The sequence below is a fragment of the Homarus americanus genome, unplaced genomic scaffold (assembly GCF_018991925.1).
Source record: "Homarus americanus isolate GMGI-L3 unplaced genomic scaffold, GMGI_Hamer_2.0 scaffold33468, whole genome shotgun sequence".
Classification (NCBI taxonomy): Eukaryota; Metazoa; Arthropoda; class Malacostraca; order Decapoda; family Nephropidae; genus Homarus; species Homarus americanus.
In genome coordinates this window covers 8,228,243-8,289,497 of record NW_024714177.1, presented here as the reverse complement: position 1 = coordinate 8,289,497, position 61,255 = coordinate 8,228,243, and the positions used below count along the sequence as shown (strand labels likewise).

At 38.1% G+C, this 61,255-nt stretch overlaps 2 protein-coding genes across 9 annotated transcripts; one reads left to right on the top strand and one right to left on the bottom strand.

The window, feature by feature from the left end:
- Positions 1-6,046: 6,046 nt before the first annotated feature.
- LOC121877761 (alpha-sarcoglycan-like) lies at positions 6,047-49,019 on the bottom strand. Of its 8 annotated transcripts, none has more exons than XM_042383637.1 (14): positions 48,499-48,594; positions 46,403-46,625; positions 44,061-44,191; positions 41,858-41,985; positions 41,294-41,372; positions 40,013-40,211; positions 37,841-38,015; positions 36,242-36,364; positions 32,463-32,578; positions 30,358-30,408; positions 19,935-20,129; positions 16,234-16,293; positions 14,185-14,229; positions 6,047-12,284 (listed from the first exon to the last, which is right to left on the bottom strand). In XM_042383637.1, the coding sequence occupies exons 2-13, from the start codon at positions 46,456-46,458 to the stop codon at positions 14,208-14,210; spliced, it is 1,335 nt and encodes a 444-aa protein (XP_042239571.1). In that variant the 5' UTR covers positions 46,459-46,625; positions 48,499-48,594; the 3' UTR covers positions 6,047-12,284; positions 14,185-14,207. The 8 variants fall into 8 exon arrangements, with proteins under 8 accessions (XP_042239571.1, XP_042239556.1, XP_042239564.1 ...); XM_042383622.1 differs by having other exon boundaries at positions 16,234-16,296; positions 48,499-48,592; XM_042383630.1 differs by having other exon boundaries at positions 16,234-16,296; positions 48,535-48,549.
- Positions 48,994-52,875, top strand: LOC121877809 (ER membrane protein complex subunit 7 homolog). The gene is made up of 3 exons (XM_042383689.1): positions 48,994-49,303; positions 50,546-50,708; positions 51,330-52,875. The coding sequence occupies exons 1-3, from the start codon at positions 49,095-49,097 to the stop codon at positions 51,648-51,650; spliced, it is 693 nt and encodes a 230-aa protein (XP_042239623.1). The 5' UTR covers positions 48,994-49,094; the 3' UTR covers positions 51,651-52,875.
- The last annotated feature ends 8,380 nt before the right edge of the window (positions 52,876-61,255 follow it).

The window sequence follows — 61,255 nt, the reverse complement described above, 5'->3', positions numbered from 1 at the left end:
TGGTGTTAGCCAAACAAATTATTAAGTGGTGTCACCATAGTTAAGGGGTCAATATTTACAGTATTTATATAAACAAAATATTAATATTGTTTCATGTAGCAATTGAAAACAATAATATTAGTTTTTTTTTAACCCTAAATAATTCCCATACACTAAAAACTATATCAATTGGGAACCAAATATTTTGCATTAATGTAGCCTAATGTTACAGAAAGACATAACGATCCTGAGAGTTATCAAGTATCATATGATTTATTTGTAATGTGACCCATCAATGGCATTTAATGGTTTTCACTTAGTCATGCCATGGTGCTCACTGTGGAAGAATGCACGTTTCTTGTTGAACATTACATCAAGAATGCATCCTTTAGGAAATGTCAAATTGCATTTAAAAGTCGCTTTAGTGGTTGTACGAAACCTTTGAAATCAGTGATATGGAAACTGGTACAGCAGTTCAGAGAAACAGGCTGTGAAATTTAAAAAACACATGTGCCAGCCAAGTGTTGTTACACTGGAGTAAGTGGATGAAGTGTGGGAAAGAATGGAAGAAAGTCTGAAAAAATGTAACTGAATAAAATAAATATGAAGAAATTTATGTTTATCTACCAGATATTACAAGTTGAAAAATAACCATATCGTAACTCCTATCTCAGCCTGGTACGAAGAGCGTTAGGGGGATGTGGCCGCCCCAGCTGACTCCTGGGGACGCACAATTTGAATATTTGCCGGGACCTAAATTTATATAAGCAGGGAAAACTTTTGTAAAATGAATTAGAGGTGATAATTTAAGAATTACCGGTACTTTTTAGCGAATTTTCGTATCTCAAACATTCACATGGTGAGGGATACCTGTACCTGACAACAGCTCTCCATGCTTCATAGTCTCTTATGATCTCTCTCTTAAAGTTCTTAGGTCTAATGTCATTTCTTACAACCTCTCTCCATGTCATTCTTGGCCTGCCCTTAGCTCTCCCCTGCACATTTAGGCTCATGCTCCTCTTTACCCAATTGGTCTCATCCATTATCTTCACATGCCCTAAACCTCACAGCCTGCCTCTACACAAAACTGCCAATACACTCACAATACCCAGCTGCCTTTTTAGATTTAAACAGGGTTTCCTATCTTTCAGTTCCACATTGAACATCTACTTTACCATTCTCATTTCAGCTCACTCAAGCCTGCATGTCAATCCTCTTTAACTTCCCCCGTTTCACTGCCATACAACATCACACTTATCATTCCAGTTGCATACATCTTTCCTTCACATGAAGGGAAGGTCCTCTTATCTTCAATAAAGGCAGCAACTCCCTAACCTTCCTTCAGTCGGTTCTAACTCTTGCTTCAGCACCCCCTCCAACACTGGTAGCAGAACTCATCAACACAATCCAAGGATACATCACTCATGTTGAGTTTCTTGTTGATTTTTTCTAGCCTTATTGAAACCACATGATTACCTGCACATACTTAGTCAGCAACAACCTTTTGTACAAAGTACAAATCTTATATACTGGTGATGAATCAGTTCACATGTGAGTGTGAGGTAGAGTGAAGACTTCAGCACCAGTATTAACTCAACCCTGACCAAGGCTGATATGCTACAAGTACTGTACTGTATTGAACCCCGACCTAGGCTAATATGATACAGGTTGTACCTCTCTAGTCCGGCAACCTCGGGACCTGACCGGTGCCGGACCATGGAAATTCACCCTTTTCCTGGATAGATAGTGACTTGTGCTTACACTTTGAAGCACTAACACCACTTTCACTGCTTCATGGTCTCTTTGAAGACATATTGAAGGGTTAAATGTTGTACAGTAGGTTCTCAAATTTTGCGAGTTTTCAATTCAATGTTTTTTATTTGGACACCCAAAAAAAACTACAGTACACGATTTAAAATTTTGACGGCGGAAACTCGAATTTCGACGGGTTTGAGCGGCCCGCCAACGTTCAGACGTGCACAAATTGTGTAAACAGCGTCATTTCTTTTATGTACAAAAGATACATTATTGTTTATTACTGAATGTCTTTTTGATTGAATTAATGTTTATGTGTGCAAAATGAACAATACAATTCATTAATAATACATAGAATATTAAAACCAGTGACTGACTGGTTCTACATATAAAACTGAAGAAAATAAGACCCTGGTTGTAGCTGTATTAAAATTAATGTAAAAAGTTAATATGGTTGTTTTAAGTAATGTTATTTAATGTTAATAAATGGAACAATAAAAGTAGCTAACCATTAATGGTAAAGAAAAAACGTGAGACTGCGCGTATGTAAGTGTGCACATGTGAAAACATATCGTCATTACTCAACATAAGAATATGAAAGCAACACTTCTTTACTGTTCATATATATTTTAATTAATGTTTCTGAATTTAAAACAAAATTTCTACTCACCAGTGGTGGTAAAGTCGAAAACATAAGGACAGCCAATGTTGTTGTTTGTGCTTTTACTCAGATGACGAGTCAACAGGTTCAACTCTAGCTAAAGCTGTAGAACGTAATAACTTTTTCTGTGTTGTTTTTAGTTTTTATTTAACTTTATCTGTGTTATTTTCGTTGGTTTATTAGGATGTTGCTTTATTACAGGTAGTAATTCGCCAAAAAAGTAGGGTAAATAAGGCAAAATTTAGCCAAACATTGAAAGTATCAGACTTAAATTAATTTTCTCCATGGGCAAACTAAAATCGTTCTGGACCACGGGAGTTTCCGGACTAAAGAATGCCGGACTGTACAAGTATTGAACTCTGACCTAGGCTAATATACTACCTGTACAAGTATTGAACCCTGACCTACAATAATATAATGTAAGTACAGTCAACCCTCACTTTGCGCGGTTAATGTAACCCACAGGATACCGCGGAAAGTGAGAAACGCGTAAAGTGAATAACATAACATATGGGATTAAATGAAATAGAGACCAGCTGACCCCCAAACTCCACTTTTTCCAACACAATACCTATGTTCTAGTAAAAATAACATCTTAATTTTATGATGGTACATGCACACAATTAATACTTAAGAGAAATAGAGAAATACAGTCGCCAAGTTAATGTCCATTCAAATAATGGACTCAACTCCCTCCCCCTCTTCTCACACTACACTCGCTGGCTCTTCCCTCTCTGAGAAATTTTTTGGGGAAAACCAGGTATAGTAATAAATAATACCTCAAACTAAAGTTAGGATAATATAATTGACATTGCTGGATTCCTTGTAAGACCAGGAATATTTTGAATATAAATGTCATATATTTTGCACAAAAGATAACATATTTACTCAGAGTAAACATTGTATCTAAAATTTGTATGTCTAATGCAAAATCTATGATGTTTATATTCAAAATGATCATCAAATTGTAAGAATTCCAGCAATGTAAATTATATTCTGGCCAGATAATTTGTATGAATTTTATGAGCTAAATAAAAAATTATACTTCACCAGCGTAAAGGGGTACACCCACCGCGGAATGTGAGCATCCTGGGTTCTGGCAGGGCACCGTGGAAACGCGGAATGTGGGACCGCGTAAAGTGAGGGTTGACTGTACAATATTGATATTTTATTAATTTTGGATATACTATCTGATTAATAAATCGCCAGTAAAAATATTGACAACTAAAGAGAAATCTTCCTGTAGTGTGTCAAACAACCCATACTGCAATGTTAGTTATGGTCAATAAAAATAAACTAAAGATATATACTAAATCAATAGAATTATCAACTGTATCTTCTGTATTAGTAGCAAGTGAGTTCAACATGTGTTAGATTAGAGTAGGCCTAAAGACATCAACAAAACTGAAGGGATATTTCTATAGCAAGACCTTCCTCTATATTCACACTAGATTCATGAATATACAAAATATTCTAATGGGAAGCAATTTGCTGTTCTATTTTTGTTTGAACTAGCCTCATCAAATACTCATTTATCTATAGGAAATACAACTGAGATTAACATACCTTGAGGCTTGAATGAGATTTCCTGTGGTGTCGTCTGTAGATGGGTTTCAAATTTGGTGGTCTGATTTGGGTAAACAAACGTGAAGCATCATATTTTTTGAGGTAGAGTATGAGTGTCTAAACACCATATCCATCTTTGTCAATCAGCAAAATTCATCATATATGTATGATGATTATTTTTTTGACTATGCTAGAAGCATTGCAACATACAGGGGAGGGGGTATTTGTAATTGCACTTATGTTAATAGTCAACATTGATTTATCCTTAAGGCTCACAATAATTCCAGTAATATCCGTGAGCACTGCTCATGCCTTGAGGATTCACTATGCTTCTTGAAAGGAAAACATGGGCAATCTCCATAGGGAGATCTCAAGCTAAATGATCTTGCATACGACTGAAAAACACACAAATAGTGTTTTAAGGGCTCACATGTATACATAAAACAGCATTAACATTGGCACCAGGCAAACATCTGACAAAGGTTTAAAGTAGGTTGAATGTTGCAGCTAAGCATCATGCCCTCTGTGAGCTATCTCATGATTTACAGTGTATGTAGCAAAGTAGTCCACACCAAAAGACTTTACATGATGCAAAGATTATCAATATAATAATGAAATGATGTTGTTTGGATAGATGTTAAATGAGGACTCATTTATTTGTTTACACCGGCTTTTCTAAGAATTCAATCCCTGGCATCTATAATTAGCAAAACTGTAATGTGTGGCACTGGGAAGTACTTGGCAATTTAGATGTTATGGTTGGTTTTAACCCTTATGCCCTGGGAGACCTTTTTCTTTTCTTTTTTAAATCCACAGTCAAGACATAAAATTAACGCAGTCACTCCAAGCATACTGTTGTTCTTGGTGTGCACGTCGTCCCATACATTGACGGCCATCACAGCACCCACAACCTTGCTGAGGGGTTAGCTGGCAGGGTTGGGAGGGAGAATGAGCGCCATTGTCTACGTCACAGTCCTTACCGCTGGCCACCTCAACAAAGTCGACATCATTTGGGTCTGTTTCCTGTCCATATCAATTCCACTCAAATCCAGTAACAATTGATGAATAGCACTACTATCGAAGGTGTGGAGGAGCAAGGTGGGTCACGAGACGTCAAAGGACGTGCATCCATCATGATAGGTGGGGGTAACTGGACCACTAGACTTGAGACAAAGATTACGTGCGAGTTGAATTGCCAAGTAAATAAATATTCTATACAAATTACTCTGTCCCACCTGGATATTCAAACTATGCAGCGAAAATTAAGGATGTAGAGGAATGTCACCCGGGGTCGCTCTGGTGGATGTAGAGGTTGTCTTCCTGACCATTGCATCAGTTTGTCCTCTGTTGTTTTTTGGGGGTTGTTTTCTTCTTAGGGCTCATCTCACAATGACTTAATCTGTTTCATTTTTTCTGAGCTGGGATCTCATTGTTAACTTGATGATGAGCTGTAGATTATAAATTTAAAATTTAAAATTGATTCCCTGAATATGAGTAACCAAATGTTCCACCCCTCTCATTTGATGGGGTTCTAAATAAGACTCCATCCTATACATATATAACTAAGTGGTTCGGGACAAGGCAGGAACCTATCTCAGGGTTTCAACCATTGAGCTAGGACTTCAACCTTGTTTTATCCCTGATTCACAAGAAAAGGTGCAATTATGTGTCAATTTACACAGAACAATCAGGATTGTGTAGCCTGTCATCAGAATATCTTTCACCCAAGCAATGATATATCCTGACAGTAGTGTTCTAGCGGAAGTATCTCATAGGTCCCTAGTCTTCTCCCTATGGTTATAAAATAGGAATTCATGTTTGTCTTTCATTTTTAAGTTAAATAAAAATTTATTACAATATTTCTTTTCATAATTCTGTGTGTTCAGGATCCTTTTCATCAGATTTAACAAATAAATCAGTACTGTATGCTTATATGACAATGTGTGCAATGTATAGAAGAGAGTAAGACAGTACAGTACAGGGTATTTACAAGAATTTGAAGTTGCATAATGTTCTTAGGTATTTAAAAAATTTTGTATTGTTATGAGTTGCATGAATTTCAGTAGAATGTAAATGAGAATACTCTTAAATTTTATACATTTATAAACAGGTATTCATAGTACAGTATATTCAGCTTAAAATGTTTTTGCCAATTATAGAAACAATGTCACTTTACTGAAAACTGTAATTTATCTTAGTAAAAGTCATTGTTGTTATCAGTGATGGTTTAATTTCCAGTGAAACTATGATATTTAATAAGAAATGGGAACAGAAAAAGTTAAAAAAATGGCATCATCAATGTTTTAAGGCCATTTTCCACACTTGCATAGGTTAGCTGCGATTACATGCTGGCAGCTCTCCATGCTGAATAGACCTTTGTAGTCTCTCTTGTCCGGCTCTTAACTCTAATGTCATTTCTTACAACCTCTCACCTTGTCATTCTTGGCCTGCCCCTGGCTCTCCCCTCTACAATTAGACTTGCATCTCTTGACCTTGATCTCATCCATTCTCTCCACATGCCCAAATTAACTCTTACTTCTTGAACACAATGTGTATGGTTATTCACAGGTCAGAACTACTTGATGTGGCAAATCATTTAGACCTCCAGATTTATTAGGTATGATAGGTATTTAAAATTTTATGAGCAGTCACTTAGCATTTTGTTTGGTATATTATATCTGTACTACAATACAGTTTTCTAGGATGGTTACCATATCCTATTGATTATAGAAACTCTAACTACAGTACCACAAAATAGTAGCCATCATGACAGTGCCAGGGCACTTTTCAGTTAATGTCACGAAAGCCTGAAAATAAAATTGATCAAGTAAATATCTTATCACTGATAAATGTCCCTATGATAAAAAACAATATACAGTACTGTAGTATGTTCATTAGAAATTAGGAAACCAGATTTGTCTCGTGAGTAGTGACCAGCTTGCCAAATGACAACACAATATTTTTTCATTTTATACTTATTATTTTTATTTATTGCTAATATTTACTGGTGCAGTATATATCCCCCCCCACTTTTTTTATATTTACAAAGAATAGCTTCTTTCACATGCAAACCATCCTCTGGGTGACATGACACAGTTCATCCTGAAACATGGATGACCTAGGACCCAGATCAGAAAATTCTAAAAGCTGGTTCAGTCGGTACCAAGGTGCATCTCAACAGTGACCCAAAATACTATTTACCAGGACTCCTTCTCTGGTGCTCGGCAGCACAAATTATTACACAGTAATAAGGTGCTGTTAGCACCTTTCACTAGCACCTCCACTGATGGGATGACTGGGATATTCCCAGAGGTCCCATTTGACCTTTAGGGAGGTTGCTCAATTCACATGTCTAGACTGGCTGCCTATATAAGACCAGTACAGGCTCTCACTCTCCCTCCACTGCTCAAAGGCACTCTCTCTGTCCCTCTCTTCTCTTCTCTTCTCCCCCGCACTCTCTTTAGCCAAGCCTCTGCTCCTCCCAAGACTCCAGGGCTACAACTTCAGAATTGAAGCAGCTGATGTCTCCATCACTGCATCCCTGACATCTCACAAATCCAGCATGGCCCCACCAATGTCCTATGACTTCCTCTCAGTCCTCAGTACACCAAGAACTCCAGCACTATCTCCCTGAGTGTCATATGACTCCAGTATTCCCAGCAACTTCCCACATTCCTTGCATTCGATACTGATGTTCCAAAACTCCAGTGCTTCTTTTCTGGTTCCTACTGCTGTTGTAAGATTACTACAACTAGAGCATTGCCTCACCAAAGCATCCAGTGACTCCAGCATTTCCATCAACATCCCACAGTTTGAACTCCTTGTCCTGCCTTGTTGAGGTGGTATATGCCATACACTTCCACCATGCATCATTAAATTTTCTTTAATGTGGAACCTTCTTCTGGTTGGGATTATAAGACACTGGTAACCAATTTTGCTAAAATCTGTTATTTTCTCAGATGTCACACTTGAAACTTTAAATCTACAACAATAAATTGTATCACCTTAGTTTAATTATCTAAAACAAAAAATTAAAAATCAATTTTGCTACCAAAATTTAAAACCTATTACATTACTTTACTGCTGAACTGCAAAGTCATCTTTATCTTCATTTAGGGATTATCATACACATTCTCATCACTATTACAAATCCCATTAAATAATTTTCCCTGTAACATATTATATAAATGAACTGTAGGTTTGTGGAGTGTGCAGTACAGTACAATAAATATGCTACGACCAAACAACATCAAAACAACAAATCACATACTTGTACTGTATGTTATACAATAATTTTGCTTAAAACACACAATGCCACAACACTGAATCTATACTGTACTTCCTACAACAAACAATTAATCTGCAGACTGTCCTACATAATTTCAGAATGGTTAATATAAGTATATATATTATACAGTATATATTTTGGGGGTATAAATTTTGCCAACAAAGCTCAACTTCGAAATGTTGATCACATTAATGTATATCAACTCCAATGTAAAATATGTATATACAGGTACTTATAATATAAATGTAAAAAAATAAAATAAAATAAATAATGAAGTGATAATCGTGGTAACATTCTGATATGCTCTTACTAACATAATGTTACGTGTACTATTCCAGATGATACTAAATGTTACATAATACTTCCTTGAGATAAATGTTCAGTATATATCAGGTGCCACTAAGAGAACTCAGGCTCTCAATTGGATCAGCCATGACAATATTGTTAAAATTATCAACTCAGTATCTATTTTTCTGTCTAAATAAACCGTTTCAATATTGAATATTCAATATTTAGTCACAACATATAATAATATTTCCAACAATATACACTACAGTACAACTTTAAAACTCTGATAAATATTTGTTAACAGTACAGTATCATGTAATATTTTCTCTTCAACATGCTCCTTCGTGACCCTAAATACAAAAACCAAAGGTTGTGAGAACATTTCAGTTGGTAAATGCTATCTATTACTGTACAGCTTTCATATACTGTACAGTAAAACCTCGTCAACTTGGACTAATTGGGAGGAATGGGCAGTTTGAATAAGGTAATATGTTTACTTCATTGTACACAATGTATTGTCATCCATCCATATCATCTGGAGAGTAACTGAGTAAGAACATGTGATGCGGCCACAGTATCCACATGATCAGCAGATGACGCGCCACTCGTGTTGACATTTATTGATAACAAGGGAATCCATGTTTTCATTAGTGTATCAACTGTCTTCATTTGATATTTATTTATTAATCCTTAAAAAACTGATTGAATGAACTACCGTATACAGTACAGTATTAAAAAACCACATCATCTCTACTAAACAGCCACATCGTCTCCACTTCACACCCACATCATATCCACTTCACCTCATTCTACACAACCTGGGAGGCCACCCATGTGGCATACGTTGGGACTTGGGAACCTTCAAGAATCTTAGGGAAGTTTCTAGAACTTATGGGGGGATTTGTGGTTGCCCATCCATTTTGGATATTGTTCAATATGTATGAAAAAGTGTCCGGGGACGACCTCCTGTCAGAAAATCGCGGGGTCCGAGATAAAAGGGTCTGAGTTGGCGAGGGTTTACTGTAATTCAATATGCAGTACAGTATTTATTAAGTGGTCACATTCCATTTACTATGCTCTCATTGACCATTCTGGTAAAGGTATTTTCTGAGATTTCACATGTAATTATACAGTATTTACAATCACAGATTGGGAGAGATTTACATTATTAATACTCCCATGATCTGCTTTCAAATTATGCTAAATGGTATACGGTTTACTAATAAAAGAGAGTTATCATCAACCATTCAAACCCTTAAAATTATTAATACAATTATCTTAAAAATCTAAATCTAGAGGCAACATTAAACATTAACACTCACTCACCATGACTAGATATCTGCATCAATTTTAAGTCTCGTCCAATTGTCTTTTTCACATCACTCAAAAGAAAAAAATCATCAAAAAACCAGTACCTATACAGTAATTACGATTGACACTTGAGAGTTTGGCTCTCATGGTAATTCAAGACTAATTAGATACATGGAAACTCCTCCAAGTGCAAAGCCTGAGCACTTCAGTAGTATCTCAGCAGTCACGCCATACTTGTGCTGCATACTTTCCCTTTAAATTTCCTCTTATTGTCCCTCTCACACACCCCTGCCCCACACTGTGCAGTAATAATCGCCTATAAAATTGCTTGCAAAGTAATTATTAGTTTCTACTTGCTCTTTTTTTTCTAAACATTTTACTTATCCAAACTTGTAACCATTGTTTGTGTGTGAACTACTGGGGATGGGTTATTTATTCTAAATTTTTTTTACAGCCAAGCCATATGTATACACATACTAGCAAAATTCTGAACCCACCATAACATATGTAGATAATTATACTACCAATGGAATAACAGAAAAGAAAAATATATATAAAAGTAATTACTAAAACTAAAAAAGTGAATCATTTTGGAACAAATTCCAAATATTCCTTTTCTTTCTTTTTCAATTTTATCAACCTTATTATTATCCATATACATTTTCTGATTTCACCAATGTAAAGCTTAAAATTTTCCTTTTTTTGTGTAAAACACTACCGGTAATTCTCTTTACTAGGTACTTTGTTGGATAAAATACAAGTTGATTGTGTTGAAAACTAATAGAGTAATGCATAACTTCACATCAAAAATATTTTTTCTTTCTTAATTTGTTTTATCGTTTTATGTGAAAGAGCAAACAATTTTATGTAAAATGTGTTGGTTTCATATGGAAAAAAAAAGTGCCAAATAATTGATCCAAAGATATAAAAAGATACAATGCAGCTCTTCCACACCAGAAAGTCACAACTGATGTTACGAATAAGGTGCTGCACGAGAGTTAATTTCCACACTGTAATATTTTGTGCTTCCTTCATTATTACAGTATGACAATGTACCTTTTTTTTCAAGGTAGGTACCATACAGTTTAGTAAATTCATACATTACCATGATCAGATCACCTGAAAAATCTCCACCCCAACTTATTTCACCTCGAGAGGATGGGGTGGGGGTGGGGTTGGGTTGGTTTAGATTACCGTTAGTGTGGTTGATCTGTCGGTGAAATAAGCTGGGGTGGAGATACTTCAGGTTATTCCTGAAATCTTATAATGCCTTCACATGAAAATTTGTGTTACATGCAGCCTTCATTTTATACAACATATTTGCCTCATTACTTCATTCATATTACCCAGTAAATACAAAAAAATCTACATGTATCACCTATACCGGTAGTTCATAAATGACATTATTAAACAAAATATTTAAATATTTACTTTCTCATGCACTTTTAAATACAGTAACACCCTTTAATTTTATATCATCTTGCCTAAAAAAAGCAACACACAGGTATGGGATCATTTATCCAGTAAGCTTGGGGCTGCCAGATAAGGTTTCTTGTTGAATTTGGAGTACCAAGTCTAAAATGCACAAAATGTACAGTAAAGCCTTTGTAACTGACTGTGAAGCCTCTGTTCTGATAACTAAATTCACCCCTAAAAGCAGCTTTAACTGTACACAGTACAGTAACATTAAAACTTAAAATTGTAGGCAAATATACATCAAAAACAAAAAATATATAAATAACAAGAATTAAAGCATAAAAAGAGCAAACCTTATACAAGTTAATGTACAAACTGTGACGCAGTCGCCTCTAGCAACGGTGCTCCACTACAGACCCTCCAACCTCCACATACAGCTTCACGGTGGAAACCCATAGATACTTAAAACTATATACCTTATAAGTATTTCCTTTATTTTTGCACTTTATGTATTGTAGGATTGTTTGTGCGCATGAAAATTAGTAAAATTAACGAAGAAAATCATATACATCAACCCCAAATTAAGAGTTAAAAAAATAATACCATAACATACAGCTCACAGATGGGGAACAGTTAGAAATTTACCCACTTGTCCTGGGAATTACTTTGCACTCCTTTTAAATAAATAGTTCCAGAAAATAGCAGGGTTTTTTTAGTGTTTCGGATATTGAGACACTGGATAAAGAGTCCCATACCTGTAATGCAGTGCAATACCAGTTCTATATACAGTACTGTACTGTAATATATCTACATATCAAACGTATATATAACTTTTCAATCAACACAATTTGAATTTAGATACTGTACTATGGAATAAGACTTTTTAAATTCCATGTGTTTAAAAAAAAATCTTTAAATTGCTTCATACAATTACTGAAAGATGAAAAACCATAAAAAAATCTTCAACATTATTATTCCTTCTGATGTACAAACCTTTGAGAAGAAATAGTCACATCAAAACTGGAAATATATAGAAATATCCATTAATTACAAAATTATTGTATATTACAATCCTGCACTTTTATTTGAAAATTCAAATTAATTTTTTTGGAAATGAGTAAAATATATTTCCCTTCAATTGAAAAATCATGATGTTAAACCCAATTTGAATATTTGACACTTAAATAGACCAGAATCAGTAACCTTAAATACAGTCCAGTATTAACTTAAAATCAATGGGTTGAAATACTGTAATGAGAAACTTTCATTTGGCAATGTAGTACACCAGTAACCTCTCTTTTTTCCTGAAATTTTACACATTAATCTGGATTATTCACACCAACAGAGTGTTCTGAGGAACATTAAATGAAAGTAAAACTAACCAAATTTCCAGCAACACAATTCTGAATGCAATACAGGGGTGGGCAAATGCTGCTATACTTGCTCACCTCTGCAGATATCCATTTACCTTATTCAAAATGAAATGCATTGGTTTTACAGTGGTCCCTCGGTTAACGAATTACTTTCCATAAGATTCTTCAATTCGGTTAACGAACAAAAATTCGATTAACAAAATTCTTACAAAAACATATCAACATGTTTTGGCTTGCTCATCAGCTGGTAGGTTAGTCCGCCAATACAGTAATCGGTTCTAGGGCTTACATTCTTTCCCATTGGAGTAAATATCAAGAAGGTTGTGCTATTCAATATTTTTCCAAGTTTTAAATTAAAATTATTAGTCATTTTAACACTTATTTAACATAATTGCAGTACAGAGAACTAGTTTTTGGTGCGCCCATCAGCCACTTCACTCACCCACCAAGGCGTCTGTTTGTGTCTCTGTTCAGTGGAGGAAACATCTTGCTTGTGGCTCTCTTGAACACAGAGTATTTTTACGTTTTTAAAGTACAATTATTGGTCATTCTGAAATTTATTTAACATATTGATAATATACCTGTATAGCACAGTGCAGTGTTGATTTAAAGAAAGTAATCTTGAATTACACCTAGTCACTACAATATGCGTGAGAGGATAGTTACAAGTATACTGAGGTGGCAGCCATAGGAGGCGGACTAACAAGATGATGCTGCAGCTCATATTAAACCTGGAACAATTTTGTGCCAAGAAAAAAAAAATCACTTGGTTTCTTGTAGTAATGGGAACTTCATATTGTGCAAACTCAGTAAACCGTCGATAACTGGGCATTTGATAACTCGGAATTTCATATACCGGTAACTCGGCATGGATATGGTCTCGGAATGTATTAGTATAGCTCGGGAAATGTCGAGATACCTGTATATAAAATTATCTGGGAAAATCTCGGCATATCTGGCCACCTGCATCACCTACCATGCATCTGTATCACCTACTATGACTCTTCATTCGTCACCTGCAGTGCTGGTAAGTGTTACTTTTTTACATTTAGTAATTACATGTACTGTATAGGTATATGGATCGATAAATTTTTATTGTTGTATTTTTGTGGGAGGGGGAAGTGCCTCGATAAGTCAGAATTTGGGATAACTCAGCAAGGCCAGAACCCCATATGTGCTGAGTTATAAAGTGGGAATAACCTGTAGTTTTTTAAGTACAGTGTAACATACAGCCTGTATTTATTTTTAACCTTGAGCTGTACATTATAGAAATTTAGGTATGGCTTTCAGGGGTCACTTCCTCAAACCCCTATTATTTCCTATTACACCAAGACCCTGCCATCCACGGTCTTGCCAATCATACAAAAAATATAGAATGCAAGCCCCACAGTTGGTAAGGAATTACTACACTTAACAAATTTTTTTTTAGAAAAGTCTAAGCTAATCAGAATCACTTTTTATTTAAAAATTTAGACTAACAGAATTCTCATGGATTTTTTATAAAAATTTTGAACTACTGTATACTGTAAAAATACTTGAAACTGTACCTTTGGAAGGTTGCCATACATCTTCAACGTGTTGGTGTTGTTCCACTAGAAGTAAGAAAAACATTTTATACTATATTATGACTAACATACAAATATAGTACAGTACAGTACATCAATCATCCAGCATTTTTGAGAAACAAAAGACCAGCTGTTATTATTATTACTCAAAGTGGTGACTCACAGAGGTGTGCAAATTTAAATTTTTCAAAACAATGCTAATTTGAAATGACATAATTTAAAATATTAATTTATCGTTTTACTAATACAGTATATATGTTTAGAGAAAATAACTAAGGTAGGCTGAACTTTTATAGAACAGGGGCCCCCATATTTGCGGGGGTTAGGTTCTCAAAATGACCGCGAATTGCTAGATCCGCAAATAACATTTGCTGACCGGAGAAGGGTGTACATTTTTACTTGCGTACAAAGAAATGTATATTCCCTTTGTATGTTTGACCTTAGGACAATTATTTCTTTTACCCGTATTGTATATATGTATGCATGTGTAGACGCACACACAAATAAATAATAATGGGAAAATACTCTCACAAATAATTAGAAAAAATGTATTAAAAAATGTGAGTCTACCCTCAAGTTCGTGCTTTATTAATAAAGTAATAAAGCACGGACTTGAGGGTAGAATGTATTTACAATACAGGTAAAGGAAATTACTATCTCTAGAACGAATGGCTGCCTGTCCCAGCAGCAAAACTGACGGCAGCTTTAAAACTATTCACAGACATTCTTGGGTACATCCAGTGTCATCCGCGAATAATAGAGGACCGCGAAATAAAAATCCGCGAATTTAGGGGGCCCCCTGTACTGCACAATATTCATTACCATAAAATATGTGCCTTTTTGATGGTCAGGAGTGAAAAGAAAAGGAAACCCACCCATTAACAGAGATCTCCCAATAACAGAAAAAGCTTGAACAAATTAGTCCATTATTGGGAGGGTTTATTGTATACTGTACATAAATTAAGAAATAAAGTACAGGTAGTTCTGCTATAACGCGATAATTGTGTTCTTGTAAAATATCGTGTTATAGAAAATCGCGTAATAGAAATAACAGGGCTTATGGAGAAAATAGGGTTAGGTGCAGATTACTCGAAATCGAAAAAATTTAGTATTTAGCCTAACACAAAGGATAGCACAGTCTAAATAAATGTTACATTCATATCTAATAATGAAATCATACAGTAAATTTAACACTTTACCTTGAAAAAATATGAATGTAACTTGATGGGGGAGAAGGGTGATTTTGAGGTTGATAACATTGAGCTTCTCTTCAAGTGTTATATCCTTTCTTTTACGATAATCACCGGGAATTCTATCATCAGAGCGCCTTTTGGAGATATTCTTCTTTACCATATTCACAGTTAATACCACAAAATTGGAGAAATAGTAAGCAAAAATCGCGTTATAGCAAACAAGCGTTCGCGTTATACAAATATTGTTCCGAATTCATAAATCGCGTTAGAGCAAATTCACGTTATCAAAACACGCGTTATAGCAGAACTCCCTGTATGAACAAATATCCTGAAGGTTAGAGGATTTGTTCCCCCAGTTAACACAGAACAAAATCTAGTACAGTACAGTAATTTCCTCATTAACCGGAATCTTTGTTCTACAGAACTTTCCATCACGTACCTGTAAAAAAAAATTTTTGCGTTCTGAGAAAAATTTCTCCGTTCCGGGTATTTGAATGAATTTCTAAACAATTGCCTCACGCTCAGACTCATGCCGAGCACTAATTATTATAATTTTACACATATGGATGGGTTTTATTCATATTTTAATTAGAAATTAACATGATTTTGATTCACGAACTAACCGACTCATGACCAGAGTACAGGAATGTAATTCAGCGATAACTCAGGGATGATTCATAGCAGTCATGATGAAAAATATATACAGTATATGCTGTATATAAATCCATCCATTATGTAAAAAGTACTGTCCTATTCTACTTCTGCTGACTGAGTTATATAATGCTGGTATATTTAAATAATTTTCTACCAATGAAGGAAACCCTAGAGCTAAACTTACTTCCTCTGATATGGCGGTGGATCTGGCCGAGACAATGTGGCATAGTCTTCAAAACGTCGGCTGCTGTAAAAGACATCATTATTAGCTTTGAGATACAGAATATTATTATTATTTTTTTTTACGGGAATTAGCCCACCCGGGCACGGGTCGAACGACCCACAACGGGACCTAGGGAGCAAAAAAATAAGAACAGAAAGAAATTAAAATTACAGAAGAAAAAGTTATACACTACTGTGCTAATCTACACCAGGAAAATGCCGGAAAACCAGCCTTTTAAAGTGAGACAGATTGTATAAGTATGGAAACACAGAAGAAGGCAGAGCGGGCAAGATGTGTGTTACAAGCCCAAGGCCTTGCCGGCGGTACACAGGATGCCAAATCCACCGAACATTGCCCGTTAAAGTACCTGTAAAAGAGAGAGAGAGAGTAAAGCAACATTGCAGCAAAGAGAAAGGGAAGAAAGGTTGTCAACTAAAGGAGGAGAGTTAATAAGACAAAATGCCTTTGATTCCAGAATGAAGGAATATAAAAGTACAGTACTGTAATCCTAAAAATAATTAAAAGTATAATGGAAGTAATACAATTAAGACTTTAGCCTTGAAACTCACAAAACATCTTCTAGTGTTGTACAGTACTACCTTTGATAAGAATGAATCATGTGAAACTACCTTTGTTAGGAATATATAATTAAAATCAAGGACTGACACTGTAAATCCCATTTTATGGTTAGTAGAGACAAATGTATTTAGCAATGAAGTCTAGGGTGGCAGTTCTCAATCTTTCTCTCATCAATCCCTTTCTTTGTAGCTACTATGCAATAACGCAGTCACACACGCACACACGCGCACACACACACACACACACATCCTTGACCACCGGAGGGTCAAGACCTACCAGGCGCTGCTGAGCAGCGGCCTCCCTTGGCCATGTTCGGCCCATTCCTTAAGTCCCTCTCCCCGACCATCCTCACCACCGGGATATCAACATAATCAAAAGTGACAATTTCTTTTCGGAAAGAAGTGGGATCAGTGTTGAACAATGATGAACAGTGTTTAAGCCAGTGAATTCAGTACCAGTGAGAGCTGTGACCCACCAGTGGGATAAGCACCCCTGGGAACTGACCACCATCTTCTGACCAGGTGCTAATCAGTCCACCCTGGGAACAACAGTGGATCCGCTTCACACCTGACTCCTAGATAAAACAGCACCACCCAGCAGAGTGAGGTACTGTGACACCACCCCACACCACCCAGTGTACCCATGACCACATGAGGTCCTTTATATTAACACCTATGGACGAGTTACTGAACCACGTCAACACCACTCCACTCGGTGTCTCCATGACCCCGTGAGGTCCTTCATAGCAACACCTACGGACGAGTTACTGCACCTCAAGGCCATGTGACCTCACAATATGGCAAGAGACCAGCCCGGGCCATCAGCTGCAAGCTATAAAAATTTGTATGTTCAATTCATGTTCCTTCTCTTTTCAGTAATGAAAGCTTTTGTTAAACAACCCACCCACCCCATGTCTTTGTATGTAATAAGTCATTTTTGTCTAATGTATAATTCAGCCTTCGGGCTGCAGAACTTTCTCAATAAACCATTAATATCTCTCACACACACACTTCATCCTTGACCACCGACGGGTCAGACGCACCTGACGCTGCTCAGCAGCAGCCAAGTCAACTGTTATGTTAGCCCATACCAACTCCCTCCCCTGAACCCTCCTCCCCACCGGAATACCAACAAGTTCTCGCCAGAAGTTACTATTTCATTTGGGAAAGGAATGGAACCAGTGTTAAATAGTGGTGAACAGTGCTTAAGTCAGTGAAAAACAACTCGGCAGTTGAGTCTGAGCCAAGCTAACCTTCACACAGTGAGGTCCCAGGTACCCAGTGATAATTCCCCTGAGACTCCACGATAGAAAGGCCTGGGACCACACCTCACCCACTTGAGTGAGTGAATTCCTGTGACAACGGACCACGTGGTGTCCCCATTATGCACGACACCGCACAGTGAATGAGTTGCTACAGCATCATGTGAAGTTTCTCATAATACCTGCGAGGGAATTACTGCACCACGTGATGCCCCTCATAACACCATCCGTGAGGGAATTACTAAGCCATGTGATGCCCCTTATAACACCCTCTGTGAGGGAATTACTACACCACATCAGGCCCCTCATAACACCATCTGTGAGGGAATTACTACACCACATCAGGCCCCTCATAACACCATCTGTGAGGGAAGTACTACACCACATCAGGCCCCTCATAACACCATCTGTGAGGGAATTACTACATTATCAGGCCCCTCATAACACCATCTGTGAGGGAACTACTACATCATCAGGCCCTTCGTAACACTATCTGTGAGGGAATTACTACATCATCAGGCCCCTCATACACCATCTGTGAGGGAACTACTACATCATCAGGCCCTTCGTAACACCATCTGTGAGGGAATTACTACATCATCAGGCCCTTCGTAACACCATCTGTGAGGGAATTACTACACCATGCCAAGCCCCTCATAACACCACCTGTGGGGGAACTAGTACTCCACGTGATGCCCCTCATAACGCCATCTGTGAGGGAGTTACTACACTACGTGTCTGCTGTTCAACACCTCAGCTCACATGATCTACGTGTGTAAACATTAATCTGTATGTTCACTGTATATGTTCCTTCACCTTTCTCTAATGAAGGCTTTTGTTAAACCACCAATGTATGTAATAAGTCATTTATGTCCAATGTATATTTTCAGCCTTCGGGCTGCAAACTTTTTCAATAAACCGTTTATTATTATTATTTTTATTAGCACGCACGCACGCACGCACGCACGCACGCACGCACGCATGCATGCACGCACACGCACACACACACACACACACACAGAGGATTATTCACAAAGTTGTAGTCGCGAACAAAACTTCTTTCCCTTTGATGAATGAGTCTCCGAACTTACTTAACCTGGCTGCGGTTGTGCTGGTTCATCTCATCTGGGGTCGACACTGCTTCATTTCGGGAGGGAGAGAACTTTTGACCCCGACTGTACGTAAAATGGCAGGGTGTATTCCTGGGACAATTCTAAACCACAAAGTTCATATTACAAAATGTTGGAATCTGCATAGTTTTGTTGAGGAACTGAAGGAAAAAAAACACAATAAAAATCTATTATTATGGAGTGGTATCACAGCTTTAAATACTGTGATACCAAGGCAGGTGGAGGAAATTCTTAATATTTACTCTAAGTAATAACGGAGCTGCATCTTCTACAGATCTATGTGCATAAAATTACACAAATCTGTGGCTGTTTCACTCTAACCTCACTCTCTTTCATGTGTTGTAGCTATGAAACTATTGCATGCAGATTCCGACATTTTGTTATACTGTACATATACTGAAATGTTTTTCCTATAACTTTTATAGTTTCATTATATGTAAGAATGGTAACACGCATAGCCATCTCAAAGGCCATAGCTGACTGGAGACGTGTGTTATGTTTTGAGTTGTGCACTTCATTCTGATTGGTTGAAAAAAAAACAAAAAACAATCATGGTGATGCATTCTTGTTGGATTCCATTAATTTCTTTTTTTTCATTATTTTTCTTAATTTCCAAAGCCATTATAGCGAGAGGTATATCTGTACTCAGTAAGTAGCTATGTTGTAAAAATGAGCTTAACTGCTATCCTTACCTAAGCGTTGAGTTTCTAGGAAGAGTGGAAGAAGGGCTAGCTGTCCGTGATCGAGTTAGGGTGTCAGCTTGGGTTGTAGTTGTAGCAGTGGAAGGATGAGGCGAATGTTCACGACCCTTTAGTGTACGAAGAGCCTCTGTGGCTCGGTGGATGCTGGCATACTGAACCATTTGGATATCTTGGCCCGTTGGGATGCTGTCACAATAGATTAGCTATAACACTATAAATAGTATGGTTTTGTGTATTGTAATTTCACCTATGACTAAGAAAATTTATGAAAAAGAAGCCAATGATCTATTGGTGAAAATACAAAATATCAAAGATCTAACGCTAGTATTGAGAGTACAAAATATACATCTTTTCATATCTATTTATAAATTAGTCTGGATTCATCAACTTTGTGTAGCCAGCATGCCTATAATTGTAAAACCAAGGTCCCAGTGTCTCAACTTTTGGGGATTTAAAAATCAAATTAATTAAAGAATTAAATTATCCCTCATTTGCATATTAGGGTCCTGAATTATAACCACTTGGCAATGAGTACCCAAAAAAAAAAAAAAAAAAAATTCTGTAAGTTTACACAAAGATTTGTTCATTTGTTTGTTAACATCAGGTAAAATGGGTTTAGTGAGGTACAACTCCAGATCCAGCACCTTAACTTACCAAAGGAAGTATGGAAGATGTCAAGCTGCTCAAATTAAGACTTGGTTATGAAATGAAATTTTAGGATCAATTCTCAACTTATAACCTTACACCTGGATTAAGTAACTATGAATACTAAGGCAAGCTAGAAAGGAAGGTTAGAGGTACAGTACCAACAAACTCCATGCGCTCTGTTCAACTTGCAACCCCAGTTTGAGTGATCCTACAATACTAATCTCATGCTTGGTTCTAGATATAAAGGAACAGACCAAAGGCTACCCAAGTACCCATGGCTACACAACCTGTAATAACTGTTACTCATGTGATCTCTGGTATGCAGGTGATGGATAGTCAAATCCTTTAATGCAATAGTTTTAAAAGAATCACAAAGGTCTGGGTTTTAAAACCAGAAAGTGCAGTACGCTTAATCCCTACACCCCGGTTATCGCTACAAAACGCACGCCTTTTCGCGGCATTGTTTGAATGCCCAGCACAGGTTATCATGTTCCAGCGTGACTATTGTGCGTCACGCCACACGCAGGGTAGCGTGGGTGGGCTCAGTGCAGTTAGTACGCATTAGCCTGTCACCATGGAGAGTCGTCTGTCAACCCCTTGCGCTTGCTCGCCTTCCGCATCTTCCAGGGTCTTATTTTCTTCAGTTTCAGGTGGATAACTGACATTATGGGTGTAAACACTGACAACAATGCCGTCTCTTATCCTTTTGTGTGATTTAATATTCTATGTAGTGTTATTAATGAATTGTATTATTCATTTCGCATATATAAAGATTAATTCAATCAAATACTGTACATATTCAGTAATAAACAATAATGAATCTTTTGTACATATTCTTAAAAAGATAAATGATGCGGTATCCTTAAATGCGCACGTATATGTTGGCGTTCACAATCCATCTCTTTTTTTTTTCTTTGCCATTAGTGGTTAGCTACTTCTATTGTTCCATTTATTAACATTAAATAACATTACTTAAAACATATATATATATTCAATTTTTTTTTCATTAATTTTACTACAGCTACAACCAGGGTCTTATTTCCTTCATTTTCTCGTGTAGAACTATCGTCCCAGGCTCCCGGCTGTAAACACAAATGAAAACAATGGCGTCCCATCTCCTCTTGTGTGAACGTATTATTATTCATTTATATTGCATAAGGTGCTTTCAGAAACATTATTTAAAGAATATAGTTAGCAATTTTCATTAATTGTATTGTTTTGGGGGGAAAAGAGGGTAGGTATAAAACACACAAAAGATATGAAAAGGTCACACTTGGGAACGCATCTCATTATTATTGCTTTATTTTAATGGTAATTAATGATTCGCAATACAATGATTCACCTTACACTGCAATATTGAAGGACACATTAACGTCGTTATTCGAGGCTTTACTGTATATACCCAAAAAAATTATTTACAAGTAAATAAAATTTTTTTTATTTCACTGAGGTCGGCAACACCAGCATTGCCAGCTTCACCCAGCTGTCCCAGCGTCTGCCCGCCCTCACGCAGTCACAGTAGCGTTCACAGTACAGTAGGCATGTGTGGACTGAGGCTTCTCAGAGAAACGGGTGTCTGAGGCGGGAAAGGGTGGCGTCTGTTTTCCGCACCGCACACGGGAATATCGAAAATGACACGAAATTTTAATTTTTGTTTTTAACGGATATTTTATATGTATTTAAATTTTTGGTAAAAAAAAAAAGCGAATGGTCAAAACCGTGATAAAAAAAAATGCGAAAAACACGGGAGTACTGTATAACAAATAATAGTAAATTAAAAATATTTTATCCATCAAGAAGACAACCAAATCTTTCCGCCATATACAGTATATATAATAATACATAGAACCGAAAAAAGTTTTAATAAAACACAATCAGACTCAGAGAATCTGTCAAATACTCAATGACTAATTCAATGATGTACACCTAATAATGACAGCACATTGGAAGGAGAAGAAATATAAAGGGTAGCAGATAAGCTGAGGCTCAATTAGCATAAGACTAGTGGTGGTCTCTGTTAGCATAAGACTAGCGGTGGTCTCTGTTAACATAAGACTAGTGGTGGTCTCTGTTAGCATAAGACTAGTGGTGGTCTCTGTTAACATAAGACTAGTGGTGGTCTCTGTTAACATAAGACTAGTGGTGGTCTCTTCAGTTATTAAGTGGATTCAGTGGTGGCCCCTACAACATAAGACTAGTGGTACTTTTGCTTAGCATAAGACTAGTGGTGGTCTCTGTTAGCATAAGACTAGGCAGGTCTCTGTTAACACAAGACTAGTGGTGGTCTCTTGTTAGCATAAGGCTAGTGGTGGTCTCTGTTAACATAAGACTATGGGTGGTCTCTGCTAGCATAAGACTAGTGGTGGTCTCTGTTAGCATAAGACTAGGCAGGTCTCTGTTAGCATAAGACTAGTGGTGGTCTCTCGTTAACATACAAGATCAGTGGTAGTCTCTTGGGTTAGCATAAGACTAGTGGTGGTTCCTGTTAACATAAGACTAGTGGTGGTCTCTGTTAAGTATAAGACTAGTGGTGGTCTCTACAACATAAGCATTAGTGGTGGTCTCTCTAACATAAGACTAGTGGTGGTCTCTGCTAACATAAGACTAGTGGTGGTCTCTGTTAAGTATTAAGACTAGTGGTGGCCCCTGTTAACATAAGACTAGTGGTGGTCTCTGTTAGCATAAGACTAGTGGTAGTCTCTGTTAACATAAGACTAGTGGTGGCCCCTGTTAGCATAAGACTAGTGGTGGTCTCTTGTTAGTATAAGACTAGTGGTGGTCTCTGTTAACATAGGTCTCTGGCTAACATAAGACTAGTGGTGGTTCCTGTTAGCATAAGACTAGTGGTGGTCTTCGTTAACATAAGATTAGTGGTGGTCTCTCGTTAACATAAGACTAGGTGGTGGCCCCTGTTAACATAAGACTAGTGGTGGTCTCTCTGTTAGCATAAGACTAGGCGGTGGCCCTGTTAACATAAGACTAGTGGTATCTCTGTTAGCATAAGACTAGTGGTGGCCCTTGCTAACATAAGACTAGTGGTAGTCTCTGTTAACATAAGACTAGTGGTGGTCTCTCTGTTACAATATGACTAGTGGTGGTCTTGTTAGCATAAGACTAGTGGTGGCCCTGTTAGCATAAGACTAGTGTGGTCTTCAGTACAAGACTGGTGGTGGCCCCTGTTAACATAAGACCAGTGGCAGGCCCTGTTAGCATAAGGCTAGTGGTGGTCTCTGTTAACATAAGACTAGTGGTGGTCTCTGCTAGCATAAGACTAGTGGCGGTCTCTGTTAGCAAGGACTAGTGGTAGTTCTCGTTAGCATAAGACTAGTGGTGGTCTCCTTGCTAACATAAGACTAGTGGTGGTCTCTGTTACATAAGACTAGTGGTGGCCCTCTGTTAACATAAGACTAGGTGGTGGTCTCTCTGTTAAGTATAAGACTAGTGGTGGTCTCTGTTAACATAAGACTAGTGGTGGTCTCTGTTAACATAAGACTAGTGGTGGCCCCTAAGCTAACATAAGACTAGTGGGTGGGTCTCTGTTAGTATACATGATCAGTGGTGGTCTCTGTTAGCATAAGACTAGGGGTGGTGGTCTCGTTAACATAAGACTAGTGGTGGCTCCTGTTAACATAAGACTAGCTAGTGGTGGTCTCTTGCTAGCATAAGACTAGTGGTGGCCCTGTTAGCATAAGACTAGTGGTGGTCTCTGCCAGCATAAGACTAGTGGTGGTCTCTGTTAACATAAGACTTGAAAGTAGTATTCCCAGGTTAGCATAAGGTTAGTGGTGGTCTCTGTTAACATAAGACTAGTGGTGGTCTCTGCTAGCATAAGACTAGTAGGTCTCTGTTAGCATAAGACTAGTGGTGGCTCCCTGTTAGCATAAGACTAGTGGTGGTCTCTGTTAACATAAGACTAGTGGTGGTCTCTTGTTAGCATAAGACTAGTGGTGGTCTCTGTTAACATAAGACTAGTGGTGGTCTCTGTTAGTATAAGACTAGTGGTGTCTCTCACAATATAAGACTAGTGGTGGTCTCTCGTTAAATATATAAGACTAGGTGGTGGCCCTGTTAACATAAGACTAGTGGTGGTCTCTGTTAGCATAAGACTAGTGTGTCTCCTAAGCACATAAGACTAGTGGTGGTCTCCCTGTTAGCATAAGACTAGTGGGTGGTCTCTGTTAACATGGGCACAGGTGGTGGTCTCTGTTAGCATAAGACTAGTGGTGGTCTCTGTTAGTATAAGATTAGTGGTGGTCTCTGTTAACATAAGACTAGTGGGTGGTCTCTGTTAACATAAGACTATGGTGGTCTCTGTTAGCATAAGACTAGTGGTGGCCCTGTTAACATAAGATTGGTGGTGGTCTCTAATATAAGACTAGTGGTGGTCTCTGTTAACATGGACTAGTGGTGGTCTCTGCTACATAAGACTAGTGGTGGTCTCTGTTAACATATAAGACTATGGTGGCTCCTGTTAGCATAAGACTAGTGTAGGTCTTCGTTAACATAAGACTAGTGGTGGTCTCTGTTAACATAAGATCAGTGGTGTCTCTGTTAACATAAGACTAGTGAAATTTTGTTAGCATAAGAGACTAGTGGTGGTCTCTCGTTAACATAAGACTAGTGTGGTCTCTGCTAGCATAAGACTAGTGGTGGTCTCGTTAGCATAGGACTAGTGGTGGTCTCTGTTAACATAAGACTAGTGGTGGTCTCTTGTTAAACATAAGACTAGTGGTGGTCTCTGTTAGCATAAGACTAGTGGTGTCTCTTGTTAGGGCATATAAGATTAGTGGTGGTCTCTGTTAACATAAGACTAGTGGTGGCCCCTGTTAACATAAGACTAGTGTGGTCTCTGTTAGCATAAGACTAGTGGTGGTCTCTGTTAGCATAAGACTAGTGGTGGTCTCTGTTAGCATAAGACTAGTGGTTGTGTCTTGTTAGCATAAGACTAGTGGTGTAGGTCTCTCTGTTAGCATAAGACTAGTGGTGGTCTATGTTAGCATAAGACTAGTGGTGGTCTCTGTTACAGCATACATTCAGTGGGTAGTCTCGTTAACATAAGACTAGGTGGTGGCTCTGTTAAACATAAGACTAGTGGTGGTCTCTGTTAGTATAAGACTAGGGTGGTGGTCTCTGTTAGCATATGACTAGTGGTGCCCTGTTAGCATAAGACTAGTGGTGGTCTCTTGTTAGCATGAGACTAGGTGGTGGTCTCTGTTAACATAAGACTAGTGGTGGTCTCTTGCTAGCATGTAAGACTAGTGGTGGCCCCTGTTAGCATAGCACTATGGGTGGTCTCTGTTAGCATAAGACTATGGTTGGTCTCTGTTAGCATAAGACTAGTGGTGGTCTCTGTTAGCATAAGACTAGTGGTGGTCTCTGTTAGCATAAGACTAGTGGTTGGTCTCTGTTAGCATAAGACTAGTGGTGGCTCCTGTTAGCATAAGACTAGCGGTGGTCTCGTTAGTATAAGACTAGTGGTGGTCTCTAACATAGACTAGTGGTGGTCTCTGTTAACATAAGACTAGTGGTGGTCTCTGTTAACATAAGACTAGTGGTGGTCTCTGTTAGCATAAGACTAGTGGTTGGTCTCTGTTAGCATAAGACTAGTGGTGGCCCTGTTAGCATAAGACTAGGTGGTCTCTGTTAACATAAGACTAGTGGTGGTCTCTGTTAACATAAGACTAGTGGTGGTCTCTGTTAGTATAAGACTAGTGGTGGTCTCGTTAGCATAAGAGACTAGTGGTGGTCTCTGTTAACATAAGACTAGTGGTGGTCTCTGTTAACAAGACTAGTGGTAAATTCTGCTAGTATAAGACTAGTGGTGGTCTCTGCTAAGACTAGTGGTGGCCCTGTTAACATAAGACTAGTGCGGTCTCTGCTAACATAAGATTAGTGGTGGTCTCTGTTAACATAAGACTAGTGGTGGTCTCTTAGCATAAGACTAGTGGTGGTCTCTGTTAACATAAGACTAGTGGTGGTCTCTGTTAGTATAAGACTAGGTGGTGGTCTCTTGCCAGCATAAGACTAGTGGTGGTCTCTGCTAGCATAAGACTAAGTGGTATCTGCCAATATAAGATCGTGGTCTCTGTTAACATAAGACTAGTGGTGGTCTCTGTTAGCATAAGACTAGTGGTGGCCCCTGTTAACATAAGACTAGTGGTGTATTCTCGCTAGCAAGACTAGTGGTGGTCTCTGTTAACATAAGATTCGGGGTGGTGGTCTCTGTTAACATAAGACTAGTGGTGGTCTCTTGTTAGCACATAAGACTAGTGGTGGTCTCTGTTATATAAGACTAGTGGTGGTCTTGGCTAGCATAAGACTAGTGGCAAGTCTTAAGCTACCATAAGACTAGTGGTGGCCCCTGTTAGCACAATGACTAGTGGTTGGTCTCTGTAGTAGCTAAGACTAGTGGTGGTCTCTGTTAGCATAAGACTAGTGGTGGTCTCTCTATATAGCACTCAAGTGGTGGTCTCTTTTACAATTATAAGACTAGGTGGGTGGCCCTCGTTACTATACACTTAGTGGTGGTTCCTGCACATAAGACTAGTGGTGGTCTCTGTTAACATAAGACTAGTGGTGGTCTCTGTTAACATAAGACTAGTGGTATCTTGTTAGTATATAAGACTAGTGTGGTCTCGTTAGCATAAGACTAGTGGTGGCCCCTGTTAAGAAGGAAGATCAGTGGTGGTCTCTGTTAGCATAAGACTAGTGGTGGTCTCTGTTAGCATAAGACTAGTGGTGGTCTCTCTGTTAACATAAGACTAGTGGAACCCTTGCCAGCATAAGACTAGTGGTGGTCTCTTGTTAGTATAAGACTAGTGGTGGTCTTGTTAGCATACGATTATGGGTATTCTTGTTAGTATAAGACTTGGTGGTGGTCTCTTGTTAGTGTAGTGATGGTTTGTCAGACCACAGCTTACATCGCGAGGAAAGCCAGACTTGACCCGACATTAGGGAGGTCAAAAGTATAGGGTATCTCTTGCGGCTGACCAGGGTTACAAATCAACTAGCTCCCCTCCCATGTGACATGTCACCACAACAGACATGTAAGAAGGCACCAGCCGACTCTCTTCCAATATACAATAACCTACTCTCTGAACAAAGGCCGGACCTGACCTCACATTAGCCAGGTCAAATGTAACCCTCGGAGCCCAACTCAAGGGGCCACAAATCAACCAGGGCCTCTCATGTCACACGGCCCCACCTGATGACTTCTCCAGAAAGTAAGTCTTACATCTCAGAAACTCCAGTCTGACCCGACATTAGGGAGGTCAAGTGTAGGGGAACTCTCACGGTTGCTCTCCCAATATACACACGGCCCCACCTGATGACTTTCCCAGATAGTTTCTGAAAAGTCCAGACCTGACCTCACATTGGCCAGGTCAAATGTAAGGAGACCCTTCGCCGCCCCCCCCCCCGACCAGCTGAACCTGACGGCTCGCATCCCAATATATAGGACGTCCTAGTCCTCCCTCAGTGAATTTGGCAGAGTGAGAGAGAAAGACACACAGGGATCGGAGGAGGAGGTCCACCACAGCCGAGTCCCGCTCACGGGAGGAGAGTCTTGCAGGACTTCCCTCCCCGACTTCCCTCCGGTGTCCCAGCTAAGCAGTCGCCCTCCCGACACCAGTGTCCCAGCTAAGCAGTCGCCCTCCCGACACCAGTGTCCCAGCTAAGCAGTCGCCCTCCCGACACCAGTGTTCCAGCTAAGCAGTCTCCCTGCTAGGCCTCCCCTAGGTCACGTGAGTGTTTGTCAGAGCTTTCCACGGGATGAGTTACTTATGTGGGAAGTGTATTCATTTCATGTTCGTGTCCGAGAATCAGTGTCTAGTAACGTAATAATGTCCTAGTAACTTTCAATAGAAGGTGTTATTAATGTATCCATGTCATGTTCGTAATTAATAAAGAGTTGTAATGAAGCAGTGTTTGAGAAGTCGCCTTTAAGAACGTAATAGATGTGTATTGACGTAGAAGATACGATAAGTGTACGATAAGTGTAAATAACTATCGCGGCCACGCTACCAAAGTCTTTCTCTCTTTTACTCTCTTACTAAATATTCTTCTTATATATATATTAATCATCTTTTTGTGAATATTTTGTAGCATTACATTAGTATAAGACTAGTGGTGGTCTCTGCTAGCAAAGACTAGTGGTCTCTGTTAGTATAAGACTGGTGGTGTCTCTGTTAACATAAGACTAGTGGTTGGTCTCTGTTAGTATAAGACTAGTGGTGGTCTCTGTTAGCATAAGACTAGTGGTGGGGTCTCTGCTAGCATAAGACTAGTGGTGGTCTCTGTTAGCATAAGACTTGGTGGTGGTCTCTGTTGGCATAAGACTAGTGGTGGTCTCTGTTAGCATAAGACTAGTGGTGGTCTCTGTTAACATAAGACTAGTGGTGGTCTCTGTTAGTATAAGACTAGTGGTGGTCTCTGTTAGTATAAGACTAGTGGTGGCCCTGTTAGAGTGGTGGTCTCTGTTAACATAAGACTAGTGGTGGTCTTGCAGCATAGACTAGTGGTGGTCTCTGTTAGTATAAGACTAGTGGTGGTCTCTGTTAACATAAGACTAGTGGTTGGTCTCTGTTAGTGATAAGACTAGTGGTGGTCTCTGCTAGCATAAGACTAGTGGTGGTCTCTGCTAGCATAAGACTAGTGGTGGTCTCTGTTAGCATAGATTGAGTGGTGGTCTCTGTTAACATAAGACTAGTGTGTACTCTGTTAGCATAAGACTAGTGGTGGTCTCTGTTAGCATAAGACTAGTGGTGGTCTCTGTTAGCATAAGACTAGTGGTGGTCTCTGTTAGCATAAGACTAGTGGTGGTCTCTGTTAACATAAGACTAGTGGTGGTCTCTGTTAGCATAAGACTAGTGGTGGTCTCTTTAGCATATGACTAGTGGTGTGCTCTGCTAGCATAAGACTAGTGGTGGTCTCTGTTAGCATAAGACTAGTGGTGGTCTCTGTTAGCATAAGACTAGTGGTGGTCTCTTTAGCATAAGACTAGTGGTTGTCTCTGTTAGTATAAGACTAGTGGTGGTCTCTGTTAGTATAAGACTAGTGGTGGTCTCTGTTAGCATAAGACTAGTGGTGGTCTCTGTTAGCATAAGACTAGTGGTGGTCTCTTAGCATTGTCCCCATATCATCCAGTAACAAGTGACTAAAGGTTGTGTTAGAACAAATCACTCAATCTGAGTTATGGGTAAGTGGCTAATGTTAATGAAATATTCTATTGCCTACAGTATTTTTTCTTTCCTTTTTTTTTTTGCAACTTGCTGTATCATTTTCAAACCACTACCCTCGACCGGGCAAAGATTAATATAAGGGGAAAAGTAAAATGGATGAAATTTACCAAAAAAATTAATAAATAAATTATACAAGATATAAAAAATACTGTATGTATATACAAAAATTATCCAAATTTAATAATTAAACAGTTCTTATAAATATTTTTGTTGCTCACTTAAAAAAAAATAGTGATTCAGAAACCAATATAACTGTACAGTATCATAAAATGCTCACCTAATATACAATGCAATAATAAACAACTGGAAATATTTATTAAAAATTAAGTGATGTTTAATGCTCAATCCACTTCAGCATGCTCATAATTGAAAGCACACAGACATACACACTTTTGTAAAATTGTCAAACTTTGGCAAACAAATTCATGTAAATTGGTGTCTCATCACCATTTTCCTTGTTAAAAATCAAATTAATATTAGTCCTACAATGTTACACTACAGCGCCATCACCCTTTTTTAATTCTTACCGCGGGAAATCATCAAAGAGTTCATCAAAAAAGTCACTGGACTGCTGATCCCTGAGTTTTTGTGGGAAAAAATATGATAAAATCTATGCTGCTTCCTTATGTTAAAATATTGCACAGCTATAACAAACTATTTTTAAATTTACCAATTACCAGTTGAGGAAACTACTGTACCTGTATACATATTGCCATGACTAACAAATTCGTAGAACTGATTAAAAGTTAAGCCTGTGAACAATAACTGACAAGCGAATTTGAACAAGAATTTAAAAATAGTTGCATTGTGCTTAGAAATTCACTGATTAAAACTGAAACCTGTATTAAGTCTTTGAGCCATCATAAATTTGTATATTTTACAAATCAAAATCTGAGACTACAGGTGGAGTGACATCAATGACCCTGGTAAACCAACTATCATTTTTACAATAGTAAACATACTATTAAGAGCATGATTCAAAGTACTAAATTAGTTCTATGCTTAAAAAAATCCCCTAACACAATGATTTGTGTTAGTTATAAACCACATTCTTCTACTTCCCGAGGGAGAAGCCTTGACAGACGAGTCTTCTGGCCATTGGTAAACTCGGATACAGCAGTAAGATATTGCCAACTTTGAGAAACCAGCAAAATTCCTAATTCCCCATTCCATAAATCTTCGAAAAAAAACTGGCCAGGTTTCATAAATTGAAAATTGAGCATGCTGAGTAAATGGTTTGTTCCTTTAATTTTAAAACAACCTGCTCTCAAACCCCTCTAAATGTCTCCAATGATGCCAAAGAAGGGCACTGTTGGTAAGAGAAAGCACCTCAGGTTCAGGCTGCTAATGAAAAGGGCCTCCATTATGTCTGAACACAACATAGGCTCATTTACTATCTATCTTATACTTAAGCCTGCAAATGGACTCCTACACGTTTCGCCTTATTTACTCAATGATCACCCTCTAGAAGTGGCCATGCCAAGGGAAGGAGGCCAGTGGCCTGTATAGGATCCCTCCATTGTTATTGATCACTTTGCCAATGGCTATTTTGAAGCCCAGTGCTGTTCATGACTTCACAGCTTGGGCTGGTAAAATTTTTAATGTCTACCACCCTCTGTGTGGTATTTGTTCTGCAAAATATCTTGGCTTTTAAGTTTGTCATCTCTTTAAAGATTTTTAATGTTTCTATGAGATCTGCCCTCTTGTGTCTTGTTTGAAGAGGTTAGTCCTAAGACCTTCAGTCTATTCAGTCTACTTGGATAATCAAGATGGTATAGTTCTGGAATCATCTTAGTCACTTTGTAGTGCACCTTTTCTGGAGGTAGTGTTTCCTTGTCTGTACATCCAGACTAGAATGTACAAGAAACTTACATTTCCCAATCTTTGTATTTGTAGGTACTGTATGCCTTATTATTCCAAAATCTCGGTTGGCCCTTTTCACTGCTGCTCCCAAGTTTTGCACTGCCTTCAGTGACTAAACTGTCACAGTATCCAGGAAAGTGTAACTAACAGAAAAGTTGTAATTAGGGTTGTTGTATCCTCCGTGCAGACTAAGATTTTGTCAAATTAAAAAGCATTTGCCAGTCTAATGACCATTTGAACAGCTAGTGCAAATCTCTTTGCATTGTTGCAACATCATGTCGACTTACTACCTTCCCAAATATCTTTGTGTCGTCTGCAAATTTGACAATGTTGCTCAATATATTTTCATCGATGTTATTTATGTAGATCACAAACAGGGTGGGTCTTTGTGGTACTCCACTGAGAACCTTTTTCCATTCTGAATGTACTCCATTTATGATCACTTTTTGTTGTCTGTCTTCAAGCTAGAGTTGTTAATCCACTTCAATATTTTGCCTGCGATGCCATGTACCTGGATCTTGGCTAGCCATACAGGAGGGATTTTGTAAAACACCTTAGAAAAATCCAGGTACAGTACAACACCTCCATTGGTAGACCTTGATCCATGTAGTCAGTTACCGTTTCAAGGAGAGTGAGTAAGTTTGCCTGTATGAATGTGCTTAATTACTGACGTAGGTTAAAATATATGTAGCTTCTGAAACATGCTTTCAGTTACATACAGTACCTAACAATATTCAGTTACAGTATACTCAATCCATCTAATACTTACATGTTGTTCCTATGGCAGCACATTGCCAAAGTAAGGAGTGCTAGTAAAACAAGCATCACCACGAGAGGAATGAGAATAGTATGGACCACATCAAAAGTGTATGAACGTTTCTCCACCTGCAAAAAGAAAACAAATTACCCTCTACATTATTCATTAATTAACTACAGCATGTATTTACCAGTAAACTGTATATTTATTCAAAAGGAGAATCCAAATTTCAAGACAAAATAAATGATTCAGTTTGCACTTTGTGAAGTATTTTTCTATAAGTAACCTAAATGCAGTATTTGAAGATAACAATAAAAACTATTACAAATAACTCCAACATACACTCCTCGCCATTGCGTTATGTGCGAGGTGGCCGACGGGAAGTGATCTTTGCTGAAGTGTCTCGCACCCCTCCATGCCAGCCAGCTGAGGCTGAGGCAGGCATTGTAAGTCTGGCAGCGAAGGGAGACTCGAGGACAAGTTAGCCAGCAATCAACACGTTAACCAGTTGCCACGTAATTTTGTGAACGAAGATTTATGAGTTTTACCCCCCCCCCCCGACATTGCTCCTATTTATTGCCACAACGCCCGTTGTTTCTTTGCTTTTTTTACCACAATGGGCAAGAGGAAAGATTTAACAAAAGAGCAGATAGCGTCAATTATTAGTCTGCATAAGGGCAAGAAACCTGTAAAGGAAATATCAAGAATTGTTGGTGTGAGTGAACGATCAGTTCAGATTTGGATTAAACGATACCAGTGCACAGCAGGCGGCCACGGAAGGCTAAAAAAAACTTCCCAACGCACGTTAACTGTTCTTAAGAGGCAACTTGATGCTAATACATGTCTGTCAGCATGGGAATTGAAAGAAGAAACTGTACTTCTTGGTGATGTTTCTGTAAGGACCGTTCACCGCCACATCCATGACAACCTGCAGTTTCGCACCCACCGAGCATGCATAAAGCCACTCCTCACCTTTGTCCAGAGGCAGCGTAGGGTTGCTTTTGCCAAGGCTAACGCTCAGTGGGATACGACCAAGTGGCAGCACGTGCTGTGGAGTGACAAGGCAACGTTTTCTTTTACTGGAAGTTGTACTTTTAATGTGAAGAGGTGCCCCGGGAGTGATTCACTTGACCCCAAGTTCACTTTTAGCACAGTTAAGCATACTCAGTCACTAATGGTGTGGGGCTGCTTCTCATACTTTGGAACTGGTGTTCTTGTTGTGCTACCTAGGAATGTGATGATGAACAAATTTAACTACTTGGAGCTGCTTTATGATTATTTGCCCGGGTCTTTTGAAAATTGCCGCGCTGATGTGTTTATGCAGGATGATACCCCATGTAACACAGCAAAATCTGTAATACAATGGCTTGTTGACTGTCAGGTAGACTTCATGAGTGATTGGCCAAGCAATTTGCCTGACTTTAACCCAACAGAAAATAAATGGAGTATTAGCAAGCTTTGTCTACAAGACAAGGACACAAATACCGTCCCCAAGCTGGAGGCAGCCATTCGTGAGGAATGGAATAATTAAGACCTACAAATAATCCACAACTTGGCCGAGTCAGTTCCTTCATGCCTGCAGGAGTGTATCAAGAGAAAAGGGAGGCCTATAGACTACCGGAAGTTTCTTAACTTCTCAGATTAACTTTTTATTAATATTTCATCTTGTTTATGTTCATCACGACCCCGCGCATAATACAATGACGAGGAGTGTATACCTTGATTGAGTACCTGTACAGGCATTCCTCAATTTATGAATGGTTCCTTTCCTGGAAAACTTTTTTGGAGTTGATTTTTTCATAGACCGGATCACATTTTCCCATATTCTCTCTTTATTGAGGCACTGTACAGTGTTTATGAAGAAAAGGTCCTAAACTCTGGTGTTAATGCTAGCCCACCACCCAGCTTGCCAAAAACAAACTCATGAGTATTGGAAAAAAAACTTTACAGTTAAAATGCTAATAGAGGGCACAACTGTGATTATCGCGAGTGCCTACTGGCCAGTATTCGGCTATAACGAGGCCTTCAACCATCTCCTCCTCTTGGGGAAGAGATGATTGTGCCAGGTTCTCCACATTTGAGGCTTGTGGTGAAGGGAGGTGGTTACAGGGGGGCAAAGAGGATAAAAGTAAAAGTATGCAAAAGGATATGATAATTTAGTGTAAGAAATTTATACTGTTTTAAGTTTCTGTGCTCATATTTCACCTTTCTGTCATTATTAGAGACAATTTAGGGCATAAAAAAGATGGAGGGTGTGGAGGAATGTTCTGGGTTGTATCTCAATTTATAGCATGGGTGTCTTTTGGAAATTGGAGTAATATCTGCTGAACATACATTCAGTTAACATAGGGGTTTTGAAGAATGAATCATGTATATTAACTGGGTGCTGATTGTATTGAAAATATGTAATGAAAGGCACCTGGTCATTAGAAAAAATTTATGTACAGTAGAATGTCGATATAACACGAAGTATGTTCCAAGAGAGGTCGCTTTAAACTGAATTTGCACTAAATAGAAGTGTTGTTTCAATGGAATAATTTATTTTGGTGCTTGAGAGAAACACAAAATAATCAAAAAGACTGAGTGTCTACCTGATATACCTAAGCCCATCTCCTAGAATAAACAAAATATTGTTATTTGTAGTATTATGTTAAAACAAACACTCATACATAAACACAGCTAAAATTAAGGGATGCAAAATGGTCTGTTTACTGGCTGGGAAGATTGGGGGGGGGCGTGAGGTGATATGTTGGCAGTTGATGCCAAGGTCTATTGCTTATTTATTTATCTGTCCTTAAGAGTGACTAAGTTTTTCTCTTATAAAATGTCACTGAACTGACCTGGGAGAATATAATTAACATTGATGAAATTTTTATAAGATAGTGATTAGTTTGAATATATACATGCTATAGTTTGCATTAGACATACAAATTTTAGTTTTAATTAATTTTATTACAAAAGGCTAATTTTTTTATCTCTTGTGCAAAATATATGTTGTTTACCCGGTATATTAAAATTATTCGCTATCTTGCAAGGATTCTAGCAATGCAAATTATATTCTCCTAACTTTAGTCTGTGATATTATATAAGATAAAAACTGTAAACCTATAACCACCCAACCCTGGCTGGGAGGATATGGTGGGGAGGGGTGACAGTGACACATTTGACAGTTGGGGCTGAAGGTCTAGTGAAGTATTTATTTGTTTATTTATGTCCTTTAGATTGAGTTTTTGTTTTCTGTTTATAAAATGTCACAGAAGTGACCAGAGTGAATATAGTTTACATTGCTGGAATTCTTATAAGATAGTGATTAATTTGAATATAATTAAGCTTTAGTTTGCACTAGACAAAAATTTTAGTAATCATTTACTACATTATTTTGGGTACATGTACAGTACAGCTTTGCCCTTAGGACAGTGTAGCGCGCCTAGAGAAACATTAGGTACGAATTTTAAAATGTGCTGCGCCAGATTGACTCACGCAAAATAGGAAAGATTCGCTTTAAATTAAAACATTGCCCTTAATTGTGGGTGTCGCTTTAAACCAATAAACTTATACCCGTGTATTGAATCACTTTAAATCGACAGTCTGCTGTACAGTACAAGTATTTAAAAAAATAAATAAATAAATAAAACAGTGAGAAAGAAAGACATAATATAATGCTGTAAAACATATTACTGTACAGTGGACAATGTGCTTAATGAGTGTACAGCATTCCAAGCCACCAAACAAAGAAAGTGGTTAGTGGCACCATGGGAAACTCAATCCAAACTAATAATAAAAAATCTCACCTGATCTCTCCTCTGTAAATAGACACGTCCTTCATTTTCTAGAGCAGATATCACAGGAGACTTGGGTCCCTCATCCTCCCCACTGGCATCTTCTCCAATCATCATATTCTTTTTGTTCTCGTACTAAAGTAGATAAAAAAAATCTCTTAATTCCTTATAGTAATGAGAATAAAACTTCATACATAACTTTACAATTGGAACTACAAAATAAAACTCTAGTAACTATTCCTAAACTGGATCCCCACTACCATTCAAACGAGCAGGCACTCCACATTTTGTCATTACAGGCAGCTACTCTACCATTTATGTAGCTTCCAGGAAACTGGTATTTTTCAAAGTGGCTACTTTTGAAATTTGCTGGGTTCGTAGTTTGCTAGCTGGGTGCTTTGTCTTGACTTTGGTGGTGCCACGCTGGGGCATACTAGCCACACATTAAAAGAACAAAAGAAAGTTTCTTTAGATAGGTGCATTAGTCTGGCTGAGTAATTAATTTGGGGAATGGAGCAAAAGAACTTCATTAATGAGCAGCATATGAGGTGCGCCGCATCATATGAATTATTTGCGGCAAAATTTGAATCCGAGAAAACCGCGTTTAAAGTTTTTCTCACTTAAAACATGCATAAGTAAATATGTGTGTGTGTGTGTGTGTGTGTGTGTGTGTGTGTGTGTGTAGACACACACACACAAAACACATACAAATAAATAATAATAGGAAAATACTCTCACAAATAATCAGAAACAAATTTATTACAAACGTGAGTCTATCCTCAAGTCCGTGCTTTATTAATAAAGTAATACAGCACGGACTTGAGGGTAGACTGTCACATTTATAATAAATTTGTTTCTGATTATTTGTGAGAGTATTTTCCTATTATTATTTATTTGTGTGTGTGTGTGTGTGTGTCTACACACACACACACACACACAAATATTTACAATACAGGTAAAGAAAATTACTGTCTCTTAAACAAATGGCTCCCTGCCCCAGCTGCGAAAAAGATGGCAACTTTAAAACTACCCACAGACATTCTTGAGTACATCTAGGGTGTCATCCGCGAATAATAAAGGACCGTGAAATAAAAGTCCGTGAACTTAGGGGGCTTCCTGTACCTGTAACACAACTTTCAACTGAGTTTGTGTTATCCAGAGAGATTAGAGAGCCAGCAACTGCCTAGCTCACACTACAGACAGGCAATGCCCCACAAAGGGTCACAGCTCAAGGTTGAAGAAGCCACAAGTCCAGAAAACTGTGAGGGCAAACTTTTTCGATGAGAGAATTGTGAACTCTTGGAACAACCTACCAAAGAGTGTTGTGATGGCACCGACTGTGAGCTCTTTCAAGACCAGACTTGACAAGCACTGGAGCAGGTTCAGATACATTCAGGAGCCAGTGCATACCCAGTACTTGCTAACAGTGCTTAAGAGAGATGTGACCGACCACCCAAGCAGCTAAGAAGTCAATCAGTGGTGAAGAGGATTAAAAAAAAAAAAAAAAGTAAAGAAGTGTGAGTGAAAGCAAAACTTGACATACATATATAAAATGTTAATCTCACTTAGACACACACTATGAATCATTAATTAATCGAAGCAAGCATTTACCAGCTTGAAACTGCACCAATCAACTGCAAAATTCTGTTGTCGGAAAAATCTCTCATAGGAAGTTTTCTTGAAGTATGCTGGACATGGCTGGTGGTGCCACAATGGCTCAACTTCCTTCTCTAATTCAAGTAAAGCAGCAGAGAAAGGCACTGAACTGCCATAGCTCACATACACTCTGTAAAGGAAAAGATTAACAATAAGTAAGGCAAAACCAAAGAAAGGATTGCACTGATATTTTAAAAAGTAAATTCTGCTTATACTGTACTGTACACCATCATCATTGTTGTACAGCCATTTTCCAAACTTGTGTGGGTTATAGAAACAGTTTATTTAGTCAGAAAAATACAGATACAGAGTCGATAATAATAACATTATTGACATGGCTAAGCCTACTGAGAGCCCGAGCTCACCATGTTACACAGACTCAGTCTCGCTAGACAGGTTCCTGTCATGTTTTACCATCATATATTCGTGGGAAAATAACTGTCGACACACAGATGCCAGCCACCCTGACGCCTCTCCCCCCTGCATCACAAAGCTCAAGCAAAAGAAGGCATCACCTATCAATCAAAATCAGGTTTCTGTGATGTGACGTCATGAGCCCGTGATTTTCCCACAATGCAGGCCCATATTGGCCCTGTCGGGCTGCTCCTGCAGCGCACTCTCTAGTACTCACTTCACACTCACTCACCCCTCAGAGCTACTCTCTGCTCTCATCTTCCCTCCTTCAACAGCCTGTGAGTGGACTCTTTTCTTTTTCTTATCATATTCGCCACCTATCAGCTTACTAGCCAGTCTCTGCCTAGCGTCTGCTACATTACAGCTAAGTGATCTTGTGTATTTTACCTCTATCATCTAAGTGACTTTTTCAGCCTTATGTGCTACTTTGATAATTGGGTGATACTTGTATATCATTATGTGACATGTGTTCTTGCCAGTGATTTGTTATCATTATGCCTCATTTAGTGTATTAAAGTTACCAGGTCCAAGACTATTAATTATATACTTTATAAGTGCCATTATATGGGACCACCACAGTACTCTTATTCTTTTGTCTATTTTGTCATTATTTACTCTTTTAAATACTTGTGCATTTGACTATACCTGTCATAGGAATGGCATTTTGTCATGACCCAGTCTATCCAGTTAATGCAATTTGCATACAGTAGGATCTCGGAGTATGTCACGCACCACCAACACATGGGGGTATAACTACAAGCTTGCCAAGTTATCATGCAGAACAAACATAAGGAAATACTTCTTCGAACAATAGGGTGATGACCTATGGAACAGTCTAGCAGTCCAAGCTGTGGAATCAAGAACAGTACTGGGCTTCAAAATATCCCGACAAAGTGACGAAGAACAATGGAGGGATCCTACATAGGACACTGGTCTCCTTCCCTCGGCATGGTCACCTTTAGGTAAGTAAGGTAGGTAAATAAACAGCTCCTTCCCTTCTCATAATCACCTTCTAGGTGACAATATTACACCAACATAGAGATAGACAGGCACAAGAGTGGCTGGCTGATCAGTTATTTGCTTATGTAAAGAAAGTACAGTACTGTACTACAAATTTAATACAACTCAATAACTCATCTGGCAATGTGTGGGATTTTTTCAGTAAAAGAGATTATTTTACGATAATGTTTTATTAACCTGGCACCAAATGAATCTAAATACAGTAATGTAAGATTTATGGTAAAATTGCCTACTGTCATTATAAAGGTGTCAAGATGTTGCACTCCATAAGCAGAAAGGAAGGGAGAGGAATTTTTGTTCCAGCCAGCCACTTCCCACTCGTTATTTTTCTTATTTTATAGTTTTATATTAGTATACTAATTGCTTTATTTATAAGTAACATTAAAGCAATGAAATGATATTTCCAAATTTTTAACGATTCTTAAGTAAATAAACACTGCAGCAACCGACTTATAATTATTATTGCAAAATATAAAAAAGACGTAGTATTAGAGGCACCCACGAATTTAAGAAAGTTAATTTAAATTTTGCAAATTATCACTACTCCACTGTATAGTATACAGTATACTCAAATATTTTTTCATCTACAAATAGTCAACCAAGTATTGTGTATGAAAACTTTGAGGATAACTAATACAGGTACTGTATATACATACTGTGGGCATAACCGACTTTAACACACTTGACACTTACCCTTCCTTCTCATCTGGGCTGGCAGGTAATCGATCACCACGTTGAGTAGCAGAAGCAAGGGATGTCACAATTAGGTCATCTGCACTCTCTTGCCACAGATCATTACTTATCACTTGATGCAATCGATCCCAACGTCTTCCTACCAACAGCTCCTCAACATTCATATTTTGTATCTTAAAGCGCACTTCATACGGCTTACCTGTGGATAATATTACTCTATCATACAAAAATACTGCACACCATTGATGCATAAAGGGTACTAATAGCAACTGTAATTCCCATACCAAAAATTTACAATTTAAAAATTAATGCCAAGAATGAAATCACATTTTATAACCATTTTATCAAGGTTCTACTCATCATAAATCAACAAAAGACAAATAGGAAATAGGTAAACCAAACAGATGTTATACAATTAAGCACGGGTGACTTCTATGGAGGCCTTTAAAAGACAACTTTTAACCTTTCCTTTTTTGGAAGTTTATGACCCTGAACAGATTACAGTGATAGAGAATTACAGGGTTTAGGAAGTATTAAACTTAAGGGTATATGAATGATAAAAGTGGAACTATCACTTTTTGTGATCTTTTATTGTAGTGCAGTACTATTTCTTTTTTCTCATGTCTTTGACTTTGTAGTGTTTCGAGCACTAGTGAATTCTTTGGAGGAACTGGTGCTTTTGAGAAACAAAAGACCAACTATTATTATTACAGCTGTATTATTATTATTATTATTATTATTATTATTATTATTATTATTATTAAGATAAACACAAAACTGAAGGTTTCAATATACAGTACTGTACAAGGTACTGTATAACAAAGACAAAGAGATTTATGAGATTCCTGCATTAGTATATCCATGGCAAAACCTGCCTTGTATATCATAACAAGTGGCACTTATTGGTTTTAGCATTTACCCACAAATCTTACCTCCACCTCCACACAAAAAAAATTATCTTCAATTGCAAATGACAACACAAGTGTTACACCAACTACCACTTTTACTTTACCAGAACAATCTTGATGACTTTATGAATTCACTGCCTAATTTGTCATTCAACAAACAAAAACCCAAATGGTAACACTGTGCTTGTTACAGTCATGACCCGACACGCCTGACCAATTCAGTTTAAAGTGATGCCAACTGCCAATATCATGAGTTAGCCTGGTGTGCAGCCTGTAGACTTCATGGCTAAAACTGTGTGTCTCACTGGACCAATTTAAATCACCGAATCTATATTTCAACATACTGAAAAAATTTTAAATAGAGAAAACTTACTGGCCTGGTCTAAAACTTCCATTTTAAAAACATGATGGGATGTCTCATAAGTGTGTTTGTCTCTGGCTATCACCTCTACCTGTTAAAATAAAATAATTATTACTAACTTGGTTATGTTATAAATAAAAAAAATTTTTAGCTCTATTATTTCATTTTTAATGATCAATATAAAGGCAAGTAATCAGAGCAATACAATACTGTACTGTATCCAGAAAAAAAGATCATAAGTGTTTTATGTAAATGAATGACAGCATTTACAGGTAAAAAAGTTAATTGATCTACAAAAATACTGCACTTCATGACTTCTTGGACTTAATCCTGCCCTAAGTAAAAGTACATTATAAACTACTGTACAGTATATCTGTATAACAAATATATTATAGGGTATGTGTGTGTGTGTCTGTATGTTCCTTATGCATTTCCACAGTTTTGAAGAACAACTGAAATTTGGTAGGGAAGTGTTGGTGGCTTAGTGGATGGGTCAGGCATTATCTCCTGTCCCACCATGAGGGACAACACAACAACATTTTAAAGTTATGAATTCTGATACTGTACTGCACATACCTGAAAATCATGAATGCCTTCAGGAGGGACTCCATACACAAAACCAGTGTGCACACCAGGAGAATATGTATAATGAAGCCAACTGGGAAGATCTGGCATGTTCAGCAGGCTAGGCCGGTATGTTACACCTGTGTGACCATTATATACTGTATACAGTAAGTGAAAAAATAATGACCATTCATAAAGACTCTAAATGGAATAACATCAGTCTGTGAGTAATACGGTAATTATAGTGTTTTCCTTAAAATATGATTGTCCTTAATTTTAATGGCTCGTGCAGGATTCCAGGCATAACCCAAAAGATTGATAATCAATTCATGAGACAGCTCCTATAAAATAGAGCAGATTTGTGAAAAATTCTTGGGCTTTGTGGTAAAGGCACCAAAATTGGCACAGGTCATGTTTAATATGTACTAAATGATTTCAGATATACGTATTGTACAGTACTGTAATTATATACTATATTTCTTATATTTCTAAGTCACATAGAGTACTAACATCCCACATCTTTTAGTTTCATTACATGAATCTGTGACAACATGCATAGCCATCTCGAAGGCCACAGCTGCAGTGACATGTGTTGTGTAGAGAAGATTATGCGGGTGTGTATGGGACCCACTTTCACTTGAGATAAAGTGGATCACACTTACAATATGCTTTCAATAAATTCAGAGTTCCAAATATTTCTGCATTATCTCAAGAACAGAGCATTTACTGTCAATCATGGCTAGCACATTTGAGTTTATTCTTCATGGTAAAGTGCTTTCTGCTCTTTGGGGCCTTACCCAAACATACTTGCTTCAGCATTATCCTCACATCTTCACTGAATAATAGCCACACGGAGACTGAGCAGTGCAGCTGTGTTGTTGTGATGTGGGAAGGGCTGGCGGGACCAAGCCACATCGCTCCACAACAATAACAATGACCCACAAAATATATATACAGTACTGTATATTTTTTAAATATTTAAATAATTTTTTCCAAGATTGGTGTTGTTATTCGGACACGACGTTACTCAGGTGGTCCAGCACTCAGGGATTTTACTGCACTGTAAACTATGATTATATTACAATTATACTATAAATATTAATTTTATGAAACAAGACTTAGTCTGTCAAAGTAAAATTTATATTAACTTAATAATTTGAGTGACAACGTGTAACACAGTGATATCATTTTATTGCCAGACTTTTTGTTGGAGAGAGCTGATGCCCCTGTCGAAATCCAGAGCTACCTACACCACCGTGATACAGGACAACTTAGTTATATCAACGTAATTATGACTCAAAACGGTCAAGAGCCTCAAGTGGACTTCATAACCCTTCATGTGGAATTTTAGCTAAGTATCTGACAGTTCTGTAGGGAAAGATTAATTATGTATGAGTGGGGTGGAGGGGAAAGTAAGCCTCCATTAACAAAATTTGATTTAATTCTATTTTCAATTTAACAGACAGTACTGAAATTCAATTCTAACACTCCATCTGATTTTGCAAAATATATACAGTACTGTACACTGTAATCGTGATGTCATAAATTATCCTTTACCATTTTGTCTCAATATATGCTGTCTTTGTCATATTGTCACAAATTTCATAAAATTTAATTTTATCACACAAATTATATTTTTGTTACACTCAATTTTTTTCAAAATTTAATTTGCCAATTTAGTTTAAGATAGGAATGAAGAGTTGAGCAAGTTCTGAAGCTGTGCATTTATTTTCTAATTCTTCTTTTAATCATTTTACCACTTATCAGCTTACTAGTGTTTGGGAGGTTGGTCTATCCAGTGTTAATACAGGAGTAAACCAGAGTCTGGGAAACCTGTGATGTTTGGTAGGTTCAAGCAGGACTAGAACTCTTGACATAGTAAGAGACATGTGCATTACCACTCTACCACCAACACCCCTAATGGAAAATTTTCAGTGCTGCCAATTTCCATAACTAATTTTGCAGGTTTCTTAAAATGCACACAAAAATTACTCTCAGAACTGAAGAACACCCTGGAATAGATTTGGATTCCAGTCCACCATATCTGAAGCCATATCCAGTAAGTTTATAAAAATATTATTCCATAATGTTTATTCACTGATCAAAATGGACAGAAAAATTCAATTACCTGTTCTATATTCACAATAAGAACTTAAATAACTAACTAACTCTCAAGGTACAGTATAGTACAGTACATGTTAATTATTAGTCTCACCTGCTGTTGGCAAGCTGAAATTTTGATGTGTGAGGGGCAGGATGAACAGCTGAGATGACAACACCTCACTACCCACACATATGTCTGGAGAGCCTAATAATAGGCACAACACTCCAAGCCACATCAGCATCCTGTGTTGGTAAGAAATTACTGTATTGTAAAGGTAAGGCAATCACCACTGCAATATACAAAGAAGACTGCAAAGTTTATAAATACATATGTACAGTACAGGAGATTAGACAGCTGGAACTTCATGTAAGGCTACATGTGTGATAACACTAGATAACCAGGAGGTGGGAAACAGTTATTGGACCGTTCTTATATACTGTAGTACAGCTAAATCGCCTAAAACTGATATTCCAAAAACTAGTTCCACCCAAAAACCAGGCTATTAACCCCTAGGCCCAGGGTGACGTTCCAGAGCATCCTCCTAGCACGCCCCGGGTGACATTCCAGAACGTCCGCCTATTTTCCCGTTTTTTTTTTTTATTGGAAAAGTTGCTTTTTTTGTTCAATCCAAAATGTGATGCCTAGCTTATACCTAGGTATGTTAATGTCTAGCAATAACTCACCAGGCCAACATACAGGCAATTAAAACATCTAATAATTACTTAATAAATAATATTAGGACACGTCGTTAACTGGCGTTTACTTGCAATTCTCAAAATCCCCTCCCTCACCCCCCATCACACACACTGCCACCTTCATCTTCTTGCCTGGTGAATCAGCTGTAAAGACACACAAAGGCAGCTCCGCGAATTTGTGTTGTAATAACTGAAATACTAAGTGCCACGAGGATTTTATATACGGTATTTATACATCTTAGCACAGTGAGGAAATCGAGTGACTTTTATTCTGTTTGTCTCTCAAATATTGTGTTTGAGACAATTTCTTATACGACCTCTGGTCAGCATCATGGCAACCACAGCGCGTCTTCTATTATAAAGTCGCTAGATCGTTAGTGACAAATATCCTCTGCTTTCAAGTCACTCAGCGAATGACGTTGTGCGGCACTACTCAGTCGAGTGTCCTTACCTGGAGCTGGCGGACGCTGGCCCCCACAAGGGGTCACAGCTCAAGGTTGAAGAGGCAGCAGGTCCAGAAAACTGTGAGGGCAAACTTTTTCGTAGTGAGAGTTGTGAACTCTTGGAACAATCTGCCAGAAAGTGTTGTGACGGCACATGAGTGAGAGCTCTATCAAGGCCAGACTTTACCAACACTGGAGCAGGTTCAAGTACATTCAGGAGACAGTGTATGCCCAGTACTTGCCAACAGTGCGTAACAGAGACGTGATCAATTGCCCAAACGGCTAACGAGCCAATCAGTCGTGAAGAGAATAAAAGTAAAAGTAATACAGTACAGTATTTGATCCTTGGCCTGCTCACATCATGTATTCCAAGTAACAGTTAAATCTGAAGGACAACATCATGTGACAATGGCGAAATGTTCCAACTTGGCCACCATACCTTCCTTGTTAGTTATGATAAGATCCAGCAGTTTTGGGGTTTGTTCCCCTCTACAGTGAGTCAGATCTTTAATATGTTGGAATGGAAAATTGTCTCTTAAGAGTTACTACAAAAAGAGTTAAAGGGTTTTTAAGGTAATTTTGTTTCTCCAGTTGATGTCGCCATAATTGTACGGTAGTCTTCCATGATAAGGTGGCGGCTAGAGATGATGATGATGATAATAATAATAATAATAATAATAATAATAATAATAATAATAATAATAATAATAATAATAATAATAATAATAATAATAATAATAATAATAATAATAATAAACGGTTTATTAATTGAGTTGCAGCCGGTGGCTGAAAATATGAGCACTGTTGTGTTGTCTATTAAGGATCTTAAATTCCTTTAATTTAGTAAACGGCTATTTGGGATTCTATAAATACACCCAACAATGAGGCAAGGCTCGTTAGTTTAATTTTGCACCAATTTGATTCTTCAAAAACATCTTCCGCTCCACCCTCACCTAGCTGGCTCTAATGTCCCATTATAAATAACCACACCCCTCTTACAGGTTGCCCTAGATAAGTTCATAAATGAATTATAGTGTTATATATTACACTTAATCTTCTGGGTCAATTTTCTTACTATTTCAGGTTGATGGGTTTTAAGTAGGGTTTCAAACTCCACTCTCTTTTTGAGGAAGTATCAGTGTTTGTGTACATGACTTTCAAACTGGGAATAATCCTCAGTAATGGCTCTAAACTTGATGGTGGGTCTGGCCTCCTTTCTGTCTCAGCAGCTGCCTCATTTATTCTATTCATCGTACAGGTACTGTGTGCGGTGTGGTCAGATATATAATTATTTATACAGTATGTTGTACACTACCTCCTGAGTGTGAGGTCGAGGGGCTGGGGATGATTTGCTGTTCCCCCCTTGTCCATTCTTCTTGCTCTGTGTTGGTGAACTTAACCCACTACTTTCTCTTTGTTTATACTTAGTGTAAATCACCGGAGTCCATCCCTGTTTTTTATCGAATCCTCTCTTCTGCTTAAGGCTCACCAGGAGTTCCTTGTGTTGTTTCCCCTGCATTACTGTGTAGTCTGGACTTCTGAAAGTATTCTTAAAGGTTATATTCTATGCAAAGATTTTGTCTGTCAAATGATATCACACATTTTTCCTAGTTTTTACTGCAATTCTGAGAGGGCAGGGCTAATTCTCCTACTTTTCCCTAGCCTACTCAACTCTGTAAGGGGCAGCTGACAAATTCAGAACTTCTATACAAATATTTTGCAATTTCATTTTGTCATGTGCTTTCCTAGTTTCAGCTTCATCTAGCTAACTCTCAGGGACTCCGTACATGATTATATTGTCCCAATGCTCGAGACGATTCTAGAGCTCTTTCTCTCCCATTCAGTACTGGTTGTAATCTTTTTCAACATTTCTGCAGAGGCCCTTGATGCTGCATGACCTTTTTTGATCTTACATCCCTCTCAGCAACCTTTTGTGTCCTTTCCACAACCTGAACACAGTTTCTTTCTTATAAGACTTACTAGCTTAGTTGCCTGATTTACCTTTTTCTCACAATGGTCAGAAAACTTCAATTTATCAACATACATTCCCAGGTGTGTATGTTAGCATGTATACAGATTATACAGGAATATAATTCAGTTTGTACAATATACCTGTATAACAGCACATGTATAAAGACTATACAGCAGTGGTCCCCAATCTGTTGTATTGGCACCCGCGGAACCATATTATGGAACCCGTAAGGGTTTATTAGAAATTTTTAAAATATTCGGGATTCTTCGTAAGTGAAAATAATGAAAATATCTAATAACTTGATACGACTTTGTCGTTTGTCCCGAATCTGTCGTGTACAGGACGTGGGTATTTACCCCAGATTAGACCCAGAGAAAGGGAACCAGCCAGAAAGAGTAAATGTAAAAAGTATGAAACTGGTAACAGTTACATTTATGTAAAGCTGCAAATAACTGTATATGTGAGGGGTTTTTTCTTGAATGTAGATCCAAAGTTTTGGCACCCTCCACTATATTTACAATGTGGCCCAGAGCCTACAAAAGGTTGGGGACCACTTCTTTACAGTGTACATAGACTGTGGAGGGATACAGTTTCCTATGTACAGTCGGAAACCATGATCTCTAGCCCACCTGGGTCGGTGCTGGAGGTTAGTACAGCGTCCTTTCTGGACGGGAGCCCACTCTAACTATAACGAGGACTGTGTGTTCGTGTGTGTGTTGCCTCGTGATAGTTAGAGTGGGCCCCTGCCCAGAAAAGACGCTGTACTAACCTCCAGCACCGACCAAGGTGGGCTAGAGATTATGGTTTCCGACTGTACCTAGACTGTGCAAGTATAGAACAATGATAAACAGAAAGACAATTAGACCAAGGACAGCTAACAAAACCACCAGATACTAATTTCCAGTAGTCCCTTGCTTAGGCATAGGCTTGCTTACTAACCAGTAATAGTACCCTTACACGAACTAACAGTGGTTTGATTAAGTTAAGATGACAGCTAAACATTGAAAACACCATTTCTTGTCTGATCAGCAAAATTAAGCAACTTTGGGTCTGGTTAGTACAATACTTGGATGGGTGACCACCTAAGATCAAATGGTATTGACATACGATCTACTGGAAATAAGCATCTCATGACTTGTCACCTATCCTTGGTCATAATACCTAATATCAATTTTTATTATTAAGGTTAGTTGTTTTGATTAAATCCACAATATACTATGGACCCAAGCCATAAATCATTTTAAGTACCATGAGATAACTGTATTCATATACTGTATGTTGACAAATTAAACGTTCAAAAGGAAGTTAGTGACTTCCAAACACATTAATGACGCTAAATTAGACAAATCCAATATAACTAATAACTTTACAAAATTTTCAGATAAAAGCTTATAAGCATTAGTAATTTCTACGCTTCATAAGAACATGTGTCGACAAACCTTCCTCTATCAAACTAAACATTCACTCCAAATTACAAATGTCCTGCTTTAGTTAGCTCAGGTCAGACAGGTGGAGGTGCCCCAAGCGGCACCCTCGTCTAGTATACAGGACACGCCATGAACCTTAAAGTTATAGGATATTTATCGGTCATGCTGACTACTTAAAAATATATATATACAAATATTTATCTTATAATTATTGTTTTTTTTTATTATAACTTGATCATAAATATACCACATTCTCTACAATAGACAGTGCTTATCAATTATGAGTAAAAAAAAAATCTCAAATTTCCGAGGGCCATCTCTGGTCGAGTCTATCCTAAAGCAGACGACAAAGACAAATCGCTAATATTCATGAGCATTGAACCATTCATTGTTAAAATATTTATTCAAAGATGCATATTTCCTATTTTATTTTATTTTTATTGATTGTAACCTTCCATATTTATAGTAATTTTGGTGTATCCACTTTACTGGGTGGGACTGCTGGCTGACGCTCCTCCGCAGACGACGACCATCGGAGTGTTGTCAACAAGCTGATGTCACTGGCGGATGTCCTGTGATTGTCGTGACGTGACCAAGTTTCCCAAATTATGAATCGAAAATTATTACCGATACTGTTAACAGGGTTGTGTGCCCTTGTACCTGTGTACGGTGATGGCGAAGATGAGCCGAGTGTTGGGGTAGAACGGTACAGGATTGAAGGCAGAGTTGTGAGACCAGATTCCTCCATCGTCAGTCCGGCTGAGTGGTTTGCTAACACTAAAATTTTCACCAACAGTGGACATTACGGGTTTCTCAGGTAAGGGTGAAGATTCGTTGGTAATTATTTGGATCATGACCGTCCACTGATTTTCATTGAAAATAGGTTTACAAATACTAATTTTTGTTTTTATTAGGGGATACAATGTTATGTTGAAAAAAAATTCGCTGAAATCATAACCTAAGAAAACCTGACCTAACCTATATCTAGAAAGCTAAGCATTTTCATAAGAAAATGAATAGAACAGAGTAATATGTACAAAACTGTAAAAACACCTTCATAATTACTGAAACACTGACGTTCACAGTACGTTGTTAACATCTGCCGCATCACAGCTGAAGAAGCGACTAAGATGCTATCTTAATTCGCCTATATCTCGAAAACTAAGCATTTGCCCAAGAAAATGAATAGAAATTAAATTAATCAGCTTACAAAACCCTGTCGGTATTGTTTGTCATGTAGTGAATTTTGGTATTTTAAGTTTTGAAATCTGTAGTTTAGGCAGTCCTGAGATACTTTTCTTCTATTGCATTTCTTCCGCTCATGATTATTTTCCGAGAAAATCAAATAAATTGTAAGATTTATTTTTTATTTTTGAAGTTCATGTTGTTACCACCGTCTAGAAGAGCTCGTTGTTTTTTTTTTTTTTTTTTGGGGGGGGTGGGGGGTTACCTTTGCTACATTACACATGGAAGTTACTTGCATACAGTGTAACAGCCTTGTACAGTAATTACCGAGATGAAAAAAGGCTTTGGTTCTGTCCGAGAATAATTGTTATTCCCAAGTCTATGGTAACCATACAGGTAGTTAGGTTAGGGAAGATTCTGATCTTCATTTCTATCACAAATTACAAGTTTTTGTGATTTTCCCCCATCCGAAACCCCTGGTTTCCACTGGGGGTCCCCCATTATCAATGGATAAGGAAGCGGTAGCTAAAAGGCTAGTGATTTGCGGTAGAAATGAAAGTCAGAATCGTTAAAAAAAAAAAAATTGGAAAAACATAATTTCAACTTCCAAGAAGAACTTCGAGAAAATAAGAAAAAAAAATTTCCAACAATTTATTGTGATTTTCTCCCAAATTCACATTGTAGATGGGTAGTATCCATTTTGAATAATCCAGGACATGAATTGAAACTCATAAAAAAGTGATTCAACATAGAACTAACCGTCCTGCCAGTGGACATCAACATTTAATTTTATATACAATTGTCTGTTTTACAATGGGTTTGATATATTACAATTGTTTGGTTTTTTCCCCTGATGTGATTTTTGTCATTGCAGAGAAGATGGTTCATTTGTGATTAACAATGTTCCATCAGGATCCTATGTTGTTCAGGTCATGAACCCCACCTTTATTTATGAACCTCTGCGAGTGGATATTAACTCTAAAGGGAAAATAAGAGCCCGAGCTGTCAACCACATCCAACCATCAAATGTTGTACAGGTGAGACTGTATGATATGCTTTACATTGTCCCCCATATTTTGTTTTCTTTACAGACTTAGCATGAATGGATAATCACACCATTTTACTCTCCATAGATATTTTGCTAGTGTGATAAAGTGGAGTGAATTGGGTTTGCTTTTTGTACTGTCTGAATTACAGTACCCACTAAGTTGCTTCAAAAACTTCTCAACAAAATGTTCAAATTCACCAACCATCAGACACTTTGGGTAATGCCCCAAAATTGTCGAATTAGAGTATAATTACCAGAGTACACCCAGTTCACTGAACTATAAATGGACACCAATTTTACATTTAGGAAAGTAGAGGTAATAGAGTGGATTGTCAGCCATACAGTACTTGTTTACCAAAGGCTTAGTGTAGTCTGCTATATCCACATTACTTCAAATAAGGTGTCAGGCCTGTGGGACCCACTTTTCCTGTAATAGTGTCTTGTATTTATTAAATACATAATAATTAAAGTTTTTTTTATTCAGAGGTGAATTACTCTAGTACCCCAAAAGAGTAATTAAGAAAAAATATTAATTCAGTTTCTATCCCTTTTATTTTTTTTAGTCACCTTGTAATTTTATTTACTAATACAACATTTACTTACATGACAGATGCCCCATCCTCTTCGTATGAAGTCCATTGGACCATATCGGTATTTTCTGCAACGAGAGCAATGGCGCTTGACTGATACCCTTATGAACCCAATGGTACTGATGACTGTGCTACCATTGGCACTTATGATGATCCTGCCCAGGCTGAATGACCCAGAAACACGTAAAGAAATGGAACAAATTCAGATGCCCAAGATGGACACTCCAGAACTCTCTGAAATAATGACCTCAATCTTTGGAAGTGGTAGTTCCAACACACAGTGTCAGGGAAACCAGCCTAAAATGAGATCTCGTCCAAACAAACGCAAGGATAAATCATAGTAAGAATAGCAGCAGGTCCTTTTGCAAAGAAGGTTGAACAGAATAAAGTGATGGGAAAACACAAACAGTTCATCTGCATCATGGATTTATATTATTATATTACATTTGAAGGGTAGAAATACACTGTAACAGTTAATTTAGAGAAGTACTACAGGTTCCAGTAAATACTTTTATTTTAATGTACATTGCATTAATAAGATGACTAAGTACTCTTTCTTATTGGTAATTGTGATGTATTCAAGAAACCAGTCTTATTTTTTAAATTTAAAAGTTTGGTGTAGTTATTAATGTTAGACTCAAGGATCCAAGAAATCTGTTGGCAATCTTTTTAGACATAATTTAGATTTTATTTTCAGGGTGTTATTTTGGTGTTTTAATATTTGTTAAATTCAAGAAGTATATTTTGTGGGCAAGCATTTGAAGTTTAGTAAGCCTTTTTTTTTGTAAGAGTTTACAAAAATAATTTCTAGATGAAGAAAATTTAATCTCATTTAGGTTGACAGAGCTTTGTCAAGTGCTGTAAGTGTTCTACTAAACCTTATAGAGTACTTGTCTAGTAGGATAATTATTGAATAATTTTCATGTGTTAGAGTATGTAAAAGTATAGTGGATCATTAAAACAACACATAAACAAAAGGATTATTTTGTGAATTCTATAATGAGCCAAAAAGAAGTTTCATTAAATACAATATTCTGACAAATATTGTACAGATATACTGTATACAGAAGAATGAACAATTCATTACAACATACAGTATCTGGTCAGATTTAAAGACAACCAGTACCCAAAGTTATAAAACTTAAAAAAATAATTAACTCGAGCTGTGGTTGTCAAAAAAATAAATAAAAATTAATACAATACAGTATGGGATTCCACCCACAGAACACACATTTGACATCTGCAATTCTGGTAGCCTGTATGTCTTAAGACAAAGTACCACAACATTGATTTTGTTTACCATTTGACTTCTACTCGATGAGTAATGCATTCAGAAGGCACTGTAGATCAGCCCAAAATCACCCATATGGTACCATGGGGCAATGTTTAATTTGACTGCCATTTTGGATGTCATATTTGTAAATAAGCTGTTGTTAATCATCATAGGAAATAAGAACTATTGATATACTGTACATTTAATATTTTTTTTTGTCCAAGTTGAAATGCTTTGGAATTATGTTATTGTAAACTTCAAATTAGCACCATACAATACAGACTAGTCCATTACCTTGTTTTTAATTCCTTCATTAAACAAAAATTCACTTAAGTTTGGAAGATAAGAAATGATACTGATTTTTTAAAGACAATGCTGTGCACAGACCAAACTTTTAGAACTGTGAATATAGAGATCTGCTGTAATCTAATATGTACAGTCGGCCACAGGAATAAGTATACACAATGTAGCTGTAAGGTCCGAAAATGGTCTGGTAACGTTGAAACTGCGCATCCAGATGCATGGTGAAACTCAGCTCCCCCACCTGTTATCTCTAACTATTTTCTGTTTCCCCTTTATTCTTCTATTTACTCCTCTTCCTTCCTTTATTAATCCAAATATCAGTAAAAAAAAAAGTAGGGTAAGAGAAAAAAAAAAGGGGGAGGAGGAGGGAGCTGTACGATAACTGCAATCCCATTCGGCAACAAGTTTACTACCATTGGATACAATATATTATTTGTAATATAAACACAAGACACTAGTAAAACATTTATAACAAATATGTAGGAATAAAACAAATTACAGGTCATTTTGTAATTTTGTCTGTTCTGTTCACGACAGTGTTACTCAGATATTTTGTCTCAAACACGAACCGTAGGTGTATACTGTACTTATTCTTGTGGCTGACTGTACAACTGCAATAAATTATTGCTGAAAAATCCACATCACCAAGATAACAGTTGGTTGGTTCAAGTTGATAGCCAAGTAGTGTACATACACCATGCCCAGCTGCTGAACAACAATAGACTTATGAGATGTAGCAGCTCATGTGCTGCCACCACAACCACATACAGTACTGTAGTTGCTATATTTTGAGAAGAGATTAAACTTCAATCTATTTCTATACTAAGATTGCATGCACATGTGAAAACATTACACATTTAACAATGTAGATTAAGAAATCACAGGTTTTCCACCAGGAATGCAAGCCCATATACCAAAAGAATTTAAGATAAATACAGATGTCACTACCACTACATGTGATGTAATTAACAAATTAAAATCATGTGTCAAAGACATGCTTTAACACTCAGGATACTGAGGCTTCTCGGTAGTGGGCCACTCCAGTTGCCTAACTTACACTATAGGTGGGCAAGGGGTGACTTAATAGAAGTCTATAAACTCCTCAGAGGACATTACTCAGTCAAGTGTTCATACCTGGAACTGGTAGATATCAACCCCACAGTGGGGTTGGCTTTAGAGCTGTGTGGGCCCTGTGCAAAATGAGGACAATGGGCCCCCAAAATCTAATTTTTATGTAGAAATACTGTTTCTATAACATTGAAGAAATTCTGTGAAATATTTATAGAAAAATAAATAAGTTTTTCAAAATCAAACTTTATTTTTATAAGAATTAAGTGCTTAATAGCCTTTTAACAGGTTTCAATAATGCGAATCTAGTGTTGAAAAGTATCATGTGTATGTGTCCTCCCTGAAGTAGTAAGCACTTAACAAACAAGGCTCAATAATGCAAATTTTCAAATTTAGTACAGTATTGTACAGTAGTACAGTAAAATATTATATCCTCTCTGAAGAACAAGTCAATACATTGAGCTAAGTAGTGGAAACATTCACTTTATCATGAAATACATAACACGAACTGGGTATTAAAAAGTATCACTCTTACAAACTATTATCTTAACCCTTAGGCCCCGGTTGATATACCGAAACGCCCGACTGGCGTGACCCGGGTGACGTTCCAGAACGGACGCCTTTCCCCGCCACTGTTTAAATGCCCAGTGCGGGTCATCAGGTTCCAGTGTGACTATTTGCCTATCACGCCAAATGCTCAGCCACAGGGAATCTTCCTGAATGTAATATCTCGTTTGTTTAATTTTCATTGTTTGTCCATTTTATCATGTATCAAAGTAATATTGCTAAAAGTAGTGTAGTTGTATTGCCGTGTAGTATTACTGGAAAATAATGCTATGATTATATTATAAATGTATTATTTGTGGAATTATTATGATTTTATGCATTACTTGCTCTACCAAACACAAAGACAGCCTGGCGACCGACTGCGTGCGTGTTGCCGAGCACTTTTTATGAAAAATAATGCAAAGAAAATATTCTAAATGAATTATTTATATCGAATAAGTATTATGATTAGTAAATATATGCATTACTGGCCATCCCAGACACAAAGGCAAGCAGAAAATGGCCGCTAAGGGCATAGTAACCACAAGCGTCAGCTGTCAAAACAACACTGTCCCTTTATCTCCCTTGCCACTGCTGCGCCAGGGAAGTTTCTAGAGGGTCAATATATATTTTTTTTCTTACTTCTTTTATATTGTTTTATAATTTAAAAAGGTCAAAAATTATTTTTGGAAAAGTTCAGATTTTTCTCGATTTACCCCCCGCATGAAGGGACACGGCCAGCGGCACACTAGCCCAGGGCTAGGGGGTTAAAATATAATTTGAAAATTAATTTCAAACATGCAAGCTAGCATAGAGTCATAGACCATCATTTGTATTACAATTTGCTTTAAACAAACTGCACTCTGTGAACTTTCCGAGTTGCAAATGGACGAGTTGACGGTCGGAATTTTTTCGTAAGATGGCAGGTCAATGAGTAAAGAAAACGCTTAAATTCACTATGGTAATGATATTTTAAAATAAATTGTGCCAAAAATAAGGGTTAAAGTTGCTAAAAAGTCATGTGATTGCGAAAAGCTCTGTGATTGGCTGTGACGTCAGTGGGAGGCAGCCAGCTGTAGTTGTCCAACCTTCTTGGCTGATCAGATAATCAATTGTGCTTTATTGTGCAACACAGTAATACTATTTTGAATATATAAATATTACTAAGCACATAAACATTTCTTGATAAGAGAGAGGAGTTTGAAACACTACTGAATGTACACCAACCAGATACAGTATTGTGGGAGTTGTCGAACTGTTGTACAAGAACAGGAGAATCGACCCAAAGAAATGCGAGTTCAGTATTGCTGGATATGACTCATTTACGAACCTTTCTCAAGAAACTTGCAAGAGGGGTGTGGTTATCTATGCTAGGCAAGACCTTAGAGCCAGCCAGGCGAGGGTACAAGGAGCGCCTGAACTTGCCTAGCTTATACTACAGACGGGCAAGGGGGGACCTAGTTGAGGTTTATAAGCATCTCAGGGGGCACTACTCAGTTGAGTGTCCTTACTTGGAGCTGGCGGACGCTCGCCCCACAAGGGGTCACAGCTCAAGATTGAAGAAGCCGCAAGTCCGGAAAACCGTGAGGGCAAACTTTTTCGGAGTGAGGGTTGTAAACTCTTGGAACAATCTACCAGAAAGTGTTGTGACGGCACCGAGTGTGAGCTCTTTCAAGAGAAGACTTGACCAACACTGGAGCGGGTTCAGGTACATTCAGGAGCCGGTGCATGCCCAGTATTTGCCAACAGTGCGTGACAGAGACGTGACCGATCGCCCGGGCGGCTAGCGAGCCGACCTTTTGGTGAAGAATATAAAGGAAAAGAGTCGTGACCGATCGCCCAAGCGGCTAACAAGCCGATCAGTGGCGAAGAGGATAAAGTAAAAGTAAAAAGTAAAAGGATGTTTTTGAAGAGTCCAAGTGGTGTAAAATTAAATTAGAGGGAGGGGAATTACTTATCGTTGGGTGTATCTACAGATCCCCAAACTGTGGCCCACTAAATCAAAGGAACTTAAGAGCCTTAATAGACAATGCAGCGATACGCAACCCTAGTCACCTCCTTATCATGGGGGACTTTTAACTATGGCGACATCGACTGGAGAAACGAGTACACCCCAAATGACTTGAATAACCCTGCTACTCTTTTTGTAGAAACTCAGAGATAATTTTCTATTCCAACATGTTAGAGACCCGACACATTACAGAGGGGAGCAAACACCCAAGCCACTAGACCTCATCATAACAAACGAGGAGGGTATGGTGGCCAAACTGGAACACCTTGCCCCAGTTGTCATTCAGATTTAACTGTTACCCAGTTCAAGATAAGGCCAGGCCAAGGTGCAAATATTACAGGGGAAATTAAAACGGGATGAGGGAAGAGGTGAGGGGTATCAACTGGCCTGACTCATTAAGGCACATGAACGAAGACACTACGCTGAATATCATAACTAGTAAAGTGACCCATTTGATCGATAACTATATACCCAAGACCAAACCCAGTGCCTCTAGGAATACATGGGGATCCCTACACATAAACCACGCAGCGGTCGCTAAAGTTAAGAAGAAAACCCAGAAATTCAAGATGTGGGTTGGGTCAAATGATGAGCAGGACAGGAGGATGTATGCAAGAGCCAGAAACCAAGCAAAGATAATGTGTAGAAGGGCTGAAAAGGAGTTCCAGAGGCTGGTTGCAAGCGAGGTCAAGTAAAACCCAAAGGCGTTTTACCGCTATGCAAAGTCGAAATTAAAAACGCGAGTAGGAGTATCAGACCTGAGGCTTGAAGATGGTAGTTACGCAGATTCTGACCAGGATAAAGCTAAGGCATTGAACAGCTTCTTTTCCTCGGTGTTCACAATAGGATGTGATTAACCTTCCTGCGTTTGAGGACAGACGGTGCGACACAGCACTGACCCACATTGTGTTCACAGAAAAGGGTATTAGAAATAAACTGTCAAAGCTAAAGGTCCATAAGAGTCCCGGCCCTGACATGGTGCATCCTAGAGTGCTAAGAGAGTTGGGCAACGAGCTTGCCGAGCCCCTGAAGATCCTGTTTTGTAAATGCCTGGATGAACAAAAGGTCCCCAGTGAATAAAAAGTGGCTTATGTGAGTCCTATCTTCAAGAAGGGCGGTCGTCACTCCACGAACAACTATAGACTGGTGAGCATGACCAGCATAATATGTAAAGTACTTGAGAGTATTATCAGATATGCCACAATGGAACATCTACTACGAATCACCCTTGTAAAAGATTGCCAACATGGTTTTATGCCGGGGCGCTCCTGCTTAACACAATTGCTCAAGGTATTGGATATTTGGACCCATATTCTGGAACGGGGTGGCAATATCAACAATATTTACCTTGATTTTGCCAAGGCTTTCGACAGTGTACCCCACGAAAGGCTGATAATCAAACTGGAAGGGTACGGAATTCGGGGAAATGTCCTAGCGTGGATAGAAGACTTTCTACATGACCGCAAGCAGTGTGTGGCGATTAATGGCACGAAATCATCATCCGTACCTGTCACAAGTGGGGTACCACAGGGCAGTGTATTGGGCCCGCTGTTGCTTGGTTGCTTCATAATTGACATGCCTGACGTTGTACACTCCTCCATACAAATGTTTGCCGATGACGCCAAGTTATTTCGGGAAATCAAGAACCAAGCGGACTGTGAAGAACTGCAGAAGAACCTCTGTGGGCTCCAAGAATGGTCGAAGAAATGGCTGCAGAGATTCAATATCACGAAGTGTAAGAAGATGCACCTGGGGCGTACCAACGGTAAAGAGGTGTATCATATGTCCCAACGTGATGAAGAGACTGCACTATTTGAGACTGAATGTGAGAAGGACCTAGGTGTGTATCTTGACAATGAGCTGAAGTTCTCGGGCCATTGCGAGAAGGAAAATCGGGCAAATAAATTATTGGGTCTTAAAAGAAGGTCGTTCAGATATCTAGACGGTCCGTCCCGCGTAACGATCTTCAAGAGTGAAGTGCTTCCCCATCTGGAGTACTGTCACCCTATCTGGTCCCCGAGATATACTAGGGACTGCCAGTTGGTTGAAAATGTTCAGAGGAGGGCCACCAGACTGGTGCCTGCACTTCGGCACCTCAGCTACCCTGAGAGATTGGAGTGCTTGAACTTGCCTAGCTTATACTACAGACGGGCAAGGGGTGACCTAATTGAGGTGTATAAGCATCTCAAGGGGCACTACTCAGTCGAGTGTCCTTACATGGAGCTGGCGGAAACTCGCCCCACAAGGGGTCACAGCTCAAGATTGAAGAAGCTGTAAGTCCAGAAAACTGTGAGGGCAAACGTTTTTGGAGTGACAATTGTGAACTCTTGGAGCAATCTACCAGAAAGTGTTGTGACAGCACCGAGTGTGAGCACTTTCAAGACAAGACTTGACCAACACTGGAGCAGGTTCAGGTACATTCAGGAGCCGGTGTATGCCCAGTACTTGCCAACAGTGCGTAACAGAGACGTGACCGATTGCCCAAGTGGCTAACGAGTTGATCATTTGGTGAAGAGGATAAAAGAAAAGGAAAAGTAACAGAGATGTGACCGATCGCCCAAGCGGCTAACGAGCTGATCAGTGGTGAAGAGGATAAAAGTAAAAGTAGTAAACATTCTAAAAAATATTGGTATTATTTTGGTTTTGGTTATCTGCGGAACCTTAAGATTCTCACTATGGGATTAAGTACTTTGAACAATAAGACACATTATCTCTACAGGATTTCAGTTGCAAAACATTTTTCGATCGTCAGTGCGCTCTGATTGGCTAATCGTCCATTACCGGCTAACAATGTGAGAACTACATTTGACTGTGAATGTGGCGGCATTTGGCATTTATTTCACCGTGGGTCAATCGTTGTGTAGCTATAAACATATCTAACCATATTTTTGTTGTGCTTGGAAACTACTAACAAAAATAAAGGTAAAGATTAGTTTTAGGTCGAACATAGAATTTCATATTTATTTTCATATAGGGAAATTTTTTTATTTATAGAGTACCTGTATTTTAAATTTAACTAATAAGAGCTCCCAAATTACCAACAATATTGGTTGCTGAAAGTGGGCAGGAGAGGGAAAATGTTGGGTAAAAAAAAAATAATAAAAACAAGTGTTTGAAAACCTTACCTAACTTGTAAATATGTTAAAAATATGGCAATGTCTGAGAACAACACTTCCATCAGTTGTTAATATTTTTTTTTCCACATGTCCTTATCATTATGAAGGAGGCTATAACCTAACCTAACCAACCAAAGAAACCTACCTAACTTTACCTTACTTAGCAGGGAGGCGGACGACGACGACCCCCCCCCCTCATATTAAACAGAAAGTTCTTAACTAACCAGAGCACACAAACGGTAACATAGCGTTAGTAAGAACTTAGCAGGTCACGGCAAAATATCCACTACGAAACAAATAATGCGTCGGCAGGTTAGTCGTCAATATTAACCCTTAAAAAGTTGCAAAAGATATGATTATATCACAATTCACTGATGAAAATATAGTAAGAAAATAAACATCAAAACAAAGGTTAATATTCGTCCATTGGTTGTCTGCAGGTTTCCAATTTTCAATATTACAGACACAAAGACCATAAAAAAAAAATACTGTATACGCCTTCATATAATTTCTGGTGCAAATCAATATCAATGGAGCATCTCACAAATTTCTAGGCGTAAATTTCTGTACCCGCCATATTGCCAGTCACTTTTCTCATCCTCTTTGCAACATGACAACCAATGATCTTCACATATCATGTTATTCAGCGAGTTTATCAGAACAATAGTGAAGCAATCCAAATATTACAAGATCATGGTGTCCTACCAACCTCAAGCCTGTGTCCTATAAGTGGAAATTGTTTACCTTTAAGAATAGACAAATTCTTTTGTCTATAACCATAAACGTGCCAGATAGCTGAGCTGTATCCTCCACCACAGTAGTACGCTACGCTCCAAAAAATGGTTAGGTTAGGTTAGGTTCGGTTCGGTTTTTTGTTTTACTTAAACCTGACCGCCATTTTGGTGCAAATTAGCGGTTTCTGTTACAAATGAAAGTGTTTTGTTTTTTTAAATCATTAATTTGCACCAAAATGAAGGTCAGATTTGAGTATACCACACCATAATACATCCCCCCCAATATATATATATATATATATATATATATATATATATATATATATATATATATATATATATATATATATATATCTTGATAAAATCACGGAAAATGGAAACAACGGAGTACCTAGCTTTCGTCTTTATTCAAGACATCTTTTTTTTTTTTTTCAAAACCTCAGGAGAGCCAATGGACGAGTATTTACCCAAAAGCAAATAATGCGTCGGCGGGTTAGTCAATATTAACCCATACAAGAGTTGTAGTAATACTCAATAGTTGGCGGGATAAACATCATTGTTGGCGCCTGACGCATGATTTATGGGTGACCCATGGCTGCAGCACGATGCAGGAACCTCATACATATCACCTGCGACCTCCAACTCACCAGGTAATTCTAAAAGATATTTTTTGCTGAGGTACAATAATCACAAGTCACCGCCACCTGGGATGAGTGGAGTTCAGCTGTGACGTAACCACGCAAGTCTTTTTTTTTTTCCCTACGGTTAAGCCCTTAAGGCTTAAGGGTTGTGAAGGTCACGCAACGGGTCTCCCAGCCAATGAGCCTCGGCTATTGTCGTAATGGGACTGACTAAAATATATTTTGATCACTTATGAGAGTATTGTTATGTGCCC

Excerpts from the sequence above, each read along its gene's own strand:
- LOC121877761 (XM_042383622.1), bottom strand. The coding sequence starts at position 46,458 with ATGGACAAGGGGGGAACAGCAAATCATCCCCAGCCCCTCGACCTCACA. Across the intron at positions 44,192-46,402 it reads CTCGACCTCACACTCAGGAG|GATGCTGATGTGGCTTGGAG; the intron begins GTAGTGTACAAC and ends TTACCAACACAG. Across the intron at positions 38,016-40,012 it reads AGCCCAGATGAGAAGGAAGG|AGTGTATGTGAGCTATGGCA; the intron begins GTAAGTGTCAAG and ends TTTCCTTTACAG.
- LOC121877809 (XM_042383689.1), top strand. The coding sequence starts at position 49,095 with ATGAATCGAAAATTATTACCGATACTGTTAACAGGGTTGTGTGCCCTT. Across the intron at positions 49,304-50,545 it reads GGACATTACGGGTTTCTCAG|AGAAGATGGTTCATTTGTGA; the intron begins GTAAGGGTGAAG and ends TTGTCATTGCAG. Across the intron at positions 50,709-51,329 it reads AACCATCAAATGTTGTACAG|ATGCCCCATCCTCTTCGTAT; the intron begins GTGAGACTGTAT and ends CTTACATGACAG.